The sequence below is a fragment of the Macaca fascicularis genome, chromosome 16 (genome assembly GCF_037993035.2).
Source record: "Macaca fascicularis isolate 582-1 chromosome 16, T2T-MFA8v1.1".
Taxonomy (NCBI): Eukaryota; Metazoa; Chordata; class Mammalia; order Primates; family Cercopithecidae; genus Macaca; species Macaca fascicularis.
In genome coordinates, this window is record NC_088390.1 from 68,229,809 (window position 1) to 68,299,029 (window position 69,221).

At 45.3% G+C, this 69,221-nt stretch overlaps 1 protein-coding gene and 1 non-coding gene across 4 annotated transcripts; one reads left to right on the forward strand and one right to left on the reverse strand.

Annotated features, from left to right (window-relative positions):
- Positions 1 to 245: 245 nt before the first annotated feature.
- ITGB3 (integrin subunit beta 3) lies at positions 246 to 59,103 on the forward strand. 3 transcript variants are annotated; one of them, XM_045374622.3, is made up of 16 exons: positions 246 to 359; positions 20,318 to 20,403; positions 22,747 to 22,892; positions 29,216 to 29,411; positions 30,310 to 30,562; positions 32,125 to 32,287; positions 32,917 to 33,078; positions 35,525 to 35,620; positions 36,029 to 36,118; positions 36,793 to 36,927; positions 38,178 to 38,607; positions 45,373 to 45,595; positions 46,550 to 46,650; positions 48,782 to 48,901; positions 53,620 to 53,786; positions 55,895 to 59,103. In XM_045374622.3, the coding sequence occupies exons 5-16, from the start codon at positions 30,378 to 30,380 to the stop codon at positions 55,958 to 55,960; spliced, it is 1,938 nt and encodes a 645-aa protein (XP_045230557.2). In that variant the 5' UTR covers positions 246 to 359; positions 20,318 to 20,403; positions 22,747 to 22,892; positions 29,216 to 29,411; positions 30,310 to 30,377; the 3' UTR covers positions 55,961 to 59,103. The 3 variants fall into 3 exon arrangements, with proteins under 3 accessions (XP_045230557.2, XP_005584667.2, XP_045230556.2); XM_005584610.5 differs by lacking the exon at positions 22,747 to 22,892; XM_045374621.3 differs by lacking the exons at positions 246 to 359; positions 22,747 to 22,892 and adding an exon at positions 612 to 798.
- On the reverse strand, positions 5,862 to 5,923 carry LOC123569600 (U7 small nuclear RNA). The gene has a single exon (XR_006693417.1). It is a non-coding gene; the product is annotated as a U7 small nuclear RNA (small nuclear RNA).
- Positions 59,104 to 69,221: the final 10,118 nt, after the last annotated feature.

The following is a 69,221-nucleotide window of genomic DNA, read 5'->3' on the forward strand; positions in this document are numbered from 1 at the left end:
CCCAGTCGCGGACCCCCGGGACCAGGATGCGCTGACAACCTGGCTGGCAGGCGGGTCCTCGTGGGCGAGGCGAGGGAGGCGGCGGGAGAGTAGCAGCAGTTTCCCACCGCTCCCTCTCAGGCACAGGGTCCAGAGAAGCCCGAAGGGAGGAAGCGCAAGTCCGTGGCCCGCCCCGTTGCGTCCCACCCACCGCGTCCCCTCCCCTCCCGCTGCGGGAAAAGCGGCCGCGGGCGGCGGCGCCCACTGTGGGGCGGGCGGAGCTCGGCGGGAGGCGGACGAGATGCGAGCGCAGCCCGGGCCCCGGCCGCTCTGGGCAACTGTGCTGGCGCTGGGGGCGCTGGCGGGCGTTGGCGTCGGAGGTGAGTGAGGCTCCGGCTTGGCAGCGACGCAGCTGCCCCAGGATCCGCGCCGCGGTCAAGTTGCGGACTTGGAGCCGGGAAAACCGGAGGGCTGGTTCAGCGCGTCTGCGCTGGGAATGCGCGGGTCCTGGCTGGGGCCGTCGGAGCCGGGAGCTGGGGACCTTCCTGGCCTGGCGGTGGCGAGGCTGAGAGGTGCCTGGTGCCTGGGGGCGGGTCCTCCGGGACGCCGAAGCCATCAGCCAGGCTGAGAGCCTTCCCGGCCGCCGCGGCGCTCACGGTGCGGTGGGCTCATCTCTGAGTCCCGCCATCAGCCCGGGCTGCACGCGTCGTTGGTGGTCCCGGTCGGGCCAAGGACTACTGGCCCAGGAGCCAAGGCGAGGTGGGGCTTCCGGGGATTGTTCCCGGGCCTTGGCAGAGGGATGCCGCCGTAGCTTCCTGGGTGAGAGCGAGCGCGCGCGCGGGTTAGCCAGTTTCCCCACGTTTCCAATTTCTCCTGCTACGCTTTCTCCAGGAAAAGGTTTTTTCTTTTTCTTTTTCTCTTTTTTCTTTTTTCCTTCAACTTGGCTTCCTGCGGGATTGTTTTGGAGCAGGATGAGGGCTTTGCCTCCTCCAGTGTCCCCGGGTGGCAGCGGTGCCTCTACTCCCGGGGCAGACCCTGCACCCGAAAAATCTCTAGTGTATTCGGGGAGCCATGAAAAGGCTCCCTTGGGCCAGTGAGATCCTTGGCTTTGTCTCTGGCTGCTGCGCACACCGTCAGCCGTCAAGGCAATCGGCATTCGGCTTCTTTGGTGCTGGGGACACAGGTGGAGGGATGGAGCTGGCATATCCCGGGGTTGCTGACCGTGGTCCTCTCGGAGTCCTTGGAGATTTTGCCTGGGGTGGGGAGAAACCCTGGCTCCTGGTCTGCTGGGGCCGCCTCTGCCTCAGAGGATGACACAAGAGTGCATATAAGTATTTTTAATAAAAACTGTAGTACTCGTAAAACAACCTACACCCTGCAGAAGGGATTTTTTATTTTATTTTATTTTATTTTTTTGAGACGGAGTCTTGCTCTGTCACCCAGGCTGGAGTGCAGTGGCCGGATCTCTGCTCACTGCAAGAGCCGTCCCCCGGATTTATGCCATTCTCCTGCCTCAGCCTCCCGAGTAGCTGGGACTACAGGCGCCCGCCACCTCGCCTGGCTAGTTTTTTCTTTTTTGTATTTTTTAGTAGAGACGGGGTTTCACCGTGTTAGCCAGGATGGTCTCGATCTCCTGACCTCGTCATCCACCCGTCTCGGCCTCCCAAAGTGCTGGGATTACAGGCTTGAGCCACCGCGCCCTATTTTGTTTTATTTATTTATTTTTTGAGACTGAGTCTCCCTCTGTTGCCCAGGCTGGAGTGCAGTGGTGGGTTCTCGGCTCACTGCAACTTCTGCCTCCTGGGTTTAAGCGATTCTCCTGACTCTGCCTCCCGAGTAGCTGGGATTACAGGCGCCTGCCACCACGCCGGGTAATTTTTGTATTTTTAGTAGAGACAGGGTTTCATCATGTTGGCCAAGCTGGTCTCTAACTCCTGGCCTCAAGTGATCCACTCACCTCGGCCTCTCAAAGTGCTAGGAATACAGGCGTGAGCCACCGCATCTGGCCAGGATTTATTTTAAAAAGGGAAGCTTTGTTGATAAGTTCACTTCAAAGATAAACTATTCGAAAATACTTTAGTGATTCCCTTAAGACTCTTCTGTGTATGTATAGACGTGTAATTCATCCTGGACAGGGCAAGGATATTATTATTATTATTATTATTATTATTATTATTTTTGAGATGGACTCTCGCTAGAGAGACGGAGTTTCTCCATGTTGGCCAGGATGGTCTCGATTTCTTGACCTTGTGATCCACCTGCCTCGGCCTCCCAAAGTGCTGGGATTACAGGCGGGAGCCACTGCGCCTGGCCAAGGATATCTTGAAGGAGGGATTACAGTTGATGCGAGGGGAATATTGCAGTGGTTATTGCTGAATTTCCTATGTGACAGATCAGCTGATAGTGTTCGAGTGCAGTGAGCAGTCTGATGACTATGACACAGAAATAGGAATCTCCAGCATTCTGCCCTCGTACATGTGGAGCCTTGGATCAGATGCGGGGAATGGAGAAATCTACCAGGGCAACTCAGTCAAAAAAAAAAAAAAAAAAAAAAGATATGCTTTCCCTGTCCAGGATGAGATGCTTGCCTCCATGCACTTACAACAATTTTTGCTGTCATTAAAAAATTTTCACATTCACAGTATTCCAAATTCACTTTGGAGTGTATTGGATTCCACTGCATTGACATACCTATGTTTGTGTTGAAAAATCCTTTAAGATATCTGGTCAGGCATGGTGGCTTATGCCTGTTATCCCAGCACTTTGGGAAGTGGAGGTAGGAGGATTGCTTGAGCCCAGGAGTTCGAGACCAGCTTGGGCAACATAGTGAGACCTAATCTCTACTAAAAATTTAAAAAAAAAAATCCTTAGGCAATCTGTTCACAGATTAATCTTGTGATTGGGACGATTCAAGAAGTGGTGATGGGTTGGGCTGGGCTAGCCCCGCACTCTCTGAGAAGCAGCGTACAGTAGTGTTTAAGGGCAGGGGCTCTAAAGTCAGACTTCCAGAGTAATACCCCGCCCCCAACTCTGCAAAGTAGTTTCTACTATATTTATATCTGCCATCCCAGTGTTGGTGGCAGGGTCATCAGATCCCTGGGGAAGCAGATGGTGGGATGAGAGTAGGACAGTTGGGTTGGGACTCCAAGTGTCGAAGGGGCACAGAAAGAGCTGAGTGGGTGTGGGAGTGGCACAGAGAGGTTGTCCCAGGGTAGTAGAGTCTGCTTTGGGGAGAACAGAGGTTGATTGAGGATAGCATCAAGTTTTTTATTTTATGTACGAAGGTGATCTTTTTAGCTTCACCCAGGAAGTATGGGTTTTGTGTCTTCCTCGTGTTTAGGTTTTTATTCTGACCTAATTAGGTCTAAGCTGGGGTGTTTATTTCTCTTTTGGAGTTTATATCCTAGAAACTCTCCAGTTGAGGCCCTCTGCAGGAATCCTCAGGTCCTGGAGAAACACAGGAGGAAGGCTTGTTGGCTTCGGAAAGGGAGAGCTATGGTTTAAAACCAGTAAGATGTGGGTTTGATTCTTGACTTTGTCTCCTGTAGGCTCTGTGGCCTTAAATAAGTTACCTAATCTCTTGAGTCCTCAGTTTCCTCATTTGTAAGGTGGAGGAAACAATGCCTATGATTATGCTGATTAAATGAAACAGAGGCACAAAATAAGTATTTAATAAATGACAACTACTATTGTCATTATTCTTCCTATCCATGCTATCTACCATGTATTGGAGGCAAAAGCTGTTACCGCTTCATGCATAAGCACTATGCAGGCTTTCAGAATGAAACTGATGGGGTCCCTTTCAACTTATTCCTCATTGCCGACTTGGCGTATCTCAGCTACTCTAACCCGGCAAGAATCCACAGAAGCAGCCAAGGAGGAAAAAGGCTTATACATTTGCTTTACCCATGAGAAAACCTCAAGCCCCGTATCTGAAAAAAGAGGAAGATAAAAGGATCTATAAGATTTCAAGTTCCATGAGGAGAGGGACATGTCTATTTTGTTCAATACTCTATGCCCACTGCCTGGCACATAGGCAGCAAGATAAATATCTATGGAATGCTATGAAAAGGCATCTATAGATGATGTGCCTCTCTTTAAGAAACCCAATGTTTGAATATTTGCACTCATTCATATAAGATCCTCAAGTGCTCTGTTTGGATAATCTGGAGGGTATTAAAACATAGCCAAGATTTTGAATTCTTTGGGCATTTGGGCTGCTGCACTGTTGCACCATTTAGACCTGTGATCTGAGAGTGTGAAAAACTCAAGGGATCCTCTGTAAAGTGTCTGTGTTTTTTTTTTTTCCTCCTGGGAGGAGCCAGTAGAAGGGCAACATTCTCCTTTCTCCCCCTTAGACGTGTGGGTGTGAGGGCAAAGGTGAGGAGTGACAGAGGTCTCCTGGGAAGACCATAAGATGGGGTAAGCACACCACAGTGAGGAGGGGGAGTCTGGCTATGACTCTAGAATTTCCTGATAGAAATTTCTCCTCTAAAGCTCCCCACCCTACTTGGGATCTCTGGTTATCATCCCCTCCCAGTCCCAAGAACCCTTCTTCCCTTGTTGGCAGAAATCTCCAGGAAGCATGCCCACAGGAACCACAACTCATGAATCAGCAGACAGATAATTAACCGAGGGAGTGACTGAGCAGCTTCAGGGATGAACCGCGTGGTTTTACCCAGCCCTCTCTGCTGCCCACAGAGTGGGCCTGCTGCTCCACCCCGTCGCCTCTGCTCCCTCTTCCTGAACCTTGGCCCTTCCTGAGTGGGATCTTCATTGTGCCTGATGGAGCTCAGGCCACTAGTGGAAATGAAGGTGGGAGCAGGGAAATGACTCTGTTTAGGGGAACTGCCTATTCCCCGTGTGGGAACTGCTGGCATTTATTGAAACGTGAAACTCTCCAGCAAAAAAGTGATAGCATCTGCCTTTCTGTCCATGCACACAGTCTCACCAGAAACACTCTTTTTTTTTTTTTTTTGGTTAGGTAATTCGGGTATAATTTTATGTGCAGTAAAATTCACCCTTTTTAGCACGTACAGTTCTATGAATTTTGACAAATGCATACAGTCAAGTAACCATTGCCATTATCAAGATACAGAATATTTCCATCATCCCCCAAAGTTCCCCCAAGCTTTTTTTTTTTTTCTTCTTTTTCTTTATAGAGGCAGGGTCTCACCATGTTGCTCAGGCTGGTCTCGAACTTTTGAGCTCAGGCAATCTGCCCACCTCGGCCTCCCAAACTGTTGGGATTACAGGCATGAGCTACTGTGCCAGGTACCCCCCAGCTCTTTTGTAATTGATACCCTACCCTCAACTCTCATCTGTTGCAACCACTGATCGGTTTCCTGTCCCTGCAGTTCTGTTTTGCAAAATGTCATATAAATGAAATCATGTGGTGTATAGACTTTCAGTCTGGCTTCTTTCACTTAGCATAATACATTTGGGGTTCATCTATGATGCTGCATCTATCAGTAACTCTAAGACATTGTCTGAGGCCACTCCATCTTCCTCAGTGTTGGAACAGTTACCCCTGAAAGCATTGGGACTGGATCCATTAAACCTTGAAGGTGCTACCCACTTTCGGTTTCTAAATTTTCTAATTGGATAGATGTATTTGGCTATATATAAGCCATTAGATTTTCCAGGTGCTAAGTAGTTAAAGACTTCAGGATATTAGAGAGGATTTTGTAGCAACCAACACTTATTATTCTTGCTCATAGGAGTAACAGATATTTTGTGGCCAAATATTGTATGTCATGCTGCTTGGAGCCAGAAGTTGTTGAGTAAACCTGCGGCTATTCTACCTTTTTACATTTTTGGTAGCATCTCTGAAAAAACAACCCACTTGACTTTTTTTTTTTTCCTCTTTTTTTGGGAGGGTGGGTGGCTTTTTGGCCAAACCAGAAAGCCTGCTAGACAAATTCTAACACTAGATGTAACACTAGATGTCTTTTGTTTTTCTGTCATGTTCCCATGAAAAGACTATTTACCCCACTCTCTCTGTTTTATAGTTGAGTTAGTTCAGTTTCTTAGTTCAGTTAGTGAAGATGTTTAAATATTCAAGGAGAGAAGGAGAAAGAATGAGGTGATACTCATCTTAAAAAAGTCAAAATAGCAAATATTGTTATTTCTCGGCCAGGCGCGGTGGCTCTTGCCTATAATCCCAGCACTTTGGGAGGCCCAGGCAGGCGGATCACCTGAGGTCAGGAGTTTGAGACCAACCTGACCAGCATGGAGAAACCCTATCTATACTAAAAATACAAAATTAGCTGGGCATGGTGATGCATGCCTGTAATCCCAGCTACTCGGGAGGCTGAGGCAGGAGAATCGCTTGAACCCAGGAGGCAGAGTTTGCAGTGAGCAGAGATCACACCATTGCACTCCAGCCTGGGCAACAAGAGCGAAACTCCGCCTCAAAAAACAGAACAAAACAAAACAAATATTGTTATTTCTCAAATAGGTTCATCCACATAGGATCATTGTCAGTCATTAAAATTGCTGGTTCCCTTCCAATTCTATTCCTCTATAATGTTCATATTAATCAGGTGGTGTGTTCTGTTTAGACATTTTCCCCTCACATTTATGATTCTTTGTGTGTGTGTGTGTATTCCTTTACTTAAACCCGTGATATATAGTACTTTCTTTCATATAGAAAAAACCTCAGTGCGGAAAGAACAATGTATCTGGAATTAAGAAACCTACATTTGATTCACAGTTCTGCAGGCTTTTTCATCAGCTTGTTGGGTGACTTTAAACAAGTCACCTTACCTTTAGGCTTCAGTCTCTTGCTGTCCCAGGGGCTGCAAAGTGGGACAGAGAAGATGAAGGGAGATACTTCAGTGTGCTCCTGCCCCTCCCCACCACCTTCAACTGGAACTCTTTTAACTAATTAACAATTTGGATTTCATGTAAGGATTTCTTTGGGAAAAAAAGAAGATCCTGCTGTTAAAATCAAGCTTGAAAAACTTTGCACTAGAAGAGAGCTCCAGAAGCTTGGCAAAAGACACATTCAGTAGCCACTTAAAAAGTCCCTGTAGTCAACCCTGCATCTCTTTGCTAATGGAATTTTTGGATAGAGAAACCTGGGTCTATGAGATCCACTGATGGCTCCAAACCCCAACTTTAGCCATTGCGCTTGTTAAACTCCAGATTGAACTTTTGCTGGAGCCGCCTGCAAGGAGCATATTTGACCAATCACCAGGGGAGGGGAGGGTGGTGTTTCCTTCCTGGGACTTCCACAAGTTGAGAACAGACCATACTGTCCTGGGCAGTTCTTGAAGGCTGTGAGAGTGGGCCTGACTTTCTCCATTCGCTTTCATTATTATTATTATTGTTTAAAATTAACAAATAAAAATTATATATATTTGTGATGTGCAACATGATGTCTTGAAATACGTACACATTGTGGAATGGTTAAATGAAGTTAAATAACATACGCATTACCTCACATACATACTTATCATTTATTTGTGGTGAGAACACTTAAAAATCTCCTCTCAGCAATTTTCAGGTAGATGACATATGGTTATTAACTTTAGTCACCATGTTGTACGGTGGATCTCTTGAACTTATTTCTCCTGTCTAACTGAAAATTCATATCCCTTGACCAGCATCTCCTCATGCAACTCATACCCCAAAGCTCATTCTTATGTTCCTGCTAAGTTTGCCATTCCAAGAGGTTTTGATGCTGAAGGTGCAGTTTGTAGAAAGCCCAGCAGACTCTGGGAAGCCTACATTTAAATCAATGAAAATGTCTACAGGGAGGCAGAACAGAGGACATTTCAAATTAGCTTTAATTTTCTTTTAGCTTATAAAAGTAATTAAGCTTATTATTTAAAAAAAAAGGCAGCTCAGAAATATAATGCAGAAAGTACAAGTACCAGTTCCTTGTAGTCTTGTCCTTAAAGATAACCACTGTTGATAGTTACTGCAGAGTTTTTTTCTATGTATTTGTCAACATGTATAATTATTTATCATTATTGTTATTTCTCAAATAGGATAATCAATAATAGGATTTTTTTTTTTTTGAGACAGAGTCTTACTCTGTTGCCCAGGCTGGAGTGCAGTTGCGCGATCCTGGCTCACTGCAACCTCTGCCTCCTGAGTTCAAGCCATTCTCCTGCCTCAGGTTCCCGAGTAGCTGGGATCACAGGCATTTGCCACCACGCTCAGCTAATTTGTGTGTTTTCAGTAGAGACAGGGTTTGGCCATGTTGGCCAGGCTGGTCTTGAACTCCTTACCTCAGGTGATCCACCCGCCTCGGCCTCCCAAAGTGCTGGGATTACACGCATAAGCCACCGCACCTGGCCCATTGTCTCTTAATAAAATACTCTAGGCATCTTATGATGTCAGTTTATGGCTTTCCATTATTTATCCCAAGAGCTATAATTCTAGCCATAAGGCATACTGTTTGTTATATGGATATATCAGAATTTACTTAACCAATTCCCTGTTGGCAGACATTGTGGTCATTCCCAATTATTTGCTACTACAAATAAAGCTGCAGGGGATATCCTTATTCATTTATTATGTACCTTTGTTTGAGTGTTTCTACAGACTTAATTTCTTGAACAAAAGTTGGCAGGTCGAAGGGCATGCATATATTAAATTTAAATTTTAATAAGTGTTGTCAATTTGTCCTCCAAAACGGTTGAACCAGTTTGCTTTCCTACCAAGACAGGCTGGCAGTAAGGACTGGTGGTAGCACCACGGCCTGCTGTCCACACCCATAACACATGAGCTGGGGGAGGAAGGCTGCAGAACTGGACAGCAGGATGCCAAGGAGTTTACCAATAGGGCACTCCTGGACTGAGCCTTGGACAGCTTGGTACAGACCTGCTTCTTCTGTATACTGAATGAGTCAGATGAGAGGTGGGGGTCGATGCTAATAAAATTTTCCAGAACTCTTGAGATGCAGTGTTTGAGTGAAACATCAGGCCATCAGGAAGAAATGGCCACTTGTGCACTGCTTCAGGGTTCTTATGTCTTGGGTTGCTAGGCTTCCTGGGGTATGAGTCCACCTGTCGATGCTTTCTGGCTGGAAGAGTGGATACTTCCAGGACTGGCAGCACCTTGAAGATCATCTAATTTGACCCCTGTTTGTTTTACCAAAAAGCAAAAAGGTTGTTTCTGAGAAGTGAAGTGACTTGTCCAAGATCATACAACTGGCTCAGTGGCATTGGTTGGGTCTCTCCCTGGGGGCTCTTGTCTCCTGCCCAGAGTGATTTCTTCACCATATCCTGTTAGAGACAAAGGGCCCTTTCACATCTGACCCTGAGGTGGAGGGGAGGGGATGGGGATTCCTGGCGTAGGAAGTGACTAGAGTGAAAGTAAGGGGGAAGGAAATGAACATTTATTGAGCATCCGCTATAGAGGGTTCTTTCATATGTGTTGTGTCATTTAATCCTAACAACTTGGGAGCACTGGGGAAAGGAAGCAGCTGTCTGTAGTCTCCAGTGCTTGGCTGATGTGGCTGGTTAGACCCGTTAAATACTACAGAGCAGTTATAATTTCTTGACTACGAATGTGACATAGACTCAAAGAGGCACTGGGCCTTAGAGAGAGCACCAGAGAGATGAAGGGATGTGTTTGAGGTCATATGGTCAGAGGAAGGGCAAAGATGGCTTTAGACATGAGGTTTCCTGCTGCTTTGCATGCTGTTTCTGCCATAGCCACCATGTCTGTTGTTTTACGGCCCATGCCTTACCACATTTCTCAGGAGCTGGGTGTTAATTTTAGACCACAACCTTAGAGAAGACAGGGCACTGTCCTGGGATGAGCTTTATGCAGTTTTCAGCACACTACAACCTAATTAACCTTATTGGAGATGATAACCAGACATAATCTGGCTTCATTTACAAGGACAGTACCTGCCCTAGATTTTCCCATTAGCATCATCTTGAAGTGTCAACTCCACAGAGAGACCTTTCCTGACCACATGCTCTAAAGGAGACTCTTTCCCTCATTGCTTGCTATTCCCCGCCCTTTTTTTTTCCCTTTGAGACAGAGTCTCACTCCATCACACAGGCTGGAGTGTAGTGGCACGATCTTGGCTCACTGCAAACTCCGCCTCTCAGGTTCAAGCAATTTTCCTGCCTTAGCCTCCCAGGTAGCTGGGATTACAGGCGTGCACCACTATGCCCAGCTAATTTTTGTAGTTTTAGTAAAGACAGGGTTTTGCCATGTTGGCCAGGGTGGTCTTGAACTCCTGACCTCAGGTGATCTGCCCGCCTCGACCTCCCAAAGTGCTGAGATTACAGTGTGAGCCACCATGCCCGGCCTATCCTGCTTTATTTTCTTACAGCATGAAGGGTCAATGAAAGGATATGGCCAGTGGTCAAGACATTTGAACTTTGTCTACAGGGAATCCACTTGGTCAGACAAAAATCCTTCCTGTCTTTTCCTTGTGAACAGAAGTTCTCTGAAAAGGAATTGGGAGGAAAGACTTTATTCCAATGAACAGTTTGCAAACTGGGGAAACTCAGTTGTTGGTGTCAGAATTGGGAGTTTATAATGTAAGTTCCTGCCCAGGTTCCTGATGAGGTCCACTTATGCAAATGAACAATTCCAACTTGCTTAGTTCTGTTTGGTTGAAACAACTGAGGCCTGACTGGTCAAGGCAGCAGAGCCCTGACTGGTTATTTTAGGTTAGCTCTGGGGGTTCCAAAGTTGAACAGAGGTGTTGATTTTCAGGGAACTCGGAGTAGGTTGTGACCTCTAGTCAGCAAATGGCAGCTTTGCTCTATTTAAAATTTAGGCCCACTTAGCCACTCCGGATCTATCTTGAAGGACTGGCTCTTTCAGGTTCACATTTGTTCACACCCTCAGGCCCTATGAACCATCCATCAGCAAGTCTTTAGATGGAACGTATCTAGAGTCTGACCACATCATTGACTCCGCTACCATCCAAATCTGCTGCCATCTGTTGCCTGGATTATTTTAGTACATTTCTAATTGAATAATAAGTCTCTTTCCTTTTTGCTTCCCTTCTTTCTGTCTTCCACTCAGCAGTCAGGATGATCTTTTTTCGCTCACCTCTGCTCAGATTCCTCAGTGGCTTCCCACTATGTGGAGAAAGAAGCCACACTGTCTACCATGGCCTATAGCTTCCTAGTGTTCTGGTCCCTAACTCCTCTAAGCTCCTCTGTGCTTCTCTCTTCCTCCTTTCTCTCTCTGCCTGCTATTTCTTTAACAGGCTGATGTCCATCCAGATCTTGTCTTGGATTCTTACTGGAATGTCTGTGCCTTAGATCTTCCCATGATTCACTCTTTAACGTCATTTGAAATGTCAGCTTCATAGAGAGACCTTCTCTCTATGCTCTAAAGGAGAGTCCTTCCCCTCATTGCTTGCTATTCCTTTATCCTGCTTTATTTTCTTACAGCATTTGCCACTGTTAGAAATTGTGCATTTTTGTTGTGTATTTTTTGTTATCATCTTTCTTACTAAAATGTAAGCTTCACGAGAGCAGGGACTCTGTTTAGTTAATCGGTGTGTCTCCAGTGCCTAGGAGAGTGCCTGGCACAGGTAGATGCTCAATGAGCATTTGTCGAGTAAATGAATGAATGAATCAATGACTACTGACACCACTGATATATACAGGTAGAAAACTGTACAGCTAAAGTAACTGCTTTTCAAACCTTATCCATACGTGGATTAAATGCACCAAAAATTTCATTTCATGCTGGCTTTTTTCAATCATGCAAAGTATTTCATGGCAATGTTCTTCAAAATCATGCCATATAAATGATGGAGATGCAAATCCATTTTGTATTAGTTTCTTAGGGCTGTTGTAACAAAGCACCACAAACTGGGTGGCATAAAACAACAGAAATTCATTCTTGTTGGAAGCTAAAAATCTGAAATTAAGGTGTCAGCAGGCCCGTGGTCCCTCTGAGACTCTGGGTAGAATCATTCCTCCTTCCTAGCTTCTGGTGTTGGCTGGTAATCTTTAATGTCCCTTAGTTTCTGGCTGCATCACTTCAATCTCTGCCTCACGTGGTATTCTCTCTCTGTGTCTCTGTCTTCATGTGGTGTTTTTCTCTTCTCATAAGGACATCAGTCATGTTGGATTAGGGCCCACCCTAATGATATGAATTGGTTACATCTGCAAAGACCTGATTTCTCTGTAAGGTCATGGTCATGGGCACTGGGGTAAGGACTTCAACATATCTTTTTTGGGGACATAAGCCAACTTATAACACGTTTTAATATTGGTGGAGGCAAATTATACACAAATATTTTCCAATGTTAAATACCATATTTAACTGGCTCTGATATACTTAAAAACAGTTTTAAATCTCTGAAATCAGGATATATACTATATCCACAGTGTTAGATTTGATGAAATATGGTTGCCTGGATTCCCTACAGCTTACTGGAGCTTTTTGCTCAGAGCACAGAGGTGTGCGTTACCTTAAACTCCACCTCTTTGTCTCCTCCTTCTTTGAGTTACTTAGCTGATGCTACATTTAAGGAAGGAACAAAATTAAAATAAACTTTCTTGGCCACTTGCTCTAGAGAAACCACTTGTGCCTATGTAGGACAGTAAGCATGAGATGTTTTGTTTTTTTATGAGTCACACGACCAGGTGACTACAATGAGGCACCATGTGAGTCACCCACTGTCCCCATGGACCTAATTGGGTAGTGACCAGTCAAAGGTCAGTGGCAGGGCTGGGGACCCAGATTAGAATTCCTTTCTGGCAGAGTGATAGATGTCCATAGTGTTTGCAGATCATCCTCCCTTCTCGATAAACACCTCTCACTCTGACTTAGCCCTCTCCTGTAGTCCCCTGTCCTCATTAGGGTGGCCTGTTCCTACAGTCCAACATCCTGTCTCATTGGACAACATGTCCTCAAAATAGTCCCCATTGACACATTATGACTTCCACTGGATCCAATTCCCTCCCTTGTTTCCTTTGTTCCTTCATTTTTCCCACCCTTTGTCTCACTTCTGGTTCTGTGATTCAAGCTGATATACCAAACCACAACCTTCTACTTCTACTTTCCAGGCAAACTTCTTGGCTGGTCTTGATTGGATTAAAATTTTTATTTTCAAAAAACTTTTTTGAGGCAGGGTCTCACTTTGTTGCCCAGGCTGGAGTGCAGTGGCACGATCACAGCTCGCTGCAGCCTCAACTTCCCAGGCCCAGCTGATTTTCCTGCCTCAGCCCCTGAGTAGCTGGGACTGCTGGTGCATGCTACCATGCCCAGCTAATTTTAAAAAAAATTTTCATAGAGATGGGGGTCTCACTATGTTGCCCAGACTAGTCGCCAACTCCTAGGTTCAAGCAGTCCTCCTGCTTTGGCCTCCCAGAATGCTGGGATTACAGGCATAAGCCTGGATTTTCGAAGACTAATATTCCTAACCCCATTTAGAAGCCACATCTAACAAACATTTTACCCTGGTGTGATACTTTCTGGCTGCACACTCCCACCACTCCTTCTGCTCAGGGCATACTAAACTTCATGTCTAGTATCCCCTAGAATGATGTCATCAAGGAAAAAAAAGTATTCACCTGCCCTAAACAACCTGAGACTCAGGATAAAAACAACAATAAAACCAATATAAATTATAGCAGCAGCAGCAGCAGCAGCATTTATTGAGTACTTTCTGTGTTCCAGCTGTTGTGCTAGAGTTTTACAGGGTTTGGTTTATTTCATCCTTACAACCACCCTGTGAAGACTGGGGTCAATCCACCTTGTCCCCGGCTCTGGCTAACCTGTCAGAGGAAAGGGGTGGTAGGAGGTACGAGTTGTTTGTTCTTTAAGTGACATTATGGTGAAGATTCCCACTTTAGCAGGACTGAGTCTGGGCCCCAGAGAATGAGCAGGAACATAGGCTTTATGAATGACTTGAAATAGAGGCCCAAACTTCTTCCACATGTTCAGGAGGGAGTAGTGGGCTCAGAGCAACAACTCATTGAATCAGCATGGGCCCAGTGCAGAGACTTCTGATGAGTCAGTCACTTTTAACCACTGAATTCCAGGGAACTGTCTGGGTAGCAGGACTTGGTTGGGGGTAATATGGGGGGTTCATTGGTTCTCATGAAATCAATCTGTGATTCATTAAAAAGAGTGGATAAAGGGACTGGGTAACCACGACTCTCCAGGCATGACTTCCTAAAGAACAAATCCTGGCACCTCATTTTATCCTCTGGGGTCAGAGACCACTGGTTCACTGGGAGGGACCTGCTGTTATTTATTTTGTATCTTGCAGAGCTTCCTATTGTGGCTCATAGAGACTCATAGGGAAATCAAGGACTCATAGGGAAATGCTAATTTGAGAATAAATGGATGGTTAATAGATAGACTGGGAAAAGTCCTAAAAAGTAATCTGACAGTGTCTGTATTAGTTCATTTTCATGCTGCTAATAAAAACATACCCAAGATTTGGTCATTTATAAAGGAAAGAGGTTTAATTGACTCACAGTTCAAGATGGCTGGGGAGGCCTCAGGAAACTTACAATCATGGTGCAAGGTGAAGCAAACACGTCTTTCTTCACATGGTGGCAGGAAGGATAAGTGCCAAGTAAAAGGGAGAAAAGCCCCTTATAAAACCATAAGATCTCATGAGAACTCACTCACTATTATGAGAACAGCAGCATGGAGGTAACTGCCCCCATGATTCAATTACCTCCCATCAGGTCCCTCCCACAACACCTGGGGATTATGGGAACTACAATTCAAGAGGAGATCGGGGGGGTGGGGCAGGGGCCACACTGCCAAACCATATCATTTCACCCCTAGCGCCTCCCAGATCTCATGTCCTCACATTTCAAAACACAATCATGACTTCCCAACAGTTCCCCCAAATCTTAACTCATTCCAGAATCAACCCGAATGTCCAAGTCCAAAGTCTCATCTGAGACAGGGCAAGTCCCTTCTGCCTATGAGACTGTGAAACTGAAAGCAAATTAGTTACTTCCTAGATACAATGGGAGTATAGGCATTGGGTAAATACAGCCATTCCAAATGGGAGAAATTGGCCAAAAAAAAGGGGCTACTGGCCCCATGCAAGTCTGAAATCCAGCAGGACAGTCAAATTGTAAAGCTGCAAAACGATCTCCTTTGACTCCATGTCTCACACCAAAGTCATATTGATGCCAGAGGTGGGCTCCCATGGCCTTGGGCAGCTCCACCCTTGTGGTTTTGCAGGGTACAGCCTCTCTACCAGCAACTGTCATGGGCTGGTGTTGAATGTCTGCAGCTTTTCCAGGCACATGGTGCAGGCTGTCAATGGATCTACCATTCTGGTCAGGAGGATGGTGGTCCTCTTCTCACAGCTCCACTAGGCAGTGCCCAAGGAGGGGGGCTCTATGTGGGGGCCTCGACCCATATTTCCCTTGTGCACTCCCCTAGCAGAGGCTCTCCATGAGGGCCTTGCCCTGTAGCAAACTTCTGCCTGGACATCCAGGGGTTTCCACATCCTCCGAAATCTAGGCAGAGATTCCTAAACATCAATTCTTGACTTCTGTGCACCTGCAGGCTCAACACTACATGGAAGCTGCCAAGGCTTGGGTCTTGCATCCTCTGAAACCATGGCCCAAGCTCTAAATTGGTCACTTTTAGCCATGGCTAGAGTGGCTGGGATGCAGGTCACCAAGTCCCTAGGCTGCACATAGCAGGGAGACCCTGGGCCTGGCCCAGGAAACCATTTTTTCCTCCTAGGCCTCTGGGCCTGTGATGAGAAGTGCTGCCATGAAGGTCTCTGACATGCCCTGGAGACATTTTCCCCATTGTCTTGGTAATTAACATTCAGCTCCTAGTTACTTATTTCTGTGGCTGACTTGAATTTCTCCACAGAAAATGGGTTTTTCTTTTCGATCACATTATCAGCCTGCAAATTTTCCAAACCTTTATGCTCTGCTTCCCCTTGAATGCTTTGCTGCTTAGAAATTTCTTCTGACAGACACCCTAAATCATCTCTCTCACGTTCAATATTCCACAGATCTCTAGGTCAGGGGCAGAATGCTGCCAGTCTCTTTGCTAAAGCATAGCAAACATGACCTTTACTCCAGTTCCCAATAAGTTCCTCATCTCCTCTGAGACCACCTCAGTGTGGACTTCATTGTCCATATCACTATCAGCATTTTGGTCAAAGTCATTCAACAAGTCTCTAGGAAGTTCCAAACTTTACCACATCTTCCTGTATTCTGAGCCCTCCAAGTTTCTAGGAAGCTCCAAACTTTCCCACATTTTCCTGTCTTCTTCTGAGCCCTCCAAACTGTTTCAATTTCTGCCTGTAACTCAGTTCCAAAGTCACTTTCACATTTTTGGTATCCTTACAGCAGCACTCCATTCTACCATTACCAATGTACTGTAATAGTCTGTTCTCACACTGCTAATAAAGATATATCCAAGACCAGGTAATTTATAAAAGAAAGAGGTTTAGTTGACTCACAGTTGAACATGACTGAGAAGGCCTCAGGAAACTTACAATCATGGTGGAAGGGGAAGCAAACACATCCTTCTTCACATGGTGGCAGGATGGAGAAGTGCTGAGCAAAAGGGGGAAAAGCCTTTTATTAAACCGTCAGATCTTGTGAGAACTTTCTATTAGAAGAACAGCAACATGTGGGTAACCATCCCCGTGATTCTGTTACCTCCCACTGGGTCCCTTTCATGACATGTAGAGATTATGGGTACTGCAATTCAGATGAGTTTTGGGTGGAGACACAGCCAAACCATATCAGTGCCCATACCTCCCATGGTCCTCTTCCCTCTTCTAACATTTCTTGATGTCCCTTGTGCTTCTCTCTCTTGTGAATATCAATGGCATTTATGTCCAGAATTACCCCTTTGCATGCCAATTCCCATGGAAACTCCAGAAAGGGAGGGAGATACCTAAAATAGTTCAGGCTGTGCTCCTCTCAGAAGTCTTCTGATAGGGGAAAAAGAGAGGCTATGTCCACATCTGCCTGGGAAGACAGCAATCAATCAAAGGAATGCTGAAATGAATTAGTGAATAGATTCAAAATTGGTTAATATTCTACAAGGCAATAAACCTTAACCTGTGGGGGATAACCTTTTCTATCAGACAGAAATCATTGGTATTGTTGTTGGATAAGAATAATATACATTGTTCTCTAATGAGATCACTTGGACTCAGGAAGGGGAACATCACACACCGGGGCCTATCATGGGAAGGGGGGAGGGGGGAGGAATTGCATTGGGAGTTATACCTGATGTAAATGATGAGTTGATGGGTGCTGACGAGTGGATGGGTGCAGCACGCCAACATGGCACAAGTATACATATGTAACAAACCTGCACGTTATGCACATGTACCCTAGAACTTAAAGTATAAAAAAAAAAAAAAAGAATATACTGGAAATGAGAGAGATGGATACTTGTAAAAAAAATATATATATACACATTGTTCTCTTATCTAAATAATTTACCTTGTACACCATAGTATGATTATGATTAGATTAAAATGTTATGTTAGCCAGTTCTAGCAGCTATAACAAAATGCCATAAACTGGGTGGCTTAAACAGCAAACACTTATTTGTTTATTTATTTTGAGACGGAGTCTCGCTCTTGTCACCCAGGTGGAGTGCAGTGGCGTGATCTCGGCTCACTGCAATCTCTGCTTCCTGGGTTCAAGTGATTCTCCTGCCCCTCCCAAGTAGCCTCCCAAGTAGCTGGGATTACAGGCGCCCACCCCAGTGCCCGGCTAATTTTTTGTATTTTTAATAGAGACGGGGTTTCACCATGTCGGTCAGGCTGGTCTTGAATTCCTGACCTCAGGTGATCTACGTGCCTCGGCCTCCCAAAGTGCTGGGATTACAGGCGTGAGCCACCTCACCTGGGCTATTTTTTCTTTTTTTTAGACGGAGTCTCACTCTCGCCCAGGCTGGAGTGCAGTGGTGCTATCTCGGCTCACTGTGAGCTCTGCCTCCTGGGTTCACACAATTCTCCTGCCTCAGCCTCCCGAGTAGCTGGGACTACAGGCGCCCGCCACCATGCCCAGCTAATTTTTTGTATTTTAATAGAGATGGGGTTTCACCGTGTTAGCCAGGATGGTCTTGATCTCCTGACCTCGTGATCTGCCCGCCTTGGCCTCCCGAAGTGCTGGGATTACAGGCGTGAGCCACTGCGCCCGGCCTATTTTTTTTTTTTTTAATTAAAGAATAATATACAATGTTCTCATCACGACTCATTTCCTTTTTTTTTTTTTTTGAGACAGAATCTCGCACTATTGCCTGGGGTTGGAGTGCAGCAGTGATCATTTCCATTTTTATGGTTTTCGATAGGTCAATATCTACTCTTACAGTATTGTAAAATATCCTGATTAATAGAAGCCAAACAATAGGTAAATACTCTTAGAAAATCAGATAATCCCTAAGCATGGTGGGTCAGCTAGTCAACGCTTTGCATTACATTGAAAGGACATTTGTATTTTCTTTGCCTGTTTCCAAATTTTATATTTTCTTTCTTTCTTTCTTTCTTTCTTTCTTTCTTTCTTTCTTTCTTTCTTTCTTTCTTTCTTTCTTTCTTTCTTTCTTTCTCTTTCTTTCTTTCTTTCTTTCTTTCTTTCTTTCTTTCTTTCTCTTTCTTTCTTTCTTTCTTTCTTTCTTTCTTTCTTTCTTTCTTTCTTTCTTTCTTTCTTTCTTTTTCTTTCTTTCTTTCTTCTTTCTTTTCTTTCCTTCTCTCTCTCTCTCTCTCTTTCTTTCCTCTCTTTCTCTCTTTCTTTCTTTCTTTTTTCTGAGATGGAGTCTCACTCTGTCACCCAGGCTGGAGTGCAGTGGCATGATCTCACCTAACTTCAGCCTCTGCCTCCCTGGTTCAAGTGATTCTCCTGCCTCAGCTTTCTGAGTAGCTGGGATTACAGGCACACACCACCATGCCCAGCTAATTTTTGTACTTTTTAGCAGAGACGAGGTTTCACCATGTTGGCCAGCTGGTCTCAAACTCCTGAACTCAAGTGATCTGCCTGCCTCGTCCTCCCAAAGTGCTGGAATTACAGGCATGAGCCATCACGCCCGGCCATAATTTTTCTTTACAATATTGTGTGTGTGTTTGTGTGTATACACTCATTTTCTGAGTATGTTTTTGTCCAGGCATTGGGAAGGAGGGAATTCAGTCATACTGTAATAAAATGAATGGAGACCGCTAAATAAGAAGTTTTGGGGACACTGGGAAAACATCTCAATGGTCAGGCTGATTTCTCCAAAATACGTTTGCTGGTCTTACCAGCTAGGTGCAAAGAGGTCCCTTTGGAAAACTGCATGAAGGAGCTGTCAGGGTAACTGGGTCATGGGGAGGAACAGATCCCTCACATTCTGCTGCTTATATTGGAAAAAACCTCCCTAAGGCACTGCAGGAGGCAGGGTTCACCTGGGGGAGCAGGAATGCTGAGCTAGGCAATTAGAGAGGACGGTGGCTTCTGTCTAAGCAGATGCCTGGGTTTGGCTTCCTGGCTGAGCTTCTCAAGGTGGTTTTGGTTTTCCTGGTTGTTCCTGCTCGTCCTCCTAGCCTTTGCTGTGTCCTTTGACAGTATGAGGACTGTTCACATTTGAAGCACCTTATAGTGTACCAAGTGCTTCCCTTACCTCACTGAATTTTTGTACAAATCCTGTGAGACAGATATTGTCATCCCATAGAGGCTAGTTGAGTTGCCCAAGGTCATGAAGTAGTTAGTAGAAGAACATTCAAAATTCAAGCACAAACCTTCCAACTCTAAAATTCCATGTTCTTTCAGTGTATATCGGTCAGCCTTTTCTAACATTTCTGCACTTCCTCCTAGAGCATTTTATGGTTGAATTCCAAGATATATGCATTGAGAAGCTTGAGAAGATTTCACGTTTGCTTTTCTTTTGCCAGCCAGTGGGAGACTGCCACCGAAGTCACCCTGCCCTCCACGGCCCCACTGTATTTAGGCTGTGTGTTAATGTCAGTACATCTGGGCCTTGGATCCCCTGTGTAGTGGCTGTGAATATCACTAGAATGACTGAAGAGGGAATACATTGCCATTTTTCTGGGCCTCAGAGATATTTTCATTTGCACAATGTAGGTGTCAAACAAGTTGTTAATTAAAGCCTTTCTATCAGTTACCATCTGAGACTTGGGTCCATGGCTGAGCCTTGCCCTATCACTTGTTACCACTGTGGCCTCATCAGTTGAGAGTGGTGATGAGTTTCTCCTGATTTTCCTCCTCCTCCTTCTTCCTTACCAATAATCTGTATTTGGTAGATGTCTGTGTCATGGTTAGGGTGTGTTTGTGTGCACCTGAGAGCTGTAAACCTGGACATTGGGAAAGTTGGGAAGGATGGGGCAGGTAAGTACCTTCACTGAGCCAAATCTGGTGCTAATGCCTTTGTCTGTCTGTTGCAGGGCCCAACATCTGTACCACACGAGGTGTGAGCTCCTGCCAGCAGTGCCTGGCTGTGAGCCCCATGTGTGCCTGGTGCTCTGATGAGGTAAGGAGCAGATACCAGACCTTGTTTCTTCTCCAGACTAAGCTGCTTTTGTGCACAAACAGACCCATGAAGTTATCACCTCCCTCTTGAATACATGTACCCCTTGTCCCTTCTAAGCAAAACTTTGATGAATTTTTCCCATTGATGGATGGTGAGGAGCTGTCATGGGGATGTTGCTAGGAATACTATCCCGAGTCTACCATACAGCCCCTTGCCCCTGCCAGTTTGGCTGGACCTCCTGTCCTCTCTGTAACTATTGCTGCCCTTTCTCACACTTTGCTTGCTTTTTTCCCTAAGAAAAATAGTTTATTTTTAATTTTTTGGTAGAGACAGGGTCTCACTATGTTGCCCAGGCTGGTCTCGAACTCCTAGACTCAAGAGATCCTCCCACCTTGGCTTCCCAGTGTGCTGGGATTTCATGTGTGAGCCACCATGCCCAGCCCATTGCTTGCATTTCTTGGGGTGGAATATCCCAGGGAAGCAGGTGTCAGGTCTCAAAAGGAGAGGCAGCAAGGGGTATAGGTACAGATGGGTTTGGGAGGGGTGCTGGCTTACTTCTTTTTCCTAGAGGTTAAAAAAGGCAAATAGAAGAGGAATCTTGTGCTTGTGTGTGTGGATGTTTAGTCAGAAGATCCTTTCTCTTCCCTTTTTGACGATTGGGCCTCATGGCTTTACATTTTTCTTTCTCTCCTTCTTTCCTTCCTTCCTTCTCACAGGTGTTGAGGAAAGGAGCCGGGCCCACTTGGTGAGGACGGAAGGGGGACAGGAAAGGGTTAGTTGTGTCTAGGCAGAGGGTTTGTTGTGTCTGGGGCCCTAGGGAATGAGTGTGTCTGAGGGAATGGCTGTGTTTGTGGCTGGGATGGAAATTTGGAGCTGGCAAAAGCTGATGGGGTGGGGGTGGGAGATGAATGTGGTTGGGGAGATTCGGTGATTATAGAGTCTGAGGCTGAGTCACTGGCACGGCCAGCAGGTGGTTACCTGAGTTCCTGGCCTGGCTGCGGCTCAGCTACCTGAGGCGTCCTCTCTGTCCCACAGCGAGTCCCAGCCCTGTCCAGTTTTATGACCACTCCAATCCAGCCCCTCAGTCTCTCTGCTTCTTTTCCAGATCCACTGAGTTTCCTAAAAAGGCAACCTCCCTGGCCGGCTGTGGGGAGGGGCGGGAGCTGGGAGGCTGTGTTTATCACCGGCCAGGAGGGCTGCCAGAGCAGCAGAGGCCAGCTCCGCACGTTGCTTTGGCCTCTTTGCCGTTCAGCATGGGAACTGCTTCCAGAGGCAGCTGCCCAACATCTGGGCCACACTGACTTCATTTAGCAAATGAAACCTTCCCTGGGGCTAGGGAAGGGGAGTAAGGGGGAATGGATGAGTCCTTCTCCTCCACCCCCGCAGGTTCTCCTCCCCTCTGGGCTAAGCTGGCTGCTCAGTGTGATGTAGCCTGCTCCCTCCTCATTTGCTATGTCCTCCTTCTTCCCATCGTGATATTACTAAAGCTTCTTTTACCAGGAAGTTGCAATTCTGCAACTGAATGCTGGAAGAAGGGAGAGCTGAATGGGGAGGGGGCCTTGGGTAGCCCAAAGCCTTCAGGAACAGAGGAACATCAGGACAGAAGCCCTAGTGTCACTCAAAGGGTGCTTCCACCTTTTCCTCCTTCCCTCCTTTCCAACCCAAAGCAAGAGAAAATGCAGGCATCTCTGGCCCAGAGAAGCTGGGGAAAAAGAAAACTTACTTGGAGGGTCTGTCCTGCTCCCTATCCCCTGTTTTTCATCCCTCTTGATCTGCATAGGGACTAGCCATGCAGCTGAGGTGGGCTGAGGCCCGAACAGACAAAGCCCTTAGGTCACGTAACCAGATTTCAAAGATGCAAATGTAGAATATTTATGGGTGACTGTTGTGCTCCTTGTCCCCTGGCAGGCCTGGGGAGGGCAGAGGGAAAGGTGCAGGGTAGATCAGAGCATGACGTAGGACCAGCCAAGAATGAGGGGTGCAGTCAGCCAGGAAATGCGCGCAGCTAGGACCAAAGAAAACAAATGGAGGGAGGTAGAAAGTCCAGTAAGATATTCCCTGGGAGAATGGCATATAAACATGAAAGGAGGCGGGGCCGAGGTTAGTGAAGGACTACAACTATCCCTGAGCAAGAGGGAGGAGGGAGAGAAGGAAGGGTGGGACAGAATGTGGCGACCAGGGAGGGATGGAAGGTGGGAATCCTGGACTGTAACCTGAACATAAAAGCTATTTTGTTCCTGAGAGGAGCAGGGCTTCCCCTGGATAGGCTAAGTTTAACTGCTGAAAATGCTTTGGACATTGATTTCAAAAAACCAAAGGTGAACTGTCTGGTTCATTTTGTAGGTAATTTGTCAGATAATCAAACCCTGGAGAGCCCTCTGTTCTTCTTCCTCCCCTGAGTTGGCTGTTCCAGGCAAGCTGGCAGTGCCTGGAAAAACAACTGGTTGGGCTCGGCTTTCCCCTTGGTCCTAGACGACTGGAGCTCTTGGGTGTGTATAGTGAGAGCTTGGCTGGGTAAGAGGAAAACATAGCCAACATGGATGAGCATGGAGTTTTGGGCCCATGTGCATAGGGTGTGTTCTTGGAGGGTTGGATACTGACACGAGTTGGGGTGGTGTGCTCTCTCTGGAGCCGGCTTCAACTCGTGGTCTTAGTCTCAGCAGTGCCATGCTGGAGTCTAGAACCTCCCAAACGCATTTGGTATTGAGAATTGCCTGGGGTGCTTGTTAAAAATAAAGGTTCCCAGGATGGACCCTGGGTTTATTACATCAGAATGGGTTGTTATGATAGCAAGTTTGACAAACATTGCTAATTGAAGGGCCACCGGGGTTGGGGTCAAGGTGGATGGAGGTGGAGTTAAGGTTGCCAGATAAATACAGAACATCCAGCCTGGTGCCTGTAGTCCCAGCCACTCAGGAGGCTGGGGTGGGAGGATTCTCTGAGCCTACGATTTTGAGGCTGTAGTGCACCATGATCATGTCTGTTTATAGACACTGCACTCTAGGCTGGGTAACATAGGGAGATCCTGTCTCTAAAAAATGAATCTAAAATACAGAACATCCATTTAAATTTGAATGAAACAAAAAATAACTTTTAGTATAAGTATGTCCCAAATATTTGCTAAATTTGGCAACCCTACAGTGGAGGGATATACTAGGAATTCTTATATAAGCCTGAGTACACCCTGGAAGATGGGCCAGCTTCCCACTTAGCCTGATAACCAAGGGTGACAGAGGAAGAAGGGGTTTGAGTCTAGCAAAGTAGAGGAAGACTCTAATAGGATTTCCTTCTCATTTTCTTCTCTGCAACTGCAGGACAAGATATAGGCCATGATTTACATTTCTTTGTAATCACAAACATAATTTTATTCTGACTTGTCTTCTTTCTATTTATTTTTAATCTGGAGGATAAATGTTCATCTTGAGAGTTTTGCTCCAACTTATCATTATAAAAGGAAGTATAATACTAAGAGTGCTCGTCTCCTTGTAAACAATGAAATGCGAATACCAACAACTATAAACAAAAATGCTTCATGTTCCTCCCCTCCTCCTTTCTGCCCTCTTTATTCTTTTCTCTTTACATGTTCAAGTGATTTCTTGTCCTCACCAGATGAGTTAATCAAGACAACAATGGATGGGAGTTGTTTTGGTGGCGCTTGGGGGTAAAAAATGTACTGGGGCATATCGACTCTCACTGTCCAAGAAAACAGTATGAAATAATAGTAGTTAACTGTAAAAAAGAGTTACCTGCTGGGTGCAGTGTCTCATTCCTGTAATCCCAGCACTTTGGGAGGCCAAGGTGGGCGGATCACTTGAGGTCAGGAGTTTGAAACCAGCCTGACCAACATGGTGAAACCCCGTCTCTACTAAAAATACAAAATTAGCTGGGCGTGGTGGCGTGTGCCCGTAATCCCAGCTACTAGGGAGGCTGAGGCAGGAGAATCGCTTGAACCTGGGAGGTGGAGGTTGCAGTGAGCCGAGATCGCGCCATTGCACTACTCCAGCCTGGACAACAAGAGTGAAACTCCATCTCAAAAAAAAAAAAAAAAAAAAAAAAGAGTCACCTTATATTTGCATTTATTTGTTTATACTATATCCTAAAGCAGGGACCCCAATTCCCGGTCCATGGCCTATTAGGAACCAGGCCGCACAGCAGGAGGTCAACAGCAAGGGAGTGCGCATTACCGCCTGAGCTCCGCCTTCTGTCAGATCTGCGGTGGCATTAGATTCTCATAGGAGCTCAAACCCTACTGTGAACTGCGCATGGGAGGGATCTAGGTGGTTCACTCCTTATGAGAATCAAACTAATGCCTGATGATCTGGGGTGGAACAGTTTCATTCTGAAACCATCCCCACCTCCCTGTCCATGGAAAAATTGTCTTCCATGAAACCAGTCCCTGGTGTCAAAAAGTTGGGGACCTCTGTCCTAATGGATTTCAGTATAGTTAACTTATATTGAGATTTTTCTATTTTGAAAGCATTTCACATTCACAGTCTTCTTTTACTTCCGGACCAACCCTGTGAAATAGGCAGGATAATGACAACTATTCATGTTGTACTTTCCCAGTTTCCAAAATGGAATTAATGGAGAATGGTACTAAGAGCATGTGTCACCCTCCCAGGAGAGGGAGGTAATTCAGCCAGCTTGCAGGGTGCTGGCTGGAACCTCCCACCTCTGTGCTCAGGCCCTTCCCCTGGGTCTTGGCTATTTTTGCCCTTTTTGTGTAACATCCGGTTTCCCTGGGAACTGGAACTTTAATATCCACTCCTCCCCCTTCTAGCTTTCTGCCTGCATAACCTGGTGATATTCCTTCTACCTTCTCAGCCTGGGTTACCAAGAAAGGGAATGTTGCCCAAGTATGTTGAGGTCACTGCCTTGGTGCTCTTCTGGAACAGGGCTCTCGTGGAGAACTTGGCTGACGAGCAGGCCTGTTATATTCCTGACCTCTGATGTCAGCAACCACAGAGGGAGGGAGGGAGGCAGTTTTGTTTTTCAGTGTTTAATTTTTCTAAGGAAACTCATAACAAACCATTAGGACTGTCAGCACATCTTAGCGCTTCAAACCCTCTTCTCATTAGGACGGCCACATTAGAAAATAGGAGTCAGGAAACTCCCGTCTAATGCATTCTCTTGCTCTGCTGATGGAGCCTGAAGATGCATGATGGCCTTGCTGCTCTCATCCCGTTTGCTGGGCTCCCATCCCTGCTGTCTTTTTCAGCATCTATCTTGGTCCTGGAAAGGATCCGCTCCTCACTGCATTCTGATTTCTCCACTGCCTTTTTGGGAAGGTTTTCTCCCTGGGGCTTTGTGGGCAGCTGGAATCAGAGATAAGATTGGGACGTTTTTTGAGCAAGAAAAAGACTGCTTCCGAGGAGGAAGGGGTAGGAGAGGTGGGCAGGGACAACAGGAGGAGTCTGGGCACAAAACCTGAAGTGCCCAAGCTCTCCCCATGTCATTCCATCCTCAGCCACAACTGGGTGCAGGGGAGATTTTCATCTTCCTCAGAGTTGTGGAAGGTCTATGATGTCCCTGTTGGAGTATTTGCCACCAGGAAGGTTAAGTCTCATTCAGTGATTTCCATTGCTGAGGCCAGCTCCCTGCCTGCACACCTGTGAAGCTGAGAGAGAAAGAAAGAAAGAAGCTGCTGGCTTCCAGAAACTCTACTTACTTCTTGCCTGGGCCAGGGTAGTCCTCATGCTGTTGGTGTTGCTCATGTCCCCATCCACGTGGGGAAGGCTTCAGCCCATGAAAGGGGGATCGGACTGGAGAGGGAGAGAGACTTTAAGCATTGGGAAGGGTTTTGGGTTACAGGGTTTTTTGTTTTTGTTTTGAGATGGGGTCTTACACTGTCACCTAGACTGGGGTGCAGTGGTGTGATCTTGGCTCACTGCAACCTCCGCCTCCCTGGCTCAAGTGATCCTCCCACTTCAGCCGCCTGAGTAGCTGAGATTCCAGGTGTGCACTACCATGCCCAGATGATCTTTGTATTTTTAGTAGAGACGGGGTTTCGCCCTGTGGCCCGGGGTGGTCCGGAACTCCTGAGCTCAAGTGATCCACCCGTGTCGGCCTCCCACAGCGCTGGGATTACAGGCATGAGTCACCGCACCCGGCTGGTTACAGGGCTTTTGAGTATGAATGGCTCCTTGTGGCCCAGTCCCTCTCCAGGCATTATGACTGCCAGGTTGTTTGAGGGGGCTGAGGAGGCAGATGTCATCCATCCTTCTCCATCCCTCGTACATGCCCATCTTGCATCCTGTTCTCTACCTGGGGCACTCTCTGTTGTGGCTCCTCCTAGGACCATTCCTTCCACACTTCTGTGCCTTGACTCTCACTCTATACGGAATGTAATGAAGCTTATTTTATGAGGATAATTACAGTCAGACAATCTAGCTGGCCTCTCAGTTCTGCCACTTCCTAGTTCTGCAACTTTGAGCAAATTCCTTAACTTCTCCAAGCCTCAGATTCCTTACCTGTAAGATTGGGTTCCTCATTTGTGAAGTCTCTAAACCTTAGGTTTCTCCCTTATAAAATAATAATAGTTCCGGCATCATGGAACTGTCAGGCAGGCAGATGGCAATAATCCATGTAAAGTGCTCACCACAGTGCGTGACATACAGTAAGTGCTCAATAAATGTCAACACTAATTGTTCTGGGATATTGGTGTGGGTTATCCAGCAGACATTTGGAAGTGCTTTTGGGGGATGTGGGTCGGGGTGGAGCTGGGGGAGCCTGAAGGCCTAGACGTTGTGAAATAGGTCCAGGGAGGGGTTTTCCAGCTTGCTGGCTGGTCCCCTCAACCTGGCAAGGAGCCCTCATAGACATGCACCCACACAGTGTTGACTAAATTGGCTGAATGTCAGAGCCGGAAGGGACTGAAAACACCATGTCATCTAACTACCTTGTTGAACAGGTGAGGACACAAAATGATATATCTGAGGTCACGTGACTAGTCACTGGCAGGCCTAGGATTGATCCTGTTTCCTGATTTTCAGTGTTTTTTCCAGTGTGGCCCCCACTCAATACTCAGGTGTAAGCACACAGAGCCCCAGGGGCCTGTGGGTTTTTGGAAGGGTACTCAATTTGTTCTTTGTCCAGGGTGAAGGAGGAAGCTGAAGTGATAGGATGGGCTCTGGTTAGGAGCCTGGCATCATGGTATTTTCCCATGTTCCCAAGTTTGTGGAGTTTATTCATAATTAACTTATCCAGGAAGTACTTGTCAAGCATCTCATAGTAATAGCTCACATTTGCTGAGCACTTCCTCTGTGCCAGGCGCTGTCCTATGCATTTTATGTAGATTGTCTTATTTAGCCTGTGTGACATGCCTATGAGGGAGGTGCCATAATTACTATTATTTTAAGTAACTTTTATTGTGGGAAAATAACATAGAATTTACCATCTTAACCATTTATTTGTTTTGTTTTGTGAGATCAAGTCTTGCTCTGTCGCCCAGGCTGGAGTGGAGTAGCATGATCTCGGCTTACTGCAACCTCCACCTCCCAGGTTCAAACGATTCTCCTGCCTCAGTCTCCCCAGTAGCTGGGACTACAGGTGCACGCTACCACACCTGGCTAATTTTTGTATTTTCAGTAGAGACGGGGTTTCACTAGGTTGGCCAGGCTGGTTTCGAACTCCTGACCTGAGGTGATCCGCCCACCTTGGCCTCCCAAAGTGCTGGGATTACAGGCATAAGCAACTGGGCCTGGCCCATCTTAACCATTTTTAAGCGTACAGTTCAGTGGCATGAAATACATTCATAATGTCATAAAACCCATCACCACTATCTATCTCCTTAACTCTTTTCATCTTATAAAACTGAAACTCTATACCCATTAAACAGTAATTCTCTATTCCTCCCAGTCGCTGGAAACTGCTATTCTACTTTTTGACTCTATGATTTTGATTACTCTTAAGCACTGAAGGAGGGACTGTTATTATGTTCATGTTACAGCTAAGGAAACTAGGCTTGGAGGAATTAGGTGACTTGCATTAGTAAGCAGTTGTAAGTGCAATGCTGAAATTTACTCCTGTGCTCTTAGCCCTGACTCTCTCCTGCCTCCTTACACTGCCTTTCCCTATCATGTTTGTGGTAAGTCCTAGATTGGATGCTGGGAATTGAGAGGGGCCAAGACACACATAGTCCCTGACTTCATGGATCTCATAGCCTAGCCCATGTCGAACACAGTAGCTTCCAAACTGTTTTGATTCTGACCTACAGAAAGAAACACATTGTACTGGGTATAGTTATTTATTATATGTGTTATTCCTCACTCTCCAACAATATGAGAGTTTCACAAAACAACACTTTGACTATTTGTACACTTTGATATTTTCTATTCTATTCTATTGTATTTTATTTAACAAAATGATGGTTGATACCTGCTAAATTGATTTTGGGACCCATAAGTGTGTTACATTCCACAGTTAAAAAAATGCTGGTCTACCAGGCATCTTACTGGACAGGCTCTCTTTCTAGCTACAACTCCATGAATAGACCTTTCTGATATCTCAATTTCTCTTTCCTTTTTCCTTTTTTTTTTTTTTTTTTTTGGTAGAGCCAGGGTCTAGCTATGTTGTCCAGGCTGGTCTTGAACTCTTGGCCTCAAGCAGTCCTCATGCCTTGGCCTCCCAAAGTATCAATTTCCCCTTTCTGTACAGCGTCCTAAGGGATTATCCCAGGAAAGTCCAAACCAATTTGTTTATGATCCAAGTATGAGGTAAACTCTTAGCTATTGGGAAGTGGTAGGGCCTGCAAGAGGCAGAGAGTCACCATAGCTCTGATTGCTGGACTTCTCTTTGGTCTCCTGTCTTATAGGCCCTGCCTCTGGGCTCACCTCGCTGTGACCTGAAGGAGAATCTGCTGAAGGATAACTGTGCCCCGGAATCCATCGAGTTCCCAGTCAGTGAGGCCCGAGTACTAGAGGACAGGCCCCTCAGCGACAAAGGCTCTGGAGACAGCTCCCAGGTCACTCAAGTCAGTCCCCAGAGGATTGCACTCCGGCTCCGGCCAGGTAGGGATGGGACCTTTTGCAAGGAGAGACCTGAGACAGGTGGGCATAGAGCACAAGTTGGAGGTCTGAGGAGGAAGTCTTGGGGAAGTAGCTCAGAATGGAAATGGGGTGGGAAGACAAGGATGTGGGGGGAGGTGTAGGCAAGAGAATGGAAGAAAATAAGAGACGTTAGGACTTGAGTCAAAAGATCTGAGTTGAATCTTGACTGTATCATATATTAGCTATTTGACCTTGGACAAGTTACTTAACCCTTCTGACAAAGTAGGTGCTCAAAAAACATTTGTTTCTTCTTTACCCAAGTGCCTGTTTTACCTCGCTTCGAGCTTTGTGTTGAGGTGCAAACGAGATATAGAATAAGAAAGCAACTTGTAAGCCCTCCTTTCACAGGGGATTGGGACAGGGGAATGGGGGCAGCAGGCACAATAGGTACACAAGACCTTTAGAGGGAGGAAAGGTTAGGCTAAGAGACAGAAATTTTGAAGCATTGATTTTGACTTTCCAACTAAGTCAAGAAGGATTTACCTACTATCAAGGCATGTGTTGGATGCAATGGGATTCAGAGAAGGGTAGGGTGCAATTTCTGTCTTTTACAGAGTCTGAAGTGTAGTAACTATCAAAACCTCTGTGACTCACAGTGATAGACCCTTGGAACTCACAGGATTGGAAATCCCCTGGGGATTTAGAGAAAGTGGAAAATTTTAGAATGGAAAAGAAGATGTTAAAAATAGGCGGGTCAAGAGATTAGAAGAGTAATAGAATTGCAAAGGAAGAGGAAAAGGGACCGGGGCTTTCTGGTTTGCTTTGATCATGCAATTTCTTAGTCCCAACTGTATCCAAATCTGCTTATTCAATCTTGGAAGGAGAAGAAGATAAAAACTAACGTCTTTCTGCCTTCCAGATGATTCGAAGAATTTCTCCATCCAAGTGCGGCAGGTGGAGGATTACCCTGTGGACATCTACTACTTGATGGACCTGTCTTACTCCATGAAGGACGATCTGTGGAGCATCCAGAACCTGGGTACCAAGCTGGCCACCCAGATGCGAAAGCTCACCAGTAACCTGCGGATTGGCTTCGGGGCATTTGTGGACAAGCCTGTGTCACCATACATGTATATCTCCCCACCAGAGGCCCTCGAAAACCCCTGCTATGAGTAAGTCCCTCCTCCAGATGCCAGGACAGCATCTTTTGCCCCAGGAAGGTCCAAGTCCTGGTTTCTATTTCTAGCTCTAGGGTCACTTTGTTGGCTGTCTTCTGGCCAAACTATAGCTCCTCTCTACCTTGGTCTCCCTGTCTGGCAAATGGGCTAGCTTGTGGATCTGGAGGGTTGTGTCAGTAGAACCTAAGGCTGTTTGGAGAACCTAGAAAGAAAATTCATCAGCTTCTTAGTCTTGGTAACAAATAAATAGGAGGCAGGAGAGAATGGAAGGGAGATGAGGTCGAAAGTAGAAAGAAACTTATGAATAAGTAAACTGAGAAATTGTGATTACAGAAGGATTGATTCCATTGTTGGTTTCATTGTCTTCATCAAGGCTGTGCATCCTGCAGGGTACAAACAGAAGCAATGAAGTGCTAAGGAATATAAAAGAGTGGAAATGACATTTGTTGAACACTTTTATAGTCTGTAAATGGATAACTTGTGCCTCTGTTTGAAACTTTGGCTTAAAACTTAATGGCTTACTTATTCAATCGGTGGAGACTGTGCAAATCCATGTATTAGAATAACTTACAATGCTGGTTGCTGAGCCTGAAAAGGTGTGATTTTACTTTTTAGTTTTCAAAGTTATGGCCAGGTGGGGTGGCTCACTTCTGTAATCTCAGCACTTTGGGAGACCAAGGTGGGAGGATCACTTGAGCCTAGGAGTTTGAGTTCAGCCTAGGCAACATAGTGAGACCCCCATCTCTACAAAAATTACAAAAAATTAGCATGTGTGATGGCGCATGCCTGCAGTCCCAGGGACTATAGGGAGGCTGAGGTGTGAGGACTGACTGAGCTTGGGAGGTTGAGGCTGCAGTGAGCCATGATTTTGCCACTGCACACCAACCTGGGCAATGGAGCACAACTGTCTCTAAAAAAAAAAAAAAATGTTTTGAAGTTATATGATGTGTCATTCAACCTTCTGTCTGGGTTGTAAGGTTCCCAGGCAAGACATCAGCTATTAATTAAACACACTATTTTGGCTGGGGGCGGAAATGCACCTATCTTGCATGATCTATCAATTTATTGATGGTTCAGGGACCTTAACTTACTGATGGACTTGTGCTTTATTGTTACTTTAGAAAAGTGTTAAGTATAAGGTGATAGTATCAGCAACTCAAGCCTCACTCTGGTCTAGGTGCTTTGTGTATATGAACTTACTTAAGTCTCACAACTCTTATGGGATATGTGCTATCATGGCCCCACTTTCACAGGCTGACTTGAGAGGCTTGCCGAAGGTGCCATGACTAGTAAAGAGGGCAGCTGGGATCTAAGCTCAGGGAGTCTTGTTTCCAGCTCAATCTCTTATCCTCTAGGCTAGCTGGATGGGGGTAAGGTTGATGGGGAGCCTCAGGTAATTTGAGGATTTTGGAGTCTGAACTGTCTGGGTAACTGTGGTTGTATGGAACTGGCCTGGGCATACCACTATCTATATTTGTCCCCTCTCTTTCCTCCCAATTCTCATGCTGCCTTTTCCATCAAGGTGTCTGCTTAAATTATCTCCCATCCTTTCCCAGTATGAAGACCACCTGCTTGCCCATGTTTGGCTACAAACACGTGCTGTCGCTAACTGACCAGGTGACCCGCTTCAATGAGGAAGTGAAGAAGCAGAGTGTGTCACGGAACCGAGATGCCCCAGAGGGTGGCTTTGATGCCATCATGCAGGCTACAGTCTGTGATGTGAGTTTGGAGGACTTAGAGTGCCAGGTGTGGTTGGCATAGATCAAAATGGGGAAGGAGGTGACTGAACTCTGGGGATTTCTGGTGTAAAATGAGATGAGAACTAAGCAGAGCTTCCTGCAGTTGTGAGTAGTAAGTTGCTCCTGATATTTAGCCTTGGCTTAGATCCACTCCCTGGCCTGAGCTGACATTTCTTTGAACCTCAGTGGTCTCAGATGTTCCCAGGGGAGAGCATCTTCCCACCTTCAGAGTTACTTCAGAGTTAAAGCTGGGTTAACCTAACCTCAGCAAAGTAGGCAGATGTTCAGATGAGATTTCTTCTAGCCCAGATCAGCTCTGTGGATGCCCATCAGTTTCTAGATGGGCACTGTGACTGTCATTAGAAGAGTTAAGAGGATCTCATTCAGCTGCTTGAACTAATCAGTTATGAGACTGTTTTCTGAAGAGAATGAAACCCCTGAACTGGAAAGCTTCAGCTTCGGTTCCAAGGACTGGGACTGAGACCCTTCTTTAAAACAAGCTGTCCAGCCCTTTAGCCAGGGAGCGCCTTGGGTCTCTGTTCTCTACCTGTGACATGGCTGAATTTGTTCTGTCGCCTCTGCCTTTGTTTTTTTGTTTTCTTTTAACAGGAAAAGATTGGCTGGAGGAATGATGCATCGCACTTGCTGGTGTTTACCACTGATGCCAAGACTCATATAGCACTGGACGGAAGGCTGGCAGGCATTGTCCAGCCCAATGATGGGCAGTGTCATGTTGGTAGTGACAATCATTACTCTGCCTCCACTACCATGGTGAGATCTCTGGCACCACCTATGGTTTCTATTCATGATGGTGAGGGGTGCCCTAGCCCAGGCAGAGTCTGTGTGAATATGAAAATGGCAGCCCCTCCTTCTGGGCAGGGTGCAGGGCTTGGTTTCAGCTTGCCCCTATCCCTTACCAACTGGACACCGTCATCCAGCGTACAACCTACATAACCATTAGAGATATCCCTGATTGTGGTGTTATCACTGCCTTTACTGTCAGCAGCATAGCAACAGCATCATGGGATCCAGAATGGACCCAAAGGATTTTTACAACCCAAATGGAAAGCAGGTCTTCCTTTCCACTTTGATTAGCCCTTTCTTGGAATACCATACTAACTTGTGGTTATTGGAAGAAGATAGAGGAAAAAAAGAGAACGATTGGCCAGGCATGTGATGGCTCATGCCTGTAATCTCGGCACTTTGGGAGGCTGGGGTGGAAGGATCACTTGAGTCAAGGAGTTTGAAACCAGCTTGGGAAATATAGTGAGACCCTGTCTCTGCAAAAAATGCAAAAATTCACTGAGTGTGGTGGCTTGTGCCTGTGGTCCCAGCTACTTGTGGGGCTGAGGCAGAAAGATCTCTTGAGCCCAGTAGTCTGAGGCTGCAGTGAGCTGTGATCTTGCCACCACACTCCCGCCTGAATTGCAGAGCAAGAACCACCACTGCTTTTTTTTTGTTTTATTTTGATACAGAGTCTTGCTGTGTTGCCCAGCTGGGGCGCAGTAGTGCAATCTTGGCTCACTGTAGCCTTCACCACCTCAGTCTCCTGAGTAGCTGGGACCACAGGCATGAACTACCATGCCCGGCTAATTTTTGAAAACAGGGTCTTGCTAGGTTGCCCAGGCTGGTCTCGAACTCCTTGGCTTAAGCAGTCTGCCCCCCTAAGCCTCCCAAAGTGCTGGGATTACAGGCGTGAGCCATTGCTCCTAGTGGGGACCCCTTCTCAGAGAGAGAGAGAGAGAGAAAGAGAGAAAGAGGGGAAAGATCATCAAAGACATGGTGAACAGGTCCTACGAGGAAAGATTAAAAGGCCAGAGTCATTCAGCTTGAAAGAAAGAAGGCTAAAGGATGATTTAGCTTATACATGAGAACACGTCTTATAAGTTGTTTTATATCACCACAGAAGGTTAAACAAGAGCAAAATATTTAAATTGAATCAGGAGAAATTACTATAAACCATAAGAGAAATGTGCTGTAATGCTCTAGGTATCTGGGGCAGGTGTGAACTCTTCATCTCCTAAGGACAATATAGCAACTTCCTTATCTAGGTGGCTTAAAGGTATACCTGTGTAAAGGCAGGAGACTGAGCTGAGGATCTAATGAGCTCCCTGCAAGGTCTAGGATCCCATGGACATGTTCACAATTCACCACCCCACCCACACAGTGTCCTGGAGTTCCTTGGTGTCAGCCATATCCAAGTCAAGCACTACCAGGCAATGAGTCAGCAACCTTTGACACCTAATCTATGCAAGGCACTGGGCCAGGGGCTGAGGGAGGTAACAAGACTATGTATGGTTCTATCCTTACAGAGTTTTTGGTCTAGTTGAGGAGAAAGGATATATATATATTTACAATAACACAAGATGCATGATTAGTGCTAAATGGGTGTGGCAAAGCCAAAGTGGGCTATACGTATCCACGGGAGGAAAGCTCATCATGAGCTGGGATGGCCAAGGAAGTCTCCTGAAGGAGGTGGGGCCTAAGCTGGGCCCTAAGAAAGGAGGAGGATTACCAACAAGAAGGCAACTCCAGGTGGGAGACAGTGGACCAGATCACTGCTGAGTGGAAGAGGGAGAGAGGTGAGTAATATTTGGAAAGAAAGACTGAGACCACACGGTGGAGGATCATGAGGGCCAGGCCAAGGCATCGGTCAGTAGTTCCAAAACAGAGGCCTAACCCAGTGCCTTGTGCAGGGAAGCAGCTCCATTGTATTAGTGCATTAAATTCAAGCAGGAAGAAAGAGGTGCTTAGTTTTGACACCACTGGCCTGCACCTCTTTGTCTATCCCTGGAGTTCACAAGTAGACTTCTGTGCTACTTACCCTTCTTGTCTCACTGTACCCCCCGCCCCCCACTCTTTTTTTAGTTTTAGAGACAGAGTCTTGCTCTGCTGCCTGGGCTGGAGTGCAGTGGTGCAGTCATAGCTCACTGTAACCTCCAACTCCTGGGCTGAAGCGATCCTCCTGCCTCAGCTTACCCAGTAGCTAGGACTGTAGGCACTTACCACCACATCTGGCAAATTAAATTTTTTTTTTTTTTTGTAGAGATGGGGCCTTGCTATGTTGCCCAGGCTCTTGTCTCACTTTCAGCATGAAGTGAAAAGGTTTAAGCACCACAACTCTCTGAGCCACAGCCCAAGCAAGATAAGTTCTAAGGTTTAGACCCTAGGGATGTACATGGCACTTCATTAACTTCTACATCCTTCATTTTTCTAGGATTATCCCTCTTTGGGGCTGATGACTGAGAAGCTCTCCCAGAAAAACATCAATTTGATCTTTGCAGTGACTGAAAATGTAGTCAATCTCTATCAGGTGACTGTGCCTTCGGGCTTCCTGGAGTGGGCCCTGTGATGGTGGGAGCCCCAGGTAGCCAGCCTGTGCTAGCGTTGGCCATAGTCCCCAACCAGGAAAGACTCTCCCCTAATCCACTGCCCAGGAGCTAAAGATTGCACTCTGGGCCTTTTTCCTGCAACCTTGAACTTACGAGGTGTGTGCTGGTGTTTGTGGTGATGGAGGGGAGGTGGCAAAGGGTATGAGAGGCTTCCTCTACTTTTGCTCAGGGCTGAAAAACTGCTAGATATATTCCTGGCAGTGACCACTGAAATATCCCATACCTTCCTCCAATCTTCATCTCAGGACTCTCAGTGGGATTTGAGGAGGGCTTTAGGAGACCACCACCTTCCTTCGGTAAGCTCTGGACATCTTTGTCGTCCTTTCTAGAACTATAGTGAGCTCATCCCAGGGACCACAGTCGGGGTTCTGTCCATGGATTCCAGCAATGTCCTCCAGCTCATTGTTGATGCTTATGGGGTAAGTGTCTTGTGCTGGGAATAGTCCTGCGGAGAGTCCACCTCATTTGGCTTACACAGCAGGGCTCAGGTTTGTGAGTCCCAGGTGCCAGTCTACCACACGATCTTACTGCCTTCTCCGTGTGCTCCCAGAGGCCAGGCAGTGGTCTGCTCTAGAAGGGATGCAGCCTTCTGAGAAGGAAGTAGCCCAGAAAGAAAGAAAGAAAGGGGATGGGGATGGGGATGGTGATTAGTTGGAGAAGGAGCAGAGCCCTGGAATTGGGGCAGAGTGAGGGAAAACTGGGCTCCAATAACAGGGAAAAGAGAGAGCTGAGACATGGGGAAGGTGAGGTTGATGAAACATTAGGTAGAAAATGCTGCTTTCCAAGGTGACCAGTACTCCCCTTTCGCAACATCTGTGAGGCGTGCGGGAGGGTGTAGCTGGTACATTTTACCCAGACTCACCTAGACGCAAGTGGAGATGGAAAGAGGGAGCAGGTTCCTGTGCAGGAAACAGAGGAGGAAACAGAGTCCTAGGGGTGCTCCGGCAGCTTCCAGGTCAAACCTTGGCCTCTGGCACTGCTGGGGTAAGTCCAGAGCTACTTGGCAGATTTGGTTTGGGATGGAACTGGCTCTTGCCATTTCCCATTTCCTTTCAGTTCATTTTCTTGTCTTCTTGTGCCCCTTTGTGCTCAGAAAATCCGCTCTAAAGTCGAGCTGGAAGTGCGTGACCTCCCTGAAGAATTGTCTCTATCCTTCAATGCCACCTGCCTCAACAATGAGGTCATCCCTGGCCTCAAGTCTTGTATGGGACTCAAGATTGGAGACACGGTGAGATGGGCTGGGCAGGGCCTTTGTACTGGAGCATCTGTGAGCACCCAACCCCCTTTCTTCTTTTTGTAATGACTAAAAATGGCCCCCTTCCGCCAGAAAAAATATGGGCAGGAAAAATACCTTTCCTGAAAGTCATTTCAAGTTAGATGTAATGGATCCACCAATCTTTTCCTCTGGGGCTTCTGTTGCATAAGCTATTTCTGTTACGTGAACTTAACTCTTAGGAATTTAAAAAACTTACAATTTGGTTACCTTTGTTTGTGTATGCACAGTTGATTGCAAAGGAAAATATTTCTTTACCTTCAGTCCCTCACCAGTCTCCAGCTTTCCCAAGGTAATTAATACCTTTCTTTTGTAAAATGACACAGGAAAGTAAAATCTAAAATGTAAAACGACGACATCATCTATAAATATTTATTGAGCACTGACATTGTGTCAGGCATTGTTCTAGTTGCCGAGAATTTAGCAGCAAATGGAAAAGGCAAGAGTACCTACCCTCATGGAATTTTTGAAGCCAGATGTTCATTTCACCATCCAGTCCCTCCACGACTTTCCTTATCGGTCGTTTCTCCTCTGCTTCTGCCTAAGGGGAGAGGAGTTGGTGGGAGGGGAGGAAGGAGGGGAAGAAAATAGATCTTTGGATGCAGTGATCCTTTCTCTTAATCTATCTATCTTTCAGGCACTTGTGCAAACATCCCATGTTAGAAATATTGTCCTGAAACATGCTTTATTGCATAAACTATAAAATGTGTGGAAATTGAAGTAGATCCTGAGCTTATGGTTGACCACTATGTGGGATTGTGTGGTGCAAAACAGTGCTTTGTGCATCTTGCTGATAATTATAATCAGTCCAGCTTGCTTAGCTGGCCAGAGCAGGGTGTTTATATGATCACAGGTTCTGTTCAGTTTCAGCTGGTCTATTTCACACGTGAAGTAAAAAAACAGCCTTTTATTATTTATTGACTGTAGACCATGTCTCTGCATCCAGCTACATATGTCACAATGATACTATTCCCGTGCTTGTGTTTTTGCTTTGCAGACCTTCACAGAGGTGGAGGTCTGTGGAACCTGTGGAAGGTTTGCTTTGCAGACCTTCCACAAAGCCTGAGGAACTCCATATTGCAAAAGCATAAGACACCCAATTTGGGTATTCCTTGGCAGGGCAGGGAACAACTTTTTTTTCCCTCCAGAGCTGGAGTGTTAACTGGGCCCAACTGTGTCTAAATACAATCTTGCTTTCCATCCAGGTGAGCTTCAGCATTGAGGCCAAGGTGCGAGGCTGCCCCCAGGAGAAGGAGAAGTCCTTTACCATCAAGCCCGTGGGCTTCAAGGACAGCCTGATCGTCCAGGTCACCTTTGATTGCGACTGTGCCTGCCAGGCCCAAGCTGAACCTAATAGCCGTCACTGCAACAATGGCAATGGGACCTTTGAGTGTGGGGTGTGCCGTTGTGGGCCTGGCTGGCTGGGATCCCAGTGTGAGTGCTCAGAGGAGGACTATCGCCCTTCCCAGCAGGACGAGTGCAGCCCCCGGGAGGGTCAGCCCGTCTGCAGCCAGCGGGGCGAGTGTCTCTGTGGTCAATGTGTCTGCCACAGCAGTGACTTTGGCAAGATCACGGGCAAGTACTGCGAGTGTGATGACTTCTCCTGTGTCCGCTACAAGGGGGAGATGTGCTCAGGTGAGGAGAACTGCATGGCCCCCTGTCCTGGAACCCACAACCCCTCATACATTTGCAACCCCTGGAAACATAGGCAAAGGCCTGAGATGGGTCTTTGCAGGCAGAGGTGTAACTCAGTGGTTCCCAATCTTTTTGAGTATAAGGACCAATCCACTTTTCAGGTTAAAAAAAAAAGTTACTGATAGATAGCAATTAAATTTTTACTATTTATAGACTTAGAAAACACATGTCAGAATATGTAGTAAGGTTAGTAATAATTTTACATGAGTTTATCTTTGTATCACAAGAGACCTGGAAAATAGTAGTATATATGCAAGGCATTGGAGCGTGCTTGAACAATGTCTGGAAAATGGTGTAATGCTCTTGTTAATGTTAGCACTATTTTGTTATCACTATTACTACTGTTGGTACTACTGTTATTTTTTGGATTCTAGATCTTTGCTATCCAATATGGTAGCCTTTAGACACATGTGGTTATTTAAATTAGCCAAAATCAAAAAATTAAAAATTCAGTTTTTCAGCTGATCAGTGGCCACATGTAGCTAGTGGCTGCTATATTGGACAGCATAGATCTAGAACATTTCAACGTGACAGAAAGTTCTCTTGGCTAGCACTGCCACAGAGAGTCCCTGCCGACAGATTGGGGATTATGATTTTGAGTCCTTCTACTCAGCAGGGTGCTGAGTTGTCATTCTCATTGCAAAATTCAGTAAAATATTGAGGCCCACTGATAACCTCAAACTAGTTTCTCCTTGCCCCAAGAACCACTCCTGGGGTACTTCTCCCGCTAGAAGTTGAACTAACGTTAATGTAGTCTTTATCTGCAGATATGTTGACAACACTCTCAGAGGGCAAATAGTCTGAGTTGTTCCTGGGGCACTGAGGATGGGTTTTTACTGGGCCATAATCACTGTGGTTTAATCCCTCTTGCGACAGACACTTGCAAGTTGGTTGGGACTGGGTTACGGGTGTATTGTGTGGCCAAACAGAGACATTATAATTGTTTTCTGGGGTGACCCTTGACTCAGATTGGCTTCATTGGCATTGGGTTCTTTTTTTTTTGAGAGAGAGTCTTGCTCTACTGCCAGGCTGGAGTGCAGTGGTGCGATCTCGGCTCACTGCAACCTCTGCCTCCCAGTTCAAGCAATTCTCCTGCCTCAGCCTCCCGAGTAGTTGGGACTATAGACGTGTACCACCACACCCAGCTAATTTTTGTATTTTTAGTAGAGATGAGGTTTCACCACGTTGGCCAGGGTGGTCTCGATTTCTTTACCTCGTGATCCTCCCGCCTGGGCCTCCCAAAGTGCTGGGATTACAGGTGTGAGCCACTGTGCCTGGCCGGCATTGGGGTTCTAATGAGTTGAGCTAATATGCAGATACTCACTTTAATACTGATATTAGCCTTTTAAAAAACTCACTTAGAAAGGTCGATCTGTGTCATTCTAAAGCATGACAGTAACATAAAAATGATTGCTTTTTTATTATCTACAACATTGTTTCCTTTACTTATGCTGATAAAATTTTAGAGAGAGTTTGAGAGGAAGTGTTATCAGAATGATTAGGGGAGAGCAAGAGATCAGATACACATAGATGAAAGCACACAAACAACAACCATTTGAATTAGGGGGTGAGGCAGGAGTTTCACTTCATTTTACTATTTAAAGTATTTACATCTAATTCAAAGTACCAAAGGAAATGGGTAAGTTTGAAGTGGGAGACCCCTGGGAAGAAGGTTGGGGACTGAGGGAGAGAGGGTGATCCTAGGAGAGGAGTATGGCTGGACCACGGGGGCACCCCCAGTCCTCCTCCATGGCCTGATGGTTCCTGGTCTGGTGTGAGGCACTGCGGCAGGATCCCAGCCAGAGCATGTTTCTTTTGGCTGCTGCCCCACTAAAGCCACAAAACAAAGCTGACTGGGTCAGAAGCCCTGGTTCCTGCCTCTCACTAGTGCAGGAACAGCTCCTCCTCAGTGCATTCCAGTCTAATCCATGAGGGAACCAGGGCAGCCATTGCAGCCTCCCTCCACCATGTCTTGCTAGGGTATCAGGTACCCACCCAGCCTCAGGTCTAGACTCTGTGGTGCCATCATCACATCCTCCAGTGACAGATACTCAGGGGCGCAAGTGACTGAGCACCTGCTCTGTGCCATCATTTGGTCCATATAAGTGAACAAAGGGTCATGCATGATCCCTGACCTCTCCAGGCTTACAGCCCTGCTCACCATTGCCTTTCACCAGAGCTTCTGGCTCTATGCTCCATTCTTTGCCACAAGCAGGGGCTCAGGAGGCAGGTGTGCTGTGACTTGGCCATTTCCCTAGCCCCTGGCCTGTAAGCATGGTGGCTGGTTCCCTGGCCCTCCCCCTTGTCCCCTCTCTACTTTGGGCCTGGTCTTCATGGTTGCCCATGATCAACATTCCTGCCTCAAACATCAAGAAGTGCATCATCCTCAAGGGGGTTTTCCACTGGCCACAACCACAGCCACAGATCAGTCAGGTACCCTGTGTGAGCCAGATTCCGTGCTGTTGTGGAGTAGGATAGAGAGGTGTGAATAAGACAGTTAACCAAGGATAATTCCCAACATGAGGTTGAATCTGACAGATCCCGGAAGTGTGGGGTGCTTAGGGAGTGTTATAGGAGTCCACTGGAGCGAGACTGACTGGGGACAGGGGAGGCCTGGGCGGCTTCACGGAGGAGGTGGGATGTCTGACGGATCTCAGAGGAAGGGCAGGCTCAGGACAGAGAGGAGTGGAGCGAGCATCAGCCCAGAAGGCCTAGCTGTGGGTTCGTGTTCCCAATGACCTCAAGCACCTGTTCCTCCCTCCCTCTTCTGGCATCCCTCCCTTTCTCTTCTTCCACTCTTAATTTCTTACTTTACTCCTCTGACTTTCCAATGAACCCAGGCTCAGCCTCCCTTTTGCTGGAGGGGCGCCAGTCCTGTGACATTACCACACTGTGGCTTCCATTTAAGGGCTGACCCTACCAAGGCTCTTGGGGTCAGCATGCTGGCTCTGACCTGTCACTTCCACTCCCAACCTCACTCCCTGGCTGGACCATCTTGTCAAAGATCACTTTGTTTAGCCTCACAAAGGAAACACTATGGGACAAGAGTTTCTGAGGAGGCGGAGGCCTCTGAGTGCTGCCAGGCCCCTGTGGTGTCGGTCTTTCCCATCCAGGAGCGGTGGCCAAATGCGGGGTGTAGTGAAAGGCTGAGGGGAGGGCAGGGGGGCAGCTCTGCTGGTTGGCGCACTCCTCCCCCAGCTGCCGTGAGGTTGGCCGATAGCAGCTCACAGCTGCCCGTTCTGTGGAGAACTGCCCTCGGCTGACAGGAGCTGCCTTGCCCCTAGATGTTGACCAATGACTGATGGACAAGGGGTTACTCTAAGGCTAGACTCTTTGTCTCAGGGTGGGCCTGGCTTTGTGGTACCATTCACGTAGGATCAGGCTGGAGGGCATCTGGCTGAAACCACATTCCTGCCAGCTCTGCCTCTTGCCCTGTCCTGTTTCGCTCCCTCCTCTCTACTTCCTCAGTGAGTCACTTAAATAAGATCCTTATCCAAACTGTATTTCTAGGGAACCTAGCCTCAGGACACAGCCTTTCTGCTTTCCCCACCCTTCTGGCAGCCCAACATCTCTACTTTCCAGATATACTTGGCAGCTGGGGCAGCTTGGGTGATGTTCCCCATCCTTCCTGGGAAGCAGACATTTCTTTCCATGCCCAGCCCATAGTGCAGTGGCATTATCATGGCTCACTGCAGCCTTGAATTCTGGGCTTAAGTGATCCTTCTGCCTTAGCCTCCCAAGTAGCCAGGACTACAGGCTCTTGCCATCATGCCCGGATAATTTTTTAAAAAATTGTAGAGATGGGATCTCGCTATGTTGCCCTGGCTGGTCTTGAACTCCTGGGCTCAACTGATCAACCTGCCTTGGCCTCCCAAAGTGTTGAGATTACAGGCATGAGCCACCACACTTGGCCTTTGAAGGTTTTTGAGTAGGTGAGTGGCATGATCAAGTTGACTGATATTTTAAAACAGTGGTTCTCAACTGGTGGGAAGGAGCTATTTTGTCTCCCAGGGAACATTTGGCAATGCCTGGTGATATTTTTGATTGTTACAACTGGAAAGGTGCTACTGATATCTAGTGGGTGGAGCTCAAGGATGCTGCTAAACATCCTAATGTACAGGACAGTCCTCCACCACAAAAAATTATCTGGTCCCAAATATTGAAAAGTACCAAGGTTGAGAAATCATGTTTTACAAAGAGAATCCTGGCCACAGAGGAATTGACAATCACCTGGAGAAGGGGAGGTGACTTAATTGTCTGGAGACAGGACCAGGCTGAGGACAGGGCATGGAAATGTCTACAATAAGGCCCATTCACCCTTTGCTTAAATAGTTCAGTACATTTGACTCCTAAAATGTTCCCTCCTTGAAATTTCTCATTGAGATCAAGCCCAGTTACTGGACTTTCCATAACTTCTTTCTTACTACTTTGGTCTCTTTTCTTCCTCCACTGGTCAATTTGAAGAATATTCCATTAAAACGGGCTCCATCTTCTACTGGTTAAGGCCATTTTCTCTGTAAGTTGGAGACATCTTCTGGAAAGACCGTATTAGTATAAATAGGGAAAAACATTGCTTATGACACTGCACAGAGGCTAAGCACTTGGGATCTGAAGTCGCAGTGACTTCTGTTTGAGTCCTAACCCTGCCATTTACAAGGCATATGGCCTTGGGAAAGTTACTTAACCTCTCTGACCTCAAAGGGTTGTTATCAGAAATAAAAAGGATAACATACTAAAGAACTTGCGGCCGGGTGCGGTGGACCAGCTGGCTGGGCCTATAATCACAGCTCTTTGGGACGGCAAGGCACATGGATCACCTGAGGTCAGGAGTTCAAGGCCAGGCTGGTCAACATGGTGAGACCCCATCTCTACTAAAAATACAAAAATTAGCCAGGCATGGTGGTGCATGCCTGTAGTCCTAGCTACTTGGGAGGCTGAGGCAGGAGAATCGCTTGAACACGGGAGGTGGAGGTTACAGTGAGTCAAGATGGCGCCACTGCACTCCAGCCTGGGTGACAGTGAGACTCCAAAAAATAAAAAAAATAAAAAAGAACTTGGCATAAGCCCACAAGCCTAGGCAATATAACAAGACTCCCATCTGTACAAAAACAAAAATAATTAGCCAGCTGCGGTGGCACATGCCTGTAGTCCCAGCTACTCAGGAGGCTAAGGTGGGAAGATCACTTGAATCCAGGAGTTTGAAGTTACAGTGAGCAATGATTGCACCACTGCACTGTAGCCTGGGTGATAGGGCGAGACTGTCTCAAAAAAAATAAGCAAATAAATAAAAAGAAAAAGAACTTGGCACAGTGCTTGACACACATTAAATGCCTCCTTGGTTGATTTGGAAAATAGATATACATTCTCTTCTCTAAATGCTTTCCAAGTCTGTTCCACTACACTCCCAGATATGATATGATGAGACTCCCAGATATGATATGATGAGGTCAGATTGAGAAGAGAACCAGGACAAGAAAGAAAAGTTGTGTTGGTAAACTTGAACTGCGCCTGTAGCTTTAAATAATTTAATTAATTAAAAAATGTTTAATTGTGGCAAACATTTCTCCAACTGTTGAGTGTAGAGGCAGGAACCAGGACTAGTCAGCAGGGGCATGGGGGAGGCCATCGGGCTACATGAGGTCATTACTAGCGATTGCCTCTACTGCTGTTCACCTTAGGAAAATCTTTCTTTCATTTAATTTCTCTTATTTTCTGACTTCTTTTCCCTATGGCATTCACGGGATTTGTTTAACTGACTGGCCCTTGGCAGTCTGGGAGGTAGGGGATATTTGTTCTCTCTGCTTACTTGGCTCCGTTGGCCAACTCCATGGGCTCTCAGTGCCGTCCCTCTGCCCCTCGGATGCCCCACCCCATCCACCCATACATTCAGGGTGCTCTGTGTGCACTTTCCCTCTCTGCATGTGGAATAATCCCATGCCCTGGATCTCTCCTTTTCTTCTTTCCTCGTGTTACAATTTTCCTGTCTTGTGCATGCGCCGTCAGAGCCCTGGTGCTCACCCTGCAAGGTGACATCTAGCTGATTTGAGAAACGGCATAATGGAAGTGGTGGCTGCTTTGTTAGTGGGACGGGACCAGCTCTTCCAAACTGGACCCTATGTTGTTGTCTAACCCAACTGGGTGGCCACGATGATGACAATGGTAGGCCTCTTAGATCAGGTAGGAGAGGCGAGCAGCCTTGTGTCAGGTCAAAGGGAGAGAGTTTTGGGTCCTGTGAGGCCTTTTACCAGCATCAGGTCACACCGTCAAGGCTACTGAGTGCCCTGTGTAGGTTCAGGGCTGTGGCTGTGTGCTGTGTCAGCCCTTAGGGCTAGAGAGCTTGCTTCTAGTTCTTAGACTAGAAGGAACTAAGTCTCCTAAGCCTGCTACCCTTTCTCTTGCCTTTCTCAGAAGGCAGAGATATTCAGAAAAGGGCAAGAGAGAGAGCAGAAGGCCCAGGAGACTTAGTTCCTGAGAATCTTTTGCTCTATAGTGACTCCGAGCAAGTCCTACCAATGCCTTGGGACACCTAGAAAACTGAGTTTGTCCCTGCTGGGTAGGACTCCCCCGGGTAGTGAGCCAATTCCCTGCCAACCTGGAGGATCATTATCTGTGTGGTTGGGAGAGCAGGGTGGTTGTGTGCAGCCTGCTGCCATGGGGGCAGAGCTCTCGCCAGCTGGTCCACCTTCCTGGGCTGTGTGTTTTCAGGCCATGGCCAGTGCAGCTGTGGGGACTGCCTGTGTGACTCCGACTGGACCGGCTACTACTGCAACTGCACCACACGTACTGACACCTGCATGTCCAGCAATGGGCTGCTGTGCAGCGGCCGCGGCAAGTGTGAATGTGGCAACTGTGTCTGTATCCAGCCGGGCTCCTATGGGGACACCTGTGAGAAGTGCCCTACCTGCCCAGATGCCTGCACCTTTAAGAAGTGAGTGTGCAGTTTGGAGAGAGCCGGGAGGCTGGGAGGTAGGAGAGGGTCCCCTGACTAGAATCTCCAGCTCTCCAGGTGTGTTTCTTGCTAACCAGAGCCTTAGGGAGAGGAGTCCACTCCAGCCAGATGGCTACCTCTCCTTTTGCCAAAGGCTTTGGGCAAGTTAGAATAGAACCAACTGAAGGGGCCAAATTTGAACGAGCTGGACTTTGATTGGAGAATGTCCTCTCCTAAGGTGACATCCTGACTCCCTCTGAGTTGGGAGGAAGGCTGAACCAGTCTGAAGAACGATCCAGTGCTGATGTTCTGATTCAGTGGGAGATGTGGGGCTGGAATTATGGAGGACACTGTGAAACTACTACAAACCTCCCACGTTAGTGGCCAGAGGAAGCCCTGTCAGCCCAAGTCCATGGCACTGCCATTCTGCTCACCACTTTCAGCAGGGCCAGATTTACGAGCATGCAACCTGTGCAGCTGTGCAGGGCCCTGTGCCTAGAAGGGCCTCATGCTTGTTTTAATGCTCTGCCATCACTGTCTTGACATTCTTAGTAATCTTTGAACAAGGGAGCTGACATTTTCATTTTGCACTGGGCCCCCAAATGACATGATTGGTTCTGACTTTATAGTTCTCAGAAGTGGCATAGGGTTCACCATCCTGGCACAGCCCTGGATGGGACGGGTTTAATGAAGGACCTGGGAGGCTTCTGGCTGCCAGGTGCTGCCTACAGGTGAGGGGGACACTCCCACCCCTGAACTGCACACTTGCCATTCAGGTCCCCAGGATTGTCTTACAGGCGTGTGTGTGTGTGTGTGTGTGTGTGTGTGTGTGTGTGTGTGTGTGTTTTAATGGAGGTGGAGCAGCTTTCTGAATGCATGGAGATCGGAGCTGGACTGGGATACACTTAGGTTTGCACCTTCTTTGCCTTAATCACTGTGTCCTCTCTCCTTCAGAGAATGCGTAGAGTGTAAGAAGTTTGACCGGGGAGCCCTACATGATGAAAATACCTGCAACCGTTACTGCCGCGATGAGATTGAGTCAGTGAAAGAGCTTAGTAAGTTTAGCACATCTTAGAGTTGCACACACCCAGGTTCTAAATGTTTCTAATTCAATCTTAGCACCTCTCCAACTCCCATCTGTAAAATGGAAGCGTGACTCCTACCTCAGGGAATGTTGTGCAGGCCTGATGAACAACAGATTCTTGATTTGAGCTGATGTCTCTGAGAGTCGTCCTCCTCTCTTACTAGTGTGTGCAGCCGTCCACCACTTCTGCTTCCCAGAGCCCACAGACTCAAAAAGAGCCTGCAAAACAAAGGGAGCAAGTGCCTCCCTAAGGAAGGGAAGAGAATGTATCCCATTTTGCAGACGAGAAAACTGAGGCACAGAGCTGGGAAGTGGTTGCCTGTGATAGTCATCATCTTAGTTCAGTAGGCCAGTAAGCGTTTACCAAGTTTACTTAACTAAAATTGTTATGCAGTGCCCAAGATTTTGCTTAAAGCTTTGCAGGTTTGGAGGGAAACCTTCAACCTTATGGATAGGTAACCAAAAGCTTTATCTGAAGTCCTTCTACCTCTCTGGAGCCCCTTTTGAAATAAGACAGAAATACAAACAATAGGGAGAAAAAAAATCTTGCCTGCAATTATTCTTGAAGTATTCTCTGTACTTCATCTTAACTTAAAAGGAGATGATCTTTGCTGCTGTCGTCACATCTGATATAGTTATGTGGGCCAGTGAGGCACTGGGTAGTACTAGAGAGATGGCAATCTCTCCACAGATAGCAATCTCCCATGAAGGCAGAAACACATTTCAGAGAGAGCCACAGTAAGACACAGCCAGCCAGTCAGCTTCCTGGTGGGGGTGTTATGCAAAAGAGTTAGATCTCTGGGCCTTTTGGCTAATATCAGAAGTAGGGCTGGGGTGAGGTTAGTGATTTGGGGATTGAGTTTGAAGAAATAGTTTTTCCTCTGGAAGAGATTAGGCTTGCTATGATTAGTTCAGAGAGGAGAAGTTGCTGAGATGTTGAGTTATTTTTATCATCTAGTCTAGGTGGGTATTACAAGTTAATTGATAAGTAGTTCCCTACCTCCACCTCCCTTCTACCGGTGGTATTATAGTACAGGGAAAAGAGTATGGAAATAAGCATATTAAAATAAATGCTTATTTGTAGGGAATTTTATAGCTTGTAAAAGTTATAAAGTATCTTTCATATACATTATCTTATTCTTCTGTCAATAGCCTAGTGAAGTAGAACTATAGTACTATTATTATCTTCATTTTGAGTCTCAGGAAAGTTAAGTAACTGGCCCAAGCAAGGGAATGGCAAATTAAGTTAAGAACTAGATCCTGAAATTCATACTCTTTTCCCTGTATTATAATACCACTGGTTTTCTGAAGGGTTGTTGAGTTCAAGTCTGCAGGATGTGCTTTTAGACTCCTGTTCTTGTTCTGCTTCATCACTCATTTGCTGTGTGACCTGAGTACATTTGCTTAATTTCATCATGTGTCAGTTTTACTCATCTGGTTTCATCAGTATGGGGCATAGTGCAGCTGGTGGAAGGTAACCTCTAGTATCATTGGCAGTATAACAGGCTTTAGAATTACAAGAGATGAAGTCTACAAAACATGGTGGGAGTCAGAGAAGAGAGGATAGCTCTGGGGAGGTACACCAGATCAGAAACATAAATGGAAGAAATAGAACAGCTGCATAAGCAAACTATTAAGAATCACTAAGCAAGCAGAGAAAGGAAAGAGAGGGAAGAGTACACCTACTATATGTTAGGCACTGTTTGTGCTGTTTAGTTCACTGACCTTGTGAAGTTGGGGTATCATTTTCTTTTTATAGATGAAGAAAGACTTGATGAGGTCAGGTGACTGACCCAAGATCACAAAACAGGTAGGGAGTGAAGCCAGGATTTGAATTAAATTGTGTAATACTGTTACATCATGTCCCTTTCAGAGGAAGGATTAGTAACCAAAAAGGGCCTGTGCAGTACAAAATACATCAGTGAGGGTCAGTGAGTGGCAACTGCCAGACACAATAGCCACTTTGAATCTAGGCATTGTGCACATGAGGCATAGGGTTTCCTGTCACGCACTTTCCCGGAAGTCCTGTGATAGGGGTTTGGAGTAGCTCCACCTTCCAGTAGTTGTCTCACTTTTTGTTCCTCCATTTTCCCTACTCCCAGAGGACACTGGCAAGGATGCAGTGAATTGTACCTATAAGAATGAGGATGACTGTGTCGTCAGATTCCAGTACTATGAAGACTCTAGTGGAAAGTCCATCCTGTATGTGGTAGAAGAGCCAGGTGAGTGAACCCTGAGGGCTCCCGGCCCTGCCCCAGGAGGGAGAGGGAGAACCATGTTAGGCAGGAATCTCTACTCATCTATGCTCTTAAGCAAAACAGGTTAATCCTGCAAGTAATAAGTTAGGGGCCAGGCATGGTGGCTCATGCCTGTAATCCCAGCAGTTTGGAAGGCTGAAGTGGGTGGATCACCTGAGGTTAGAAGTTCAATACCAGCCTGGCCAACATGGTGAAACCCTCTCTCTACTAAAAATACAAAAACATTAGCCGGGCATGGTGGCACATGCCTGTAATTCCGGCTCCTCGGGAGACTGAGGCAGGAGACTCACTTGAACCTGGGAGGCAGAGGTTGCAGTGAGCAGAGATTGCGCTGCTGTACTCCAGCCTGGGCAACATAGTGAGACTCTGTCTCAAACAAACAAACAAACAAACAACAACAACAAAAAAACCAAATGATAAGTTAGGGACCGTCATCTGGATGAAGGGTATTTATAAACACAAATATTACCAAGAAAGTGACTTGTTAATTGAGGAGACAGCAAAATCAGAAAGAGGGTAAGGAGAAGAAGATAGATATGGATCTCATTAATGGACAAAATATATCACTGCATTTTTTTGAGGCAATGATGTCAAGAAATAAAGAATTTAAATTTTAGGACTTTACAGCACATGGCATCTGCACTATTAAAATTGAGATGGTTGCCAAGAGCAACTTGACTGTGCTTCAGAGGAAGACCTGATGGTTAGAGGTATTACCTTTCCAAGTTTACTGCAGGATGGGGTAGGGATGGGTTTGAGACACTAAGGCAAGGTTGCCCTGAACACTGAAAGGACAGTGCCTTCTGGGAGCAGGAGGAATCCATCCCATCATACACAGACCAGCCACAGATTTGTCACCATCCAATGCTGTCTATTGCTTGCTTCCCTTTAACACCTTTATGGCCTTTGTTCTCCTTAAACAATGTATTAAGATGAATTATTAGAAAACACTTTTGAGTATTCACTGCCTGCAGACCCTTTCCTCCACATTAGGAGAACAGACCCCAGAGCCATAGACCCATGTTTCCTATCTTTTTTTTTGAGATAGGGTCTCATTTTGTTGCCCAGGTTGGAGTGCAGTGGTGTGACCTTGGCTTACTGTAGTCTCAACATCTTGGGCTTACACATTCCTCCCATTCCAGCCTCCCTGGGACTACAGGCATACACTACCACACCTGGCTACTTTTTAAGTTTTATTTTTTGTAGAGACAAAGTCTCACTATGTTGCCCTGGCTAATCTCAAACTCTGGGGCTCAAGTGATCACCCCGCCTCAGCCCCGCAAAGTGCTGGGATTACAGGCATGAGCCAATACACAGGGCCAACATTTCCTATGTTGTTGCTCTGGAATTCTAGGCTCTGCCTCCCTGCTTGTCTCCCAACTCCAGTCATTTCCTGTCTTTGAGTAGAATGTTGCAGGTGGGGTCTCAGACAATGGAGGAGATCATTCTCTTTCTCTTCCCCAACTCATGCTCTTGCAGATGCTCTCCTTGAAAGGCTAAGCCACTATAGGGCAGTAAAGACAACACTGCCAAAAGTTTTGGCATTGGCCAAATGGAATTTAACCTCATGGAATGGGCTTTTGAGCTGGGCTCTTATCACCCCCAGATGGGGTTGCCAAATAGAATATACTATGTCCCATGCAATATTTGGTACACACTGATAGTAAAAAATAATCATTTATCTGAAATTCAAATTTGTCTTGGCTTCCTGGTCTTTTCTTTTTTTTTTTTTTGAGACAGAGTATTTCTCTGTTGCCCAGGGTGGAGTACAGTGGCGTGATCTTGGTTCACTGCAATCTCTGCTTCCCGGGTTCAAGCAATTCTGCTGCCTCAGCCTCCCGAGTAGCTGGGATTACAGGCACCCACCAACACCACTAACTTTCGTATTTTTAGTAGAGGCAGGGTTTCACCATGTTGGCCAGGCTGGTCTTGAACTCCTGACTTCAAGTGATCTGGCTGCCTTGGTCGCCCGAAGTGCTGGGATTCCAGGTGTGAGCCACCACACGGGGCCAAGCATCCTGTGTTTTTGTTTGCTGAAACTGCCAACCCTACCCAGATTCCTCTGACCTTGGGTCATTTGCCATTGGTCCCCTGCTGTGGCTGGAAGAGCCCTCCAGAGGTCACCTGATCTTGCCCTCTGCTTCCAGGAAGCCCACCCCAAACTCCTTTCAGGACATATGGTTAACAGATTGTTTTCCTGTAAAGACCTTCTGGCACCCTACCTGTCTTGACCATACTAATGTGCAGAATTAAAGAGATTTTACTTTGATAATTGAAGGTCAGCCCTACCCAAGTCTTCCAAAGAATCCATAATTGTTTTTCCCAGCAGAACTGGGGCCCTTCGTTCCTGGGAACTTGAACACTGGAACCTCACAGCCTCTCTCCAGGCACACATTTGATTATAGACAGGTTGTAATTTGGTGGGTTGGGAGATAGCCAGCTTGGGTTATGGTGGTGGTTGTTTTTGTGTTGTGTGTGGTGAGCATTGGGTATATGTTTGGAGAAGAAGGTGGGAGACAGTGTGGAAAGTGGGTGTGACTTCCTCTCTAGGCTCATTAGTACCCTCATATATAAACACCTGGTTTCATAACACTTGAGGTTACTGGAATAAGATTAGATACCTGACATCTGTGGGAAGCAGAGCTCTGCGGAGTATACTCAGCCTGACCCCCAGAGGGGTGACATGCCTCTGTTTTAGTTGTTGCCTGGGGTTGAACAGGAAGTCAGCTTTCAATAGGGTTATGATTTTAGATGACTAAATATTTTGGGAAAGAACCCAATATATTGTATTGGCTGGCAGGTCCTGGTCTCTAAGAATGCAAAAAATGTCATTAGGTTCACAGCCCTCAGGAATGTAAGTATCTGAACCAGGGTAACAGACACAAATACTTACAGTGGCTAAGGAAGCAAGTAAGTTAGTGAAAACAGCTGGATATAAAAAGATCAGTTACAATGGTAGCTGATATTTACTGAGCACTTACTCTGTGCCAGGCATTGTTCTGAGTTTTTAAGATATATTTAATTTAATTATTCCTCATAACAAGTTTCTTTTAAAGTCAGTGCTATTACTATCTTCATTTTAAAGATGGAGAAACAGGAAACAGACATTCAGAAAGGTTAAGTAATTTTCCAAAGATCATGTGTCAAAGTTAAGCGATAAGTCAGGATTCAAACCCAGGGAGTCTGGCTCTAGCGTCCACAGGAGCACAGACACACCAACAAATCACACTGCCTTCCTCTAGGAGAGAGAAGGGAGAGTGGTGGGGATTCTGGTAAACTAGAAAATACGCATTCCAAGTAAAAGGAGCAGCTCCTCCTCAGCTGTAGCTAGCTGCTGCCCTGCAGGAATATAGGTGTCAGTGTTTCTAAATCTTTGGATTTCCTTCCTTCCCTCCCTTCCTTCCTTCCTTCCTTCCTTCCTTCCTTCCTTCCTTCCTTCCTTCCTTCCTTCCTTCCTTCCTTCCTTCCTTCCTCCCTCCCTCCCTCCCTCCCTCCCTCCCTCCCTCCTTCCTTCTCTTCCTCTCTTTCTCTCTTTCTTTCTTTTGAGATAGGCTCTCCCTCTGTCATCCAGGCTGGAGAGTGGTGGCATGATAATGGCTCACTATGGCCTTGACCTCCCAGGCTCAAATGATCCTCCCACCTTAGCCTCCTGAGTAGCTGGGACTACAGGCATATGCCACGATGCCTGGCTAATTAAAAAAACAATTTTGTAGAGGCAGGGCCTCACTATGTTGCCCAGGCTGATCTTGAACTTCTGGACTCAAGCTATCCTCCTGCCTCGGCCTCCCAAGTGCTGGCATTATAGGCATGAGCCACTGTGCCTGGCCTGGATTTTCTTTTTAAAGAGACTAATATGAAATTTTCGGGGGATAATCTCCTGATTATTCAATACTGCCAATAAAATCAATTTTTAATTTTTAATTTAATTTAATTTTATTTTTTGAGATGGAATTTTGTTCTGTTATCCAGGCTGGAGTGCACTGGTGTGATCTCGGTTCACTGTAACCTCCACCTCCCAGGTTCAAGTGATTCTTGTGCTTCACCATGCCAGGCTAATTTTTGTAGTTTTCATAGAGACGGGGTTTCACCATGTTGGCCAGGCTGGTCTCAAACTCCTGACCTCAGATGCTCTGCCCTCCTTGGCCTCCCAAAGTACTAGGATTACAGGTGTGAGCCACCACACCCAGCTTTTTATTTTTAAATTTTTTTAAAAAACTTTAATTTTAGCTTTAGGGGTACATGTGTGGGTTTGTTCTGTAGATAAATTGTGAGTCATGGGGGTCTGGTGTACCTATTATTTCATCACCCAGGTAATAAGCATAGTGACTCATAGATAGTTTTTTGATTCCCACCCTCCTCCCTGCCTCCACCCTCTAGTAGATCCCAGTGTCTGTTGTTCTCTTCTTTGTGTTTAATTTTTAAAATAAACACTTGGGTGAACCCCCACACAAAGGTGTGGCTGGGTTCCGTCTAGGGGTTACCAGGTCTAGACTTCTGATTTGAGTCACTCAGCACAGATTATTGCTGTCCTAATGATTGTCTCTGTAAAAAAATTAATTTTTGAAAACTGTCCTATTTCCTTCAAGGACCTTAATTACTTTGTCAAGAACACCTTATTCATAGCCAGTTCAAGTGATTCTTGCTTCATTCACAACCACCTGCTCTGTGCTTCTTCCTCACAGAGTGTCCCAAGGGCCCTGACATCCTGGTGGTCCTGCTGTCAGTGATGGGGGCCATTCTGCTCATTGGCCTTGCCACTCTGCTCATCTGGAAGCTCCTCATCACCATCCACGACCGAAAAGAGTTTGCTAAATTTGAGGAAGAACGCGCCAGAGCAAAATGGGACACAGTAAGAGATTGGGCTGGGCTTTTTCTAAAAAGTCATTGGTCTGAGGCCCTTACGTGGAAGCAACAGATGCTTTGGGTGGTCAGGTTCAGCCAGCACGATTGTCTTTCTGTTATCCTCTGTTCTGGAAACGGGGAGAGATGGTCTCACTGTCCCTTTGTCCTTCAGCTTCCTTTAGCCTCTTAGAAATAGTGGCAGGATGTCATTCCACCTCATTCTATTCTTTCTCCTCAATAAAATGGTTACTTCCAGGCTGGGCCTGGTGGCTCGTGCCTGGCGGCTCGTGCCTGTAATCCCAGCACTTTGGGAGGCCATAGTGGGCAGATCACTTGAGCTCAGGAGTTCGAGACCAGCCTGGGCAACATGGTGAAACCCCGTCTCTATTAATAATATAAAAATTAGCCGGATGTGGTGCTATTAATAATATAAAAATTAGCCGGATGTGGTGGTGCACACCTGTAATCCCAGCTATTCGGGAGGCTGAAGCAGGAGAATTGCTTGAACCATTAGGTGGAGGTCGTAGTGAGCGGAGATCGCACCCTTCTCTGGGTTACAGAGCAGGACTCTGTCTCAAAAAAAATAAATAAAATAAAATAAAATAAAAGGTTACTTCCAAATCAGACTTTACTCTTTTATCCTGGTTTATTGTATTTTTAGTAGAGACAGGGTTTCACCATGTTGGCCAGGCTGGTCTCGAACTCCTGACCTCATGATCACTTGCCTCAGCCTCCCAAAGTGCTAGGATTCCAGGCGTGAGCCACCGCGCCTGGCCAAGAATGTGTTTCTTGAAACCACCATTAAGGACTACTAGACCGTATAGGATTTGTTACTTTCTGTTGGAAAATAGTTTGGGAAACCTAGTGAGGGTCTTTTTCCTGATAACATGACAGTTTGTGGATAGTGCTTTCTCTTTCTCTCCTCTTCCCTCCCCTCCTCTCTCCTCCCCTTCCTTTTTCCTTTGCTTCCCTCCCCTTCCCTTCCTCCCCTCCCCTCCTTTTCTTTCCCTTCCCTTCCCTCCTTCCTTCTTTTTTTGAGACAGGGTCTCATTCTGTCATCCATGCTGGAATGCAATGGTGCCATCATGGCTCAGTACAGCTTCAATCTCCTGGGCTCAAGTGATCCCCCCACCTTACCCTCCTGAGTAGCCAGAACTATAGGCACACATCACCACAGCCAGCTAACTTTTGTATTTTTTTCCCTTGTAGAGACAGGGTCTCACTCTGTTACCCAGGCTGGTCTCGAACTCCTGGGCTCAAGTGATCTTCCTACTTTGGCCCCTAAAAGTGCTGGGATTATAGGCATAAACCACCATGCCTGGCCATGGTTAGTGCTTGGCCAGATTAGATGAAAACAAATTAATAATTATTTGAGCAAAAGCTTTCCTCTGTGTTCTGAATTCCACCTGCTACATTTCTGTCCTTGTCCACATCTCCCATCACTGTCACAGGGAATGGAAAATAGGAGAAGTGCAAAAGAGAGGGGGACACGGGGTGAAATAGGAGAAGTTCTATCCCTGAATGCTGTGGGATCACTGAAGAGTGATAGGCTGAATTTAGCTCCTTAGAAATAGTGTCAGGGAACAGGTGTGGTGGCTCACGCCTATAATTCCAGCACTTTGGAAGGCTGAGGCAGGTGGATCGCTTGAGCTCAGGAGTTTGAGACCAGCCTGGGCAACATGACGAAACCCCATCTCTACAAAAAAATGTAAAAAGTAGCCAGACATGGTGGTGTGTGCTTGTAGTCCCAGCTACTTGGGAGGCTGAGGTAGGAGGATATCTTAAGTCAGGGGAGGTGGAAGTTTCAGTAAGCCGAGATTGTGCCACTGCACTCCAGCCTGGGCAACAAAATGAGACCCTGTCTAAAACAATAATAATAATAATAAGAAGAAGAAATGGTGGCAGGATGGCATTCTATCTCATCTCCTCCTGTTATTTCCTATCGATTCCCATGCCAAGAACTAAAGTGGGAGTAAAATGAACATTATTCTGTTTCATCTATGGTGTATTCCAGAGAAGGGTACCTTGGGAAAACTTCTGAGATGAATTTTAAACATTCAGGGTAGGGAAGGACTGAGGAAGTCACTGTAAGATGCTCTTCTGTTTCCTTCACAGGCCAACAACCCACTGTATAAAGAGGCCACGTCTACCTTCACCAATATCACCTACCGGGGCACTTAATGATAAGCAGTCATCCTCAGATCATTATCAGCCTGTGCCACGATTGCAGGAGTCTCTGCCATCATGTTTACAGAGGACAGTATTTGTGGGGAGGGATTTGGGGCTCAGAGTGGGGTGGGTTGGGAGAATGTCAGTATGTGGAAGTGTGGGTCTGTGTGTGTGTGTGTGTGTCTGTGTGTGTGTGTGTGTTGTGTGTGGGAGTGTGTAATTTAAAATTGTGATGTGTCCTGATAAGCCGAGCTCCTTAGCCTTTGTCCCTAGAATGCCTCCTGCAGGGGATTCTTCCTGCTTAGCTTGAGGGTGACTATGGAGCTAAGCAGGTGTTCTTCATTACCTCAGTGAGAAGCCAGCTTTTCTCATCAGGCCATTGTCCCTGAAGAGAAGGGCAGGGCTGAGACCTCTCATTCCAGAGGAAGGGACGCCAAACCTTGGCTCTACCCTGAGTTCATAAGTTTATGGTTCTTGGGCCTGACTCTCAGCAGCTATAGTAGGAACTGCTGTGCTTGGCAGCCCAGGTCATCTGTACCTCTGCCTCCTTTCCCCTCCCTCAGGCTGAAGGAGGAGTCAGGGGGAGCTGAACTATCAGAGCTGCCTGTGCCTTTTGCCATCCCCTCAACCCAGCTATGTTTCTCTAGCAAGGGAAGTCCTTGCAACCTAATTCTTTGACCTGTTGGGAGTGAGGATGTCCGGGCCACTCAGGGTCATTCATGGCCTGGGGGATGTACCAGCATCTCCTAGTTCATAATCACAACCCTTCAGATTTGCCTTATTGGCAGCTCTACTCTGGAGGTTTGTTTAGAAGAAGTGTGTCACCCTTAGGCCAGCACCATCTCTTTACCTCTAATTCCACACCCTCACTGCTGTAGACATTTGCTATGAGCTGGGGATGTCTCTCATGACCAAATGCTTTTCCTCAAAGGGAGAGAGTGCTATTGTAGAGCCAGAGGTCTGGCACCCTTCCGGCCTTCTGTCCCTCGTTCATAGCACCTCCACATACCCAGCCCTGTGCCTTGGTGTGCTGTATCCACCCATGGGGCTGATTGTATTTACCTACTACCTCTTGGCTGCCTTGTGAAGGAATTATTCCCATGAGTTGGCTGGGAATAAGTGCCAGGATGGAATGATGGGTCAGTTGTACCAGCATGTGTGGCCTGTTCTTCTATGGGTTGGACAACCTCATTTTAACTCAGTCTTTAATCTGAGAGGCCACAGTGCAATTTTATTTTATTTTTCTCATGATGAGGTTTTCTTAACCTAAAGGAATATGTATATAAACATGCTTGCGTTATGTTTCTAAATTTATATGATGGCAAAGAAGGACAGCATAGGAAGCCACACAGACTTGGGCAGGGTACAGACACTCCCACTTGGCATCATTCACAGCAAGTCACTGTCCAGTGGCTGTATCTGTGAGGGGCTCTCTCATGATAGAAGGCTATAGGGATAGATGTATGGACACATTGGACCCTTCCTGAGGAGGAGGGACTGTTCTTTTGTCTCAGAAAAGCAGTGGCTCCATTGGTGTTGACATACATCCAACATTAAAAGCCACCCCCAGTCGCCCAAGAGAAAAAGAAAGCCTTATCAACAGTTGTTCCATGAGCAGAAAACAGGAGTTCTGATCTCAGTGTTGCAGCTAAATAATCTTTAACTCTAATTAAGGCAAGTCACTTTCTTCTTCTTAAGGCTGTTTTCTAGTTTGAGAAATGGGTTTTGAGCAGCCAGTCTTGAAGGTCTCTTTCAGTATCAACATTCTAAGATGCTGGGACTTACTGTGGCATCAAATGTGTGGTCAAGATTCTGTGGGATATTGATACTGTGTGTGTTTTCAGTTGGGAGATCTGAGAGACCTGGCTTTGGCAAGAGCAGATGTCATTCCATATCACCTTTCTCAATGAAAGTCTCATTCTATCCTCTCTCCAAACCCCTTTTCCAACATTTGTTAATAGTTATGTCTCTCCTGATGTAGCACTTAAGCTTCATTTAGCTATTATTTCTTTCTTCACTTTGCACACATTTGCATCCACATATTAGGGAAGAGGAATCCATAAGCAGCTGAAATATCTATTCTGTATTCTTGTGTTAACATTGAGAATAAGCCTTGGAATTGGATATGGGGCAATGGCTGAGCCTTGTCTCACCCATGGATTACTCCTTACTGTAGGGAATGGGAATGTGGTAGAGCATAAATAGGGGACGGGGAGGGATAGTCATGGATCCAAGAAGTCTAGAACCTAATTAGCACCTTCAGCTACTAAGACAGAGTCCATGAGAATGTTAATGGGACATTTTCTTTAGATAACATGATTTATATGAAGAAATTGTATCAAAGGGGGGAAGGAAATGTATTTAAAGGGTGAATCAAATCAGGAATCTTGCCTGAGCCACTGGAATGAAGTTCACAGGTCTTGAAGACCAGTACTATTTGTCAATATGTGGGGATAACCTGTAGCTGCATTCATGAGGTAGCAAATAGCAGTTTTGGCCTGTGGGGTGAACAGTTAAACAGTGTCCTGGCATCAGATAACACAGCACAAAGGGATTGTGTCTAGCTCTTTTGGAGAAAATTTATGTCTAGTCTCAGGAGCTGTGGACAATAATGGGAAACTTTGAATATTCCTGACAAGTTGCCGTATTAGGAGTCAGTTCTTCACTTCTCTGATATTCCTAGGTCATCCATGATTTTTTTTTTTTTTTTTTAATTTGAGACAAAGCCTTGCTCTTGTTGCCTAGGCTGGAATGCAATGGTACGATCTCAGCTCACTGCAACCTCTGCCTCTTGGGTTCAAGCGATTCTCCTGCCTCAGCCTCCCCAGTAGCTGGGATTACAGGCACCTGCCACCATGACTGGCTAATTTTTGTAGTTTTAGTAGAGACGGGGTTTCCCCACGTTGGCCAGTCTGGTCTCGAACTCCTAACCTCAGGCGATCTGCCCTCCTCGGCCTCCCAAAGTGCTGGGATTACAGGCATGTGCCACCGTGCCCAGCTGGTCATCCATGATTGTAACGTGTGGGTCTAAAGGCCTCTTTTTCTTTGTTAAGTATTCCTGGTTGAAATTTCTTAAGTGCCTTCCTGACTTCCTAACCTTACCTTCTCTGTTTGGGTTTGTACAACAGTGAATTAAATGTACTTTCCAAAAAGAATTAGCCTAAGGCTGCTCAGTGCTTCCTGTGTTGTTATTTCTGTTTCCTTTGGATGAAAAGAGTAAGTGTCATTGACTCAGAAATGATTATTTTAGAACAAGCATATTTCCAAATGTAACAGAATGATGACTACTATGAGTACTGAAGCTAGTTTCAGAATCCAGAGCTTCTCTTTATATATACTTTTTTTTTTTTTGAGATGGAGTCTGGCTCTGTCACCCAGGCTGGAGTGCAGTGGGCGCGATCTTGGCTCACTGCAACCTCTGCCTCCTGGGCTCAAGAGATTCTCCTGCCTCAGCCTCCCGAGTAGCTGGGATTACAGGTGCCTACCACCATGCCTGGCAAATTTTGTATTTTTATTTATTTGTTTTTGAGATGGAGTCTTGGTCTGTTGCCCAGGCTGGAGGGCAGTAGTGTGATCCCTGCTCACTGCAACATCTGCCTCTGGTGCTCAAGCGAGTCTCCCGCCTAAGCCTCCTGAGTAGCTGGGATTATAGGTGTGCACCACCACATCCGGCTAATGTTTGTATTTTTACTAGAGACGGGGTTTCACCAATTCATCATTGGCCAGGATGGTCACGAATTCCTGACCTCAACTGATCCGCCAGCCTGGGCTTCCCAAAGTGCTGGGATTATAGGTGTGAGCCACCAGGCCCAGCACTCTTTAGACTTAATATTTTTTAAATGAGTAGGTTATTACTGTTCTAACAGTTTGGGTTCTTTTTTTTTTAATTGGGTATTATTTAGGAACTTGTGCAACCTCAAAAGAACAGACTGCCAGTGTAGCCTAGATTTTGTTTGTAGGAAGCATAAATGGATAAAATAATAGCTTAATAGCAAATTATTTACAGGACCATTTAAATGCCTAAATTTTATCTAAGGCAGTGGTTGTCAAAGTGTGGTCCCAAGACCAGCAACATCATTATCAGCTAGAAACTTGTTAGAAATGAAAATTGACAGGCCCCACCCCACAGCTGCCGAATCAGAAAATCTGGGAATGGGGACCCATCATCTGGTTTAAGAAGCCTTCCAGGTGACTCTAATTCATGCTCAAGTTTAAGAACAACTGATTTAAGGAGTCACATATTTAGCCTTCTTGCCTAGAAAAAACTTTATAGTAAGGCAGCTCAGTTACTGTATACAGTTAATAGCAAACCTTGGCTGACATACTCAGAAGATGAAATATCCACCCACACAAAATGAAAATCTACTTTGACCCATTTTCCAGGTTAAATGATCTTGGGCGTCTTGGTTTCACTCATGACCACAAATTCCCATGAAAAACTGAAAGAATAGAATCCTGGGGAAAAACTAACAGGATACTTTTTATGTGTACCAAGACGCAAGCAAGGAAATATTCTTACAGAATTTATTCACAGCTGAGACGGGATCAAAATCTTAATTATTAACATTATCATCCTACAGGATGCTAGAATAATACTTAGAATTTGTTACTTTACTTTTGGCTATTTAAAATTTATTCAGCATCAACAGTGTGGGACTGAAGTACTTTATATAACACTGATAACATAATCTTTGCTTCGAGTCTTTTTTTAAAAATAAATTTATTTATTTATTTATTTATTTATTTATTTATTTATTTATTTTTTCAGACAGGGTCTCATTTTGTTGCCAGAGTGCAGTGGCACCATCATAGCCACTGCAGCCTTGACCTCCCAAGCTCAAGTGATTCTCCTGTCTTGGCCTCCCAAAGTGTTGGGACTACAGGCACATGCCACTATACTCGGCTAATTAAAAACATATTTTTTGTAAAGATGAGGTCTCACTATAGTGCCTGGGCTGGTCTCAAACTCCTGGGCTCAAGCAATCCTTCCACCTTGACCTCCCAAAGTACTGGAATTACAAGCATGAGCTACAGTGCCTGGCCTAAGTCTTAAATTCCTAACATAATGTACATTTTTTGAGCATAATACAATACATGACATCATTAAGAGATTACGTGAACATAGACTGAGACCTTTTATGGTGAAATTTTGTGAGATTCACTATGTTTTATTTATGTCTTGGTAATTGCTGACTAAATGTCTGGATGAAAATAGAGGATCTTATGTAAAATGAGATGAAAAGCTATATGTCAAGCCACATTTGTAATCCTTTAACTCTTGGCTTTGCTAGTCCAAACTCTATGTAACAGAGCCATCTAATGATCACTGGGACCAATTACAAGCAGATTGCCTGGGAATTACTCAATTTTCACAATGATATAATAGAACCATAACGTATGCTCTGCAAATAAGCCATTTAAAAATCATTTCTATTTGGTTTTATAAAACAATATGTTTATGGAAGTATATATTCCTAATTTGTTTTAGTTTGATTAAAACATGCAAGGAGGCAGTCTTAGAAGCTTGTGATTAGGGTTAAGTATATCATTACATAAAAATTAAAAAATCCAGTTAATGTGGCTACCTAAGAATGGTTTGCATGTGAAAAGAAAATGAAGAGGTCAGGAACATGACTGCCTTCCTTGAGGCTGCTAATGTTATAATAAAGCCCCTCCAACACCTTGCATAAAGGAAACACTTTCATTGGCCATATATTTTCTGACACACCAAAAATTGCTCACAGAAAGCACCGTTTAGAAAATTTTGCAGCCTTTAAACAAAATGTCCATTGTAAATTATTCTTTAGCAGTGTCCCCAATAAGAACTTGTGAGGAAAAAGTTTCACAATTGATTTCATTTTAGTATAGTAATTGGATTTTCCAATGACTCATACAGAATTGGCATGATTCTTTGGAGAGATCACAGTGATGATGTGTAACTATCACTTTGGTGGCCAATGGAAATACTTTGTTAAGAAATTGGAAAAAAATGTTGATGGGTGTGTGCTGGACTTTGCTTTTCCTGACCCTTACACTCACCATTGTGACAGAGATTGCTGATTGTGTCCAGTATGTTTTCTCCTTCTCACATAATATTAGAACTTCTGCTGTTTAGTTGGGCACATGGTTGCCCAGAATAAATATTATTCTCTTATTATTAATAAGAAAATTTAGTAAAGTTGCTGGATACAAAGTTAGCATGCAAAAATCTTGTAGCTACATGTGCCATGTCCATCTCATAGACAATGAGATGTAAATGAAAGAGGTGTATGCAACTTCCAATAAATGATGTTTAAGGGAAGGAACATACTTTCCTCCATTTCCTTCATCTTGTAGGCTGGAATGCAGAGTTAATACCTAGAAGTTAAGTAGCTCTCATAGCTCAGTATGTGACCTTGGGGATTGTATTATTTTATTTATTTTTATTTTGTTTTTAAGGCGGTGAGGTCTTGCTATGTTGCCCAGGTTGGACTTGAACTTCTGGGTTCAAGCAATGCTCCCACCTCAACCTCCCCAAGTAGCTGGGACTACAGGTGCATGCCACCACGCCCAGTGGGGATTGTATTAGTTATCTGTTGTTGCTTAAGAAATTACTCCACAATTTAGTAGCTTAAAACAACAAACATTATCTTGCTGTTTCTGTGGTCAGGAATTTAGGAATGGCTTAGCTGGGTGGTTCTGGCTCAGAGACTCTCATGAGGTTGGAGTCAAACTGTTGGCCAGGGCTGTAGTCGGCTGAAGGCTAAAAAGGGCTGGATAATCCTTTTCTAAGATGGCTTACTCACATGGCTGTTGGCAGGAGGCATCAATTCCATGCTGGCTATTGGCAATAGGCCTTAGTTCCTCACCACTTGGACATCGCTATAGGACTGCTTGAGTGTCCGCATGACTTGTCAACTAGTTTCTCCCAGAGGGAGTAATCCAAGAGAGAATAGGGAGGAAGCCACAATTTTTTTTTATGACTTAGTTTTGTAAGTGTCACACCATAATTTCTGTCATAAACTATTCAATAGAAGTAGCTCACTAAATCCAGCCAACATTCAAGAGGAGGGGAATAGATGCCACCTCTTGAAGGGAGGAGCATTGTGTACAGATCATTTCCCCCCCAAAGACAGCCACATCCCCATCTCCAGAACCTGTGAATATGTTACCTTACATGGAACAAACAACTTTGTTGACATAATTAATGATCTTTAGATGAGGCAATCATCCTGGATTATCTGGGGAGGCTCAATGTAATCTCAAGTGTCCTTACAAGAGGGGGTCAGGCTAGGCGTGGTCGCTCATGCCTGTAATCCCAGGACTTTGGGAGGCTGAGATGGTTGGATCACTTGAGGCCATGAGTTTGAGACCAGCCTGGCCAACATGGCGAAACCCTGTCTCTACTAAAAATACAAAAAAATTAGCTGGGTGTGGTGGCACGCACCTGTAATCCCAACTACTTGTGAGGTCCAGGCATGAGAATCGCTTGAACCCAGGAGGCAAAGGTTACAGTGAGCCAAGATTGCACCACAACACTCCAGCCTGGATGGCAGAGTAATACTCTGTCTCAAAACAAACAAACAAACAAATAAATTAATAAATAAATAAAAGAGGGAGTTAGGAGGGCCAGAGTGAGAGTGAATGGAAGTGGGTCAGACTGGTATGGCCGTAAGTCAAGGAATATATACAGCCCACAGAAGTTGGAAAAGGCAAAGAATGGATTCTCCTCCACAGCCTCAATAAGGAATGTAGCCTTTGATTTTAACGCTGTAAGGCTCATTTTACACTTCCGGCCTCCAGAAATTTGGGATAATAAATTTGTGCTATTTAAGCCACTAAGTTTGTGGTAATTTGTTACCACAGCATAGGAAATTAGTACAAATATCAAAGTGTTTGTGGACATATTTTAAGACCACCCCAGGCCACCCTCTGGTAACAAATTATTTATAGTTCTCCCACATGCAAAATAAACTTACCCCTTCTAAGGCCCCAGAGTGTTATCCCATTATAGCATCAATTCAAAGTTCAGAATCTTATCCTCTATATAAGTCCAGGGAAGATGAGACTTCTTGGTTGTAATTCCTTAAATATAGCTACTCAGGTACATGCCTTTCAATCTGAAGTTCTGCAAACAAAAAGAAAAAGGTCATATGCTCCTTTCCCCACAGCAACCAATGTAAAATGGCAGGGGCAGAGAGATAACTGCTATAGACACTCCTGTACCAACAGGTGGAAAACAAGGTGCACAGAAGTCACTGGTTCATAGCAATTCTGAAATCCATTTGAGTATAGGTTTGTAGTTCTACATTCAAAGTCTGGGAATAACTCCCTATGGCTTTTGGTTCTATCCTCTGGGCTGTTGGTTTCATCCTCTAAGTCATCCTTTTTTTGTGTGAAAGGGAGATGTGTTTGGACATAAATAGTTTTCTTAGCCTGCTTCCTGTTTGTAGAAATGTGTTTGTAGAAAGGGTCCAAAGACCCCTTTCTTTTTTTGTACTTTCTTTCAGGTCAAGCTGACAGTATTTCTGACAATACAATTCTCTTAAAACGATTTTTGAATCTACTGTGAATCTTACTGGGTTTTAGTCCAGGAGACAAAAGTCATGGCAGCAAATACCTTTGAGATACATCTTTTTCTACCTTGGGCTTCTGCTGAAGGACAAAGATCTTAAGTTTCTTAGAAGTCCTATTGTTTGAATGAGAGGACCTGTGAGCCATATTCTTAAAATATTTTTTTCTGAGACGGAGTCTTACTCTGTCACCCAGGCTGGAGTGCAGTGGCGAGATCTTGGGTCACCACAATCTCTGCCTTCCGGGTTCAAGCAATTCTCCTGCCTCAGCCTCCCGAGTAGCTGGTATTACAGGCACCTGCCACCACGCTCGGCTAATTTTTGTTTGTGTTTTTGTAGAGATGAGGTTTCACCATGTTGGCCAGGCTGGTCTCCAACTCTTGACCTCGGGTGATCCACCCGCCTTGGCCTCTCAAACTGTTGGGATTACAGGCGTGAGCCACCGCACCCAACCACTCTTAAAATCTTTAGAGGGTCTTTTGCCTGATTGAACAGTACTCTGAGGTACCACCCGTAAACACAACAGGCATGGGGAGTGGGAAAGTGGGGGATGGAGGGTGGATTGAGGGGTATTTACAAAAATAAAAGACATGGTCTCAGCACTCAGATGTTTCAGAATCTTTGGGGAGACAAACTATATACATTTAAAAAGCACTAAAGAATTACAGGTCATATCCCTAATGAGTATAGATACAAAAATCCTCAACAAAATACTAGCATACTGACTTCAACAATATATTCAAAGAATAATTCACCATGATCAAGTGGGATTTATCCCTGGGATGCAAAGATGGTTCAACATATGGGAATCTATAAATGTGATATACCACATACACAAAAATCATATGATCATTTCAATAGATACCTAAAAAGCATTTGACAAAATTAAACATCTTTTCATGATGAAAATTCTCAACAAATTAGGTACAGAAGAAACGTACCTCAACACAATAAAGGTCATATATGACAAGCCTACAGCTAACATTCTCAACAGTGAAATGTTGAAGGCATTTCCTTTAAGATCAGGAACAAGAAAAGGATGCCCACTCTCACTGCTTTTTTTTTTTTTTTCCAACATAGCACTGGAAGTTCTAGTCAGAATAATTAAGCAAGAGAAATAAAAGTCATCTTAATAGGAAAGGAAATGTTGGAATTTTCTCTTTGTCGACAATATGATCTTATATATAGAAAACCCAAAAGACTCAACCAAAAAAAAAAAAAAAAACTGTTAGAACTAATACATTCAGTAAATTGCTGTACACAGTCAACACACAAAAATCAGCAACATTTCAGCAACAACAAATCCAAAAAAGAAATGAAGAAAATAATTCTACTTACATGAGCAAAAACCAAAACTGAAACAAAAAAGGTATAAATTTAACCAAGAAAGTGAAAGATCTTTACACTAAAAACTAAAAAACACGGATGAAGGAAATTAGAAAAAACACAAATAAATGAAAAGACATCCCATGTTCTTGGATTGGAATAATTAATATAATTAAAATGCCCATGCTACTCAAAGTGATTGATAGATTCAATACAATTCCTATCAAAATTCCAGAGTTATTTTTCATGGAAATAAAAAAATCCTAAAATTCATATGGAACCGTAAAAGATCCCAAATAACCAAAGCAATCTTGAGCAAAAAGAACAAATCTGGGCCAGGCGCGGTGGCTCATGCCTGTAATCCCAGTACTTTGGGAGGCCGAGGCAGGCAGATCACGAGGTCAGGAGTTCAAGACCAGCCTGGCCAACATGGTAAAAAACCCTGTCTCTACTAATAATACAAAAAAATTAGCTAGGCATGGTGGTGCACACCTCTAGTCCCAGCTACTTGGGAGGCTGAGGCAGGAGAATCACTTGAACCCAGGAGGTGGAGGTTGCAGTGAGCTGAGATTGCACCACTGCATTCCAGCCTGAGAGACAGAGCCAGACTCCATCTCAAAAAAAAAAAAAAAAAAAAAAAGAACAAAGCTGAAGGCATCATAGTACCTGACTTTAAAATAAACAACAAAGTTACAGTAATCAAAACAGCATGGTATGCAATAAAAACAGATACATTGGCCAATATAACATACTAGAGAGTCCAGAATTTACAGACAATTGAATTTTGATAAGGAGCCAAGAACACTCAATGGGGAAAGGAATCTCTTTGATAAACACTGTTGGGAAACCATATATCCATGTGTAGAAAAATGAAATTGGACCCTTATCTCACACCATACACAAAAGTCAAAATGGATTAAAGACTTACATGTAAGACTGGAACTACTAGAAGAAAACATAGGGGGAAAGCTACTAGAAGAAAAAATAGAAGAAAGCCACTAGAAGAAAACATACGGGGAAAGCTCCACTACATTGGTCTGGGCATTTTTTTTGGACATGACCTCAAAAACACAGGTGAGAAAATAATAAATAAACACAGAGGATTACATGAAACTAAAAACTTCTGCACATCAAAGGAAACAGTTAACATAGTGAAGAGACAACCCACTGAATGGGAGAAAATATTTACAAATCATACATCTGACAAGGGGTTAATATCCAAGATATACAAGAAACTCAGTAGCAAGAAAGCAAATAACCTAATTTTAAAAATAGGCAAATAATCTGAACAGACTTTTTTTTTTAATTTTTATTTTTTTTTGTAGAGATGAGGCCTCACTATGTTGCCCAGGCTGGTCTCAGACTCTTGGGCTCGAGCAGTTCTCCTACCTTGGCCTCCCAAAGTGCTGAGATTATGGGTGTGAGCCACCATGCCAGCCTGACACAGCCATTCTTAAAAGAAGACATACAAATGGCCAACAGGTTTGTGAAAAAAAAAATCACTATTATTAGGGAAATGCAAAATAAAATTACAATATCACCTCACACCTGTTAGTATGGCTATTAAGCTGGGTGTGGTGGCTCACACCTATAATCTCAGTACTTCGGGAAGCTGAGGTGGGCAGATTACTTGAGGGTCAGGAGTTTGAGACCAGCCTGGCCAACATGGTGAAACCCCATCTCTACTAAAAATACAGAAATTAGCCAAGTGTGGTGTCACATGCTTGTAATCCAAGCTACTTGGGAGGCTGAGGCAGGAAGATCGCTTGAACCCAGGAACAGAGGTTGCAGTGATCTGAGATTGCGCCACTGCACTCCAGCCTGGGCAACAAAGTGACTCTTTAGAAAAAAAAATGGTTATTATCAAAATGATGAAAAATAATGTGTTGGTGAGGATGTGGAGAAAACTTTTACACTGTTGGTATTATTACAGCCATTATGGAAAACTATATGGAGGTTTCCCAAAAAATTAAAAATAGAACTATCATATGATCCAGCGACACTATTTCTGGACATATATTGAGTAACTGAAATCAGTATATCAAAGACTTATTTGCACTTCCATGTTCATTTCAGCATTATGCACAATCGCTGAGATAATGGAATCAACCTGTGTCCACCAATGGATGAATGGATAAAGAAAATGTGGTAAACATATACAATGGATACTATTCAGCCTTAAAAAAGAATTTCTGTCATTTGTGACAACATGAATGAACTTGGAGGACATACTAAGTGAAAAAAGCCAGGCACAGAAAGACACATACCACATGATCTCACTTATATGTGGAATCTTAAAACGTCAAACTCATATAAGTAGACAGTAGAATAGTGCTTAGAGGCTGGGAAGGGACGGGGCAGGTCGGAGATGGAGGATGGGGAGATGCTGTTCAAAGGGTACAAGGTTCAGTCAGACAAAAGCAGCAAGTTTCTGAGATCTATTGCATAGTGTGGTGACCATAGCTAATAATAATATATCGTATATCTCAAAACTGCTAAGAGTAAATTTCAAATGTCTCACCATAAAAAACGTTAAATGAGGTGATGGGTATGTTAAGCTTGACTTAGTCATTTCATATTACATACATATATTAAAATATCACATTGTACCCCATTAAATATTTACAATTATGATTTGTCTATATATTTAATAAATAAAAATCAAAACAAAATATTAAAGAATGCCTACAAAGCAAGGTTTAAGATATAAATGAACACAGTAGTATCACGGAAGGGATTAAATATTGTAATATTTATTGAGCACTACGTATATATTTTTGAACTCCCACAACCCTGGAAGAATGAGAAAATCGAAACTCAGCATAAATATTTTGCCCAACTGCATACAATAAATACATAGGAAAAACAAACACAGAATAAAACCAAACCCACCAAATTATCTCTTTCAAAAGGAAACGACAGTCTCCTAAAAGGCAACCCGAGACAAATTTCAGCAAAGCCGTGGGACACATGGCCTTCGAGCTGCTGTCCATTATTGAGTAGCAGAAGCCAGGAAGGATGGAACGTTTTAGAAGAAAGGGGTCGGGGGTCGGGGTGTTCAAAGGATGGACTGAAGATAAAATTGAACTGGGGGTCAGACCATGGCGGGATAGCGCACCGGAGAATGAACAGCAGTTAGGGAAGAGTGGCGAGCGGGTGGCAAGCACGGAGGGCGGAGTCGAGGCCCGGGCTGCGGGAGGAAAGCGCACGGACAGGAGCCCCCGCCGCTCGAGTGCAGCGCCCGGCGGCCAGCCTCGTGAGGTCACAGGCCCTTATGAGGTGGGGCAGGCGGGCGCGGCCGCAGCGCCTTTCAGTCGGCGAGGAGGCGGTGTTGAGTTCAGCCGCTCCCCCACGGCCCCGGAGCCCCTGGGCGGTAGCGGTGGCCGTGACAGCAC

Coding starts and splice junctions, on each gene's coding strand:
- ITGB3 (XM_005584610.5), top strand. CDS start 281: ATGCGAGCGCAGCCCGGGCCCCGGCCGCTCTGGGCAACTGTGCTGGCG. Junction 29,412..30,309: donor TGCACTCCGGCTCCGGCCAG/GTAGGGATGGGA, acceptor TCTGCCTTCCAG/ATGATTCGAAGAATTTCTCC. Junction 36,928..38,177: donor GACTCAAGATTGGAGACACG/GTGAGATGGGCT, acceptor CTTTCCATCCAG/GTGAGCTTCAGCATTGAGGC.